Genomic DNA, 72089 nt, shown 5'->3' on the forward strand with positions numbered 1-72089 from the left:
ATTGTTGTCTAGCAATTCTCATTACAGCGACTTCGCTTGCTGTCCTAGCCACAACATTGAATCCTTTCAACAATCGTAGATTTTCAAAGCAAAATATCAAATCTGTAACTCTTGATGGCTTTCAGCGATTGCCTCTCTTAGATTGAATAAAATCGTTTGCACTCCAATTTCGCTCACATGCACCCAATGATGCAGCAACAGAGAGCACATGAGTTGCAATATATTGCAACTCCAATGTCTCTTCACCATATTCCTTCTAGCAAGTAGGTACAATAGTCATCTTAATAGCTTCAAGATTCCAAGGATCTCTAAAAGAGCCTTCACAATTCGTATACCTCACTCGTTGCTGGTAGGCCAGTTTTCCTTGATCTCCCGAAAGTAAGTTTTTACAAACCTCTCGAAAGTTACTTATGACTTCAGGATTCTATGATTGAGCATGCATTTGATACTGTGGATGTACTACAAATGCAGCTCCATGTAAAGAGATGTGCATTTGCTTCCATCTCTTACCGGCCAAATATACCACTTGTTGCTTCTCCCTAGGTACAAAGCGCACAAATTCTTTAACTTGTCATAATGCTTCTGTCATCTTCCAATACACTTTACCCATAACAAAGGCATCAGCGTCGACCATCCTCAATACTGTTACAAATGGCTTTACACCTTCTTTTATTCTTTCGACATTTTTCTAGAATAGAGATGATTGTACAAGATGCACACATTTAGAGCCTGGTATTGCGTACTGCATCTTTTTCTCAAGCCAATTCACCCATCATCTATTAGCAACAGTCTTAACTAAATCTTGATGCACTTCCAACAATCTAGCAAGAGCTAGAAAAGAAATGGCAAATCTAGTTTGATGAAATTGACTGAGTTGCTTCACAGAGTGCTCTCTGAATACTGCATGCAAAAACAAGGCCATTTCTCACAAGAGATCTAAGGAACTCACCAAGGAGATCCTACAACTCCCACGTACAAAAATCTATCCACATGAGATCTAAGAAACTCAACAAGGAGATCCTAGAACCCCCACAAACAAATTTCATAGACACAAAAACAAGCACATTTCTCACAAGAGATGTAAGGAACTCAACAAGGAGATCCTCAAACTCCCACAAATAAATTTATCTCACAAGAGATCTAAGGAACTCAACAAGGAGATCCTAGAACTCCCACAAACAAATTTCAGGCACATAAATATCTAAAACATTTTTATCACAAGAGATCAAAGGAACTCAATAAAGAGAACCTAGAACTCCCACAAACAAAAGAACAAATACCAAAACCAAAAACCTCACAAGAGATCTCAGGAACTCAAAATGAACATCTATGGCTTCTTCGATGGCTTGGCATTTCATCCGCGCTACCTCGACCTTGAGCTCTTTTTCTCTATGGATGGCTTGAAGGATCAGCAGGGTGAGGGGGTTGTAATATCTTTTCAATTTGCTCCCATTGAGGTAGCCTTCCATTTCTACTCCATCTAGGGTGGCTATCCAACACACCCCTTATGGAGTGATTTCCACCATGCGATAGGGTCCCATGCCTCGGTACGTGAGCTTATGTTTGGTGTTGCAAACACTATAGAGGAGAGCGAGATCGCCCTCCATGAGGTTCTTGTTCTTGAGGTTGCAGTCGAGCCATTTTTTGTGTTATGCCTTCTCCACCTAGAGGGAGTAGGCTGCACGCAACCTCGTCTCATCTAGCTTTTCGAGGTCAATCAAGCACTCCACCAAGGCATTCTAAGTGATCCTCTCCTTGACTATAATGCGGAGCCTAGGTACTATACATACTCCCTTGGCATAAATGCCTCCACCCGAAAGGCTAGGCTGAAGGGGGCATAGTTCATGGCTACTTTATAAGATGTTCAGTAGGCCCACAAGGCTGCAATGAGCTTATGTTCCCAGTTGGTACGACTGGCCTCCACCATGCAAGTTATAATCTTGTAGCAAGTTTTATTCGAGATCTCAGCCATGCCATTTGCCCTGAGATAGTATGGTGTTGATTTCCTATGTATAATCATGAATTCACTGGTTAGGATTGCTATAGTTTCATTGAGGAAATGAGTTCCCGAGTCTCACTGATGAGCTCTAATGGACATCCAAACCATGTGATGACTTGCTCGTATAAAAACTTAGCAATGGACCTCACATCAGCTTTCTTGGTGGCTCTCCCTTCTACCCACTTAGTGAAGTAGTCTGTGGCCAAAATAATGTATCTGGCCCCTGTTCCTTTAGCTGTTGGGTTTATTGGTCTAATAAATCTATGCCCCATTTCTCAAAGGGCTAATCAGTTCATCAATAATCCTATTGAGGGCATCATGTCCACCTTATGTGGGATTTGCACACGTAGGCAGGGGTCACACCGCTTGACAAATTCAACTGGGTCTCCAAAAAAAGTCGGCCACCAAAGGCCAGCCTGTAGCACCTTATGTGCCATAATGTCAGTGGCCAAAATGTCCTCCTGCAATCCTAAAGTGGGCTTCTTTGAGCACAACAATGTATTTGTGCTCACACACTCATCTACGTATGATGCCATCCTTGCCCATGCGGTATAGCTGGCTTGTAATTAACTGAAATGGTGATGCATCCTTGATGAGTTTGCGGGCTCTATCTTTCTTGACGGCTTTGTCCAGAGGCAACCCATTGGCCAGGTAGTGGCCAATTTTGGTGGCCCACTCAGGGATGATGTCGATGAGGAATAGGGAAGCATCGGGAAGGTCATCTCCATTTGGGATCCTTAAGAGGTGATTGGCTAGGTCTTCCCTTTGTTCATGCAACTGTGAAGTCAAACTAGGATCCACCTGGTGATACGTCCCGTCATGCATGGCTTGTTGACCAAGTACAATAGTGCTTGGTGGTCCACAAAGAAGACAAACTTGTTGGCCAAAAAGTAATGCCTGAACTTTTTGACTGCATAGACCATGGCTAGGCCCTCTCTCTTTGTTGTTGTGTAGTTGACCTTGGCATCGTTCAATGGACGACTAGCAAAGTACGCAGGGTAGTCCAGGTTATACTCCCTGGTCCACATACCTGATAGCAAAATTGAAGGCATTTATGTGAATGTGGAATATTAGATTCTAGTTCAAGGCTCATAATATCGGTGCAATGGCCACAGCTAGTTTGAGGGTTTCGAAGGATGTTTGACATTCCTCGGTCCACTCAAAGACTACTAATAGTTTGTATAGTGGTCATGCTATGTCTGCGTAGAATAGAATGAACCTTTGGTAGTAGCCCATGTGGCCAGTAAATCACTACACTCCCTTGGTGTTTGTGGGGGGTGGTAATTCTAGAATGAGCTTGATTTTGTTGTAGTCCATAAAGATACCATTCCGAGACACTATGTGCCTGAGAATCACATCATGTTTGACCCAAAATTGATGCTTAAGGGGATTCAGGGATATATGGTATAACTGACACTTTTCCAAGACCAACAGTCTCAGGTATCTCAGGTGATCATCCCAAAGAATCCGTCTAGGAAGCTATAGGCTTCCTTTCTGGCTACCCTTTCTAGGACATGTTCTATGAATGGCAAGGGGTAGTGGTTGCACCTGGTGGTAGCATTAACGTTTTTCAGATCTATGCACACTCGAATCTTTCCATTCTTCTTCGGACTATCATGATGGGTGACACCCAGCGTGTATGCTCCATATCATAGATGAATCCCACATCTATGAGTTTTTGGATCTCCTCTCTCACTATGAGCGCACATTTGGGATTCATAGGGTAGGGACATTGACGCACCGACCTAGCATCATCAAGCATGGGTATCATGTGCTGCACGACTTTAGTCGGCACACCTTTCATATCTATGTATTTCTAGGCCATACATTCCTTGTACTCTCGAAGGAGGGCTATTAAAGAATTCTCCTCATTGGAGGTGAGATCGTCGGTGATGAATACCGGTTGGGGGTCCTGACCTTCCTGTGCCAGGTTTACCTCCTTGTATCCTTGGAAGCACCCATCTTCTTGAGATCTCTTGGCCTGTTGGTATAAGATCTTGCAATCCTTGATTGTGTAGGCCTTCCTTCTTGGGGGTAGTCCTCTTGGCCCTAGCGGGAGCCACCGAGCTTTTGGATGTTGGGAGTTTCAGACCTAAAGGGGGCTCTTTCATGGCACTTATAGAGCCAATTGTAACCTTGCTTACCCTTGCTCCCCAATTGGAGGAGAACTCATGGTGAGCAGTAGTGGCACCAACATATGCTAGCTAGTGGAGGCCTAATTTGACCCTCACCGTCCCCTTGCTCACCTTACGGGGTTTGAGCATGTTGAACATCCTGAGGGGAACCACCGGGATCAACCCCTCGAGTTCAGGCATTGTCACTTGGAACCCTATTCTCTCTAGGACATCAATGTTTGCCAGAATGTGCATCCAGTTTTGAGAGAATTCCCGCTCGAGAAGAGGGGCATACCAAAATTCATCAGCTTCCTTCTCATCTTCTTCCTTCCCATGAGGTTGGAACAATTTTAGGGATGTTGTCCGGATGGTTGTGTCAGATTCTGCGGGCAAATAGTTGTGCTGACAATGGGTGGATCTTATAGGTGCGCAAGTCCACTCGCATGATTTGCTCCTCATGCTGCACAAATAGATGTTGTGGGTGCGCCAATCATGTACGTGTCCAGACATACGCAGGAAGGGCCTGCCTAGGATGGCTTTATATCCTAGTTGCTAGGTAAATTCCATGACTACGAACCTAACGGGATACATGAAGTTGAATACTTTGATCTTAATACTAGTGAGGACTCCCAAGGGTTCCGTAATTCTGCCATAAGCTAACTTTACTACTAGGTGGGTTTGCTCGAGCGTAGGTTTTCCCCACTTCACCCAGCATTCCTTAGTATAGACACTCACTCCTGCTCCCCCATTCAAGATGGTTCTAGTAGGCTATGGGGATATCCATGTTAGTATCATCACCTTCAAAATATTGGCCCAACTTATTGATGGGAGCCTTGGGTAAGTTCTGTCCCTCCTCTGGCGATTGATCGGCCTTGGGGCTAGTAGGTCTTGGGGGCAGGAATCATCCGTTCATCTAGTTTGATAGGTCTCGCTAGAGGGTAGGATTCCCTCTTAACAAGGAGGTGATTGCCATTTTTACCTCAGTAGAGAGGAAGGCCACCAACTCGATGCTATTGTAGGGTTCCTGAGAGGTCTTTCTACCCACTGATAGAGCAAATCCTTGAAACCATAAAGGTCTCCTTCTTCTTGTAGGTTCTACAACATTGGGTCCTCTTGGAACATTTGTTGCATCGAAGTTGGAGCTTCTGATTTACCAAAGCTGGAACGTTCGTCTTCTTCTACCCTTTCTGGCACCCTAAGCGCCTTTGCTCCTCTGTGCGTGGTCAGCTGGGCTGGGTGGATGGTATCCGAACCTCTGCTAGTTTGAGTCGATACTCAAACTTTTCTTGGCACTACCATACCAAGTCTTGAGCCTCTATTACATATTGTTTTTCCAGGGCTAGGTCCAGATAGGTTCCCTTATATGGAGGTGGGGGTGTGAGACCTCAGGCCTGCACTAACTTGTTTACATCCGGGTATGGAGGTACACCCAGGTCACTCTAGGAGGGAATCCGTCCTCCGGAAGCAGAGGAGGTGGTGAGGGTAGTTGTCTCCTCATTAGAGCCATCTTGAATGAGCACCTAGTCGGCTCCTTCGCCTGCTTGTATGGCCTTCTTGGATCGGGATTGCGGTGATTGAGACACATTAGGGTTTTGTGGCAGGGGTGCTTTATCCTTCCTTGCTTGTTTCTTCATTGCCCTACTTATGGCTTTAGCTTGCATCCTTGTGATGACCTTCAAGGGTACTATTGCCACCTGACCTTGTTCAATACTTAGTAAGTTAAGGCTGGTGCTCTTAGGCAGGGTGACCGGAGTTGCTGGTCTTCTCAAGGGACAATCGTTGAATAAATGTTCTATTTCGCAACCAGTGCACAAGGGTGTAGGGCCTGTCATGGGCAGGACCACTGGGGTAAGATCCCTGTAAGGGCAGTCCTTTAAGAAATGCGACCCCTAGCACTTGAAGCATGACACCGAAGGGTTTGTAGAGCCCTTATAGGGGGGTTATAGGGGTACTCACTTGCCTTGTGTGGGCCCTGGCAAGTATAACACTAGATCGGAGGCCTTCATGTAACGAAGTTCATGTCTCTCGCCCTTTCAAGTCAGGGGGGCAGTCTGGAACATTGGGACTTGCTGATCCTTATGTAGGAGGTAGTGACTTAGGGTGCCACTTCCTTCCTCGTAAGGGTAATAGTCGAGCTGACCATGGTCCGAATCTGGTTCCTCCCAATCATTGGGCACTTCCTCTACCAATACTTGATTAATGGGAGTTATATGGGGTGAGGTAGGTTGGGGACCCAGTACGGGCAGTGGTAGGGGAGCCTATTGTGCTTTGTACTGCCCCGAGCTAGCCAAAGGGGCACCTTGTGCATTCATAGGGTTAGGTGGGGCTGTCAGGGCGAGTGGGGGTCTTACTTGGTACATAGGTTGGGGCAAGGCCCTCGAGAATCTGCATTGGGAGGTGGCATGGTTTCCCCTTCTATGATAGTGTGTGAAATAGAGGGCTTGCCTTGCCCTAAGGGGGGGGCACTCATTGGAGGGATGGTTGCCCTTGGGTTACTCAGCACCTCCTTAGAGGACCTTGACTTCCACTGCTAGCCCAGCTGATTCAACAGATTTGAGGCCAACTCGCTCATATCCAAGCCCTTGGGCTTGTTGTTCTCCTTCTTGGTAGGCTCCACATTGGAAGACCTTACCGATGGTGATACTTCTGATGGGGTTGTGGTTTTGTCCTAGGTAACCTTGTCCATCATATTATCACTTATATGGATAGCCACCTTGCTGCATATTTCGAAGGAAGTAGGATTCATAACCACATTAAGTGGTCATGCAGCTTCGGGTCTGCCAATTCGATGAGGAAGCGGGGCAACAATCCTTTGTCGCTCATTTGCTCATATGGTTCGCAATGAGAATTGAGGTGTTTGATTCTAGCTATGTAATCTTGAAGGGATTCTTTGTCATTCTGCTTCACCTCATATAAGAGATTAATCGGGCTCCACTTATGTCCACTGGGGGCGAACCCTATGCTTTCCACAGCATCTCCCAGTTGACCTTTTCTTATGAGTTAAGAGCCCTATACCATTGGCTTGCCTTGCCATCCAGACTGAGGCCAAATGCATTAACCATTTCTAGATCTCTGGGAGCACCAAAGGCTTTGCATATCTACTCGAATCGCTCCACGTGGGAGACCGGATATCCTTCCCCCAGGAATTTGGTCATCAACTTGGAGATGGCTATGGGTCGCGACTCCTTGAGGGATTAGTGATCCCTACTAGAAATACGGGTGCAGTCGGGGGTGGTGTGGCCCCCCGTCCTAGTGCATTCACTAGGATGTGCATCGCATCATCTGATAGCACCATTTGGGAAGTTGGTGGAGGTGGCACCATTGTGGGCCTAACAGGTCATAGTGGTGGCCTCAAGCTTAGCCCTGGGGGCAGGATCCACTAAGTTGTTGGTACTGGCATTGGGGGTGAAGCACCTTGCCCTCCATCCATTGGAGCAATAGTTGCAAGTGGGAACGATTAGGCTCCAAGAGGGGGTAGGTCATGGGGCATCTGCATGGAGGTTCCTTACATTGGGTAGTAGGGTGGAACTTGTGGTGCCACATAGCCAGCGAAGGTTGGGGGCACCTGGAAAGTCAAAAGTTCATAAGAATTCCCCCCATGAGAGCCTCACACATCTCCTCAGCTAGGGTCTCATTCTATGAAGTCCCTCATCCATGGGTCTTCATCATCCATGCATTCCCACTGAGGATGCCTTGCGAAAGCTATAGGGGCCCGAGTCCACAAAGGCAGTTTCAGTCCCTATTTGTGGGTCAAGAGCTGGTTGTTGCTGGCCTTCCCTTTCCACGGACATACTAGCGAAGGGGTTCTCCATGTCTACTGAATCCGTCCGACGCAATCATCCAAACATGTTGGTGATCATACCTCTTAACCTGGATGCTACAGAAGGAGCAGGAGAGTTGGGTGGAGCCAAACTAGTGAAGGGGGCTTCAGAAGCCCTCAGACCTGCAGGGTTTTGCATTTCCTCGTTCAAGCTCTCCGTCTCATTAGAGCTAGATGGATCCTCCCGTCGAGGCCCTGTTGGGATATCTCAAGGTGTATGCCTCAGGCACACCTTGGTTTCTATGTGTGAGTGCTAGAGGCACAGTTAGGTTCCCACAAGCGCAGTTAGGTGGTGGAGAGCCACATAGGATGATTGAGAGAATCTAGGAGCAGATTGAGGAGATGATTGTGGAGCTCTGAAGTCATCAATGATGTCAGTGAGCATGTATGAGGTGCCTACTTAAGGACCTCACTCTTCTTCATTCCATAATGCAAGTATTCTGAGTTTGTGTCCACAAAGCCAAAACATAAAGCAATGTCTTGTTATGCTACAAAGGATGAAAATGCCAACCTGACTTCCTTGTTGAAGATTGCCAAAACAATGGTTGCCAAAAAGGAAGCAACTACAAAGCCAAAGATCTACCCTCTCATGGCACTTTTATTTGACTCCAAGTACAAGAAAAAGATGAAGGTCAGATACCTAAGATATGCTTCTCTACACAACTATGGAGATGACAAGATAATTGTTCTCTTGAAGGATATGATTTTCAGATCCACTTGTTCTACTTCTTTTATCATGGCACCATCTTATAAGGCACTAGACACTACCCATGTGGTAAGACCTTGCCTTGACATGGATATTTTGCCTCCACAAGATGAGGCATCCCATGAAGATTATGCATTTTAAATCATCTCTATGTATGCTCCAGATCTCTCTTTTTATGTCAAGGTACTCAGCCTGGATAGTCCTCCAAAATGAATGAAATAAACTATTGTGTTTTGTGTGATTTGTAAACACCTCTGGTCACCTTATGATGTAGGCCATGTGTATGTTTTGCTCCATGGTACCTCCTGCAGACATTGGAAGGTCTTTTTGTATCCCTTTTGTTTACCTTACACCCATGGGAACCCTTGCTAGCATGAGAACCTAGCCATAGATTTATCATTTACCACCATGAGATGGCATGAGAAACTATGAGACTAGATGTATCCTTGACATAGCCTGAGGCATTCCCTTGAGGGGGGGTTTGTTGGGATATCTCAAGGTGTATGCCTCAGGCACACCTTGGTTTCTATGTGTGAGTGCTAGAGGCACAGTTAGGTGCCCACAAGCACAGTTAGGTGGTGGAGAGCCACATAGGATGATTGAGAGAATCTAGGAGCAGATTGAGGAGATGATTGTGGAGCTCTGAAGTCATTAGTGATGTCAATGAGCATGTATGAGGTGCCTACTTAAGGACCTCACTCTTCTTCATTCCATAATGCAAGTATTCTGAGTTTGTGTCCACTCTTTGCTTTCCTTTCAGCTTACCAACAGGCCCTAACACTGAGTGAGAGCTAGGAACCGAGCTTTTGGTTTGGACCGATCCCAAACTGGGGCGAAAGGTGGGTTGAGCGCAGCTCAAAACACTATCCTCGGGCGCGGGTTCCTTAGACAAAATTCTTCCAGACCTTAAGTGCATATATAAGATCTCTAAAATGGTACACTTTGGCTAAAACTTTAATTTTGTATTTTTTGGACTACCCCTAAGATATCCTGACGGTTGTGGGGATAGGGCTAAGGCAACGGTCATAGGGAGGAAGTTAAGGCAATGGTCGTAGGGATGGAAAGTGACACATGTCAGCGGGATGAAGTGCAGGTGGTATCCCCACAGTCGTGGGATTAGCACTAAGGCTACAGGCGGTGGGATAACAAGGTTGGTGAGATGAGGTTGACAGTAAGGCAACGGTCATAGGGATAGACCTTGGGCGTCGGTCGATGGGTTATCTGTCCCAATGAGATATTAGCATAGTGACAGGCGTGGGGTTGACAGTAAGGCAACGGTCATAGGCATAAGCTCAAGGACACAGGTCAACGCCTATCAGACCAGCGAGATCATTGATTTTGACACATACTAATTAAGGCGGCGGGTTAGACGATGGTCAAAAGTTAGGTCTTGGGGATAAGGACTAAGCCGACGGGTCAACGCAAGTTTGATCCGGCGACATAGTGCTATGGTGATGGGTCGGTAGGTTAATGCTATGGCGACGACCCGTGGGGATAGAAAATGTCTAGGAACACAAATTTTGCCGACTTTTATTTGGTGATTTTTGGTGATTTCTTAGTTTTTGTGCTAGCTATGAGTGTTTGTGGGTGCTATGCACTACCTAAACCACCTATACTAAACAAAAAGAGCAAAAAACATCAACTTTGGATGCATGAATGAAATATTTCTACAAGTTGGGTTGTTCACCCTCAAGAACCATTTTGAAATTGAGCTTCCATCTCCATTTTTCAGTGTTTTTGTTAGGATTTGCACTCCTAGCTACTCCTTATGAGAGCAATGCAAAGCACGAGCCATCCACATGTGTCACTCAAGCAGCTCTCGGATTGTTGAAATGTGTTTCCATGAGAGAAAGAGGGAAATGGGAGACGAGAGAAGAGAGGGGAGAAGGGAGGGAGAAGGAGAAGGGAAGAGGTGAGTGAAGGGGGATGGAGTGGCAAACACAAAGGCACTACAAGGGAAACAAGAGAACACCCAAAGACACTCTTGGAAGAGAAGAGGGAGCTTGTATTCCAAACTTGTGCATACAACAATGAAGACCAAAGTCAACCATTTGGCCTTTTATACAAGTCACCTTTTGAAGGGAGGGCCAACCCTTTTCCTTTTTGTACTCTCCCTTTCTTTAAATTCGCAAGGCTCTTGGGCCCATATGGTGCCAAGGCATCTTCTCTATCCTTTCCTTCTCTCTTCAATTGTTACATCTCTCTATGTGTCGAAAATAGCACTTGTGTTAGCCATATAAGAGCGCTTGTTACAATCCCAGAATTAGGAGGGGCTCCTGCCAGGACGTTTGGAAAAAACTTGGCATTAGGAGGTGCTCCTAATTGGGTCCCAAAATAGCGCTTGTGTTAACCTCACCCATTTGAGTCCTAAGCCATTTGGGGCTCAAAATCTAAATGTGAGGCTCAAAACTTGGAGTGGCGAGGTCGATCTTGAGCCATTTGCGGCTCAAAACCCATAAAGCATGTAATTGTACTCCCTCCATGGCTACGGCCATTGAAGTAAATCATGAAGCCTAATCACCTCTAATCACTCACTACCATGCATTCTGTGGATGTTAACACATATGTAGGGTGCCAGTGGAGAGATGATTGTGCGTGGAAGGGGTCAGTGCCACATGGGAGTGCTGACTGGGCACTTGCTGATGTGGCAGTGAGACGTGTCATTGCTAATGTGGTAGGTGCTGACTCAAATGATGATGTGGTAATCAGTGATGAGTTGGTAGGATAAGGTGACATGGCACTCCCTGGCCATGATGACGTGGTAGGGGATAAGATGCTGCTAATGTGGAAGGATTTGATTTTTCCTTGATGATGTGGCATGGGTCAATGAGATGCCACGTGTTGCCTATAGGACCAACCAAAGGTCTAGATAGGGCTTGATGGAATCTTTGAGATTCCAAGGGAATCTCAAAGATTCTAGTAGTATTTCCCATATGGAGGGAGTTGAGCTTGCTCGTGGTTGTTGCTAGGAGCTGCGATTGTTGATTGGATAGGCCGTTGTAGAAGGCTGTGTTGGATGTTGCTATAGCGGAGATGGGCTGAGTCGAGAGGCTGTCGGGCTTGGTGCGTCGTGGCTGTGTAGGTGACGGGTCTACTACAAGGACGTAGGGAGTGCCATTTGAAGTCATCGTGTGGCAACTAGGAGCTATTGCTATAGATGCAGCTGTAGAGCGTGGTGAAAGGAGTCCACCTTAATTGCTAGCTATAGGGAGTTGATGGAGGCGGGGGCTGGTATTGATGTAGGGCATCCCAGCTTGGAGTCGATAGCGTGGATGAAGCTATGGTGACTGAGTGAGGCTTGGATGGTTGACGAGACGACAATGGTGGGAGGGTGTGTAGGAGCTTGGTGTGGCATTGCAGTGATGAGAATAGCTGTGATATGGGCACGCCATCATGCATGGAGAGGCTCATAAGAGAGTCGCGGGGTTGAGGGCATCTGTTGATGTGTAGAAGCTAGGAGCTTGATGGATGGCGTCTTGTCTATCTTTTTCACTTGAGCCTTCTAAGGATCTTCGCCTACGATATAACACTTCTCTAATTATATCCCATGTAAGTTAGCTAGACCTCGACAAAGAGAAACCATCAAATCATCTTGTCCCCTCCTGGCATAATTGAATGATTGAAGATGTGGTAATCTACCTACCTATTAAAATAGGCACAGCATGGCAAGTTGCCTTTTCCTATGTCCGCGACTCTTTCTTGAGTAATAACTATCTACACTATGATGATTTTGCAACATCATGCTTTGTTGATAAATGTTGGTATTTCACACACACTAGTGCAATAGATAGCAATACTCACATCAACTTGTAAACATTCAATTTTTTCTATTTTGCTCCAATTTTTTCATGTGAATCGTCTAAAGAAAGACTACACATCATTATTTTATGAACGTATACTATGTATAAGGAGTATTCTACATCGTTCTTATAACAATCACATGTCAACTAGCTATGCATCATTCTATACTCTTTTGATAGGCATTATTTCTTCCATACATTATGTTATGTTTGAATGCCCACTTCTAACCTTCTAGTAGTTAATTGAGGTTTGAGCGCACATATAATTTGCGAGTTGATCAAGTCTCGCATATGCAATCCACAAAATGGCTAGACTACAAACAAGCTAATCAAGGCCAACATAGTGAGCCTCACAGCCAATTCAAGTTGAATATAATACAATAGGAGACTAGAGTGAATATGCAAATTTTCACATTCAAATATGAGGCAAGTTTCATTAAATTCCAAGAAGGGTTCGAGGGGCATAGCCTTTAGGGGCCATGAGGAGACACTTAGATTTCATTCAAAGTTTCAAAGACAATAATACAAGACTCCATATGCTATTAAACAATTGGTCTATTGACTTAAATATGTAATCCATGCTTCACATCTCCTTCACATGCAACATTGATTGATAAAATAGCAAATAGTTTCAAAAGATATGCAATTTCAACAAGGAGGTTTTAATGCTTCACCAAATGCTAACATTGGGTAGAATAGCAAGAGTTTTTTTGCAATAAACTTTCTAAAAAGATAGAACTAATTAAAATAGGAATGCCAAAATTACTCAGAGAAAATAAAAAGTAGATGCTAATACTTGGTTGGTTTTGTGCCTTTTAGAGACTATTGTTAAAGTGATTCTCTCAGATGAGCCCTCAAGCACTTTTTGGCAAAAGAATGGCACTTCTTGATACTAAAATAGCTCAATTATATAACGTTTTGGTGAGGCAATATCTCTTTGACTCACCTAACATACTACTATTGGTTGTTTAATATTTCACATGGGCTAGAGTGACTATGGAGGGATGAAGTGAGTAATTCATATCCTTGTAGTATATTACAAATCATGGTACTGTATTATGTGCCGAGTTATAGTGAAGCAATGCTCTTTAGTGATTATCTATCTTGTAAGGATATTTTGCGGTTATTGAATGCTACAACTAAGGGTGGATCTACTTTCTTCAATTAAGAACACATGGTAGTCCTTGAAAAGTTGTCCCCCTCTATGGTACACAACTACCACTTTAGTGAGTATGCTATGAGATGATCTTTGTACATAATATACACACTTCATCAATTACATTAAGAATAAGTTTTTAAAAGATCTGGCTAGGAATCCTAAGAAAGATTAACATTCGATAGTGTTTAAACTCAACCAAAATATTGAAGTACACCTTTGCCTGTTTTTGATTGCAATGTCAAATATGTGATCCACTTGTTATTAATAAATAAGGGAGGTATATATTATGTTCCACTTGAGCAAAAAGTAACCTATGGGGTCACTCTATAAAAACCCATATGGCACATATTTAAGGCTTCCCTATATTAATATTTTGCATTTTCCACATAATCGTTTTACCCCTTCCTTATATACATTTTTGATTTTGGATTTGAATTTCCCTTCTCGCTCTATACATTCACATAAAAGTTAACATTGAATAGGCATTTTCAAAATCCCTCATGTCTTGTAAGACCCCAAATTCAAAGAATACCTTGCCATTAGCTAACATGCCATGTTACATGTTTATTCAATGGAGACCTCACCTCAACAAAATCTAAACGGTGGCAAAATGATGCTGATGGATACCAAAGTCATTGCAAATGGATGACATCATTTGCAAAGTCCCTTGTGTTTAGGATAATGACTTCATGGGAAACACAAAAGCATAATTCAAGACCACGAAGTCTTGCCATATTGCCCCATGAGAAGAGTATCTCGATCGACAGAACTAGAAACATGAATGTGATAATAATAAATGTTATTTAGAAACACAAGAGTAGGCCTAGTGGTTCTTATGATGAGAAGAGTCACATCTTTGAAGATAGTCTCCTTGCTCTCAAGATGGTTGTGATTAAAATGCATGATAATATTTTACCTTAAAGGAGACTAAAGATTATTTCACCAATTGAGCACCAATTATAGAATCTCAAAAAAAAGGGAAAAAGCTTCCATATCATTATAGAAAGGACCTCGTGTAGTTAGGGACCCTAAATGCTCCCAATCATGAAAATCAATTTAATTAGCATTTGCAGAAATAGATTGAGCCTTTGTAGCAAATGAGTGACGAATTGGCACATGAAGTCATCAACTTAAACACAAGTAACAAGTCCTCACTAGCCTTACCATTAAAATGCATTCTTGTCTCTTTACTTGCCTGAATAGTTCACAACACCAATCTAGTGGTGGCCCCATCTCTAAGCCTCTTTTCCTTAAAAGACTTACATGTCCAATTCTAATTCCATTCCCCTAATGCATATCTAGTGGTGGCCCATCTCTAAGCCTCTTTTCCTTAGAAGACTTAGGTGTCCAAATCTCATTCAATTCTCCTAATGCATATCTAGTAGTCTCCTACACAAATCTCCTCTTTTAATATCTAAGATCAATTAGTAGGGGAGAAGCCGATAAGATATTAATAAAGCGATGGAAATTTCTAAATTGACCCTTTGTAATGCTGAAATAAAAAATAGTCAGAAGTCTAGATAATAAAGACTACCCTTAATCTCTATTAGCTTCTTTTCCCTAAAATATTATGGTTTTTAGATTAAAGCACATAAAAGTTAACCTCACATAGTTAATGCAAGTAAAGTCATGATTGATAACTGGAAGAAATCACAACAAGGACCAATTTTTTTGAAGCATTGTTCCACTTTTGAGTTCATAGGATGGTTAGTTGAGAGGGGACTAAAGGAGGAGTAGATAAATTTTGGGCCTCAATAAAGAGCCTAAGGGCTTATTCCCATTGCCACAGTAAAAAGCATTTCGATGAGGATTGAAAGGGTTCTTGTTATGTTAAATCTCTTGACGTGGGAATGCTACTTTGAGCACGATTCTTGTTAAGAAAATTTGAGGATTGAGATCTAATCAAAACTGTACAACGTGGGTACTCGTTTGAAACTTGATCATAAATTTGATGGTTTTTTAAATTCCAGATTTGATTTTAGAGCACACCCAAGAGGGTGAGCAATCACAGACACGTCAGATGCCCATATTTGTTAGATGAATGATGGAGCATCTAAGAGGGGAGGGGATTTGAAACTTTGAGCACAATGAGCGGAGGAAGGGACTTGTCCCATGGCATACGTCGAGGAGTGGAGTCCCCTGCCCTCCTATTGAAACAAGGTGGCAAACCACTATGGCTTGCTTTTAATAAAAGTAAGACTTGTTAACATAATGAAATGCTTAACAGTAATATACTAATATAACAGTAATATACTAATATAACAGTGGCACAACCACTAAGTCCCCATTCAGAGAAAATGTAAAGTAGCTCCAATAAATATTACAATAAAAATTTCCAATAACTTGTAAAGGGGAGGAGAGGGAAAGAGAAAAAAGCAAGTGAAGACGGGAAAGCTAGAAGAGTGAAAAGCGAGGAAAGGAGTGAAAGAGAGAGTGGGGGCATGCATGGACATCCTCCCTATATTTTTTATAAAAATGCTATTATAGAGTCTAACCTAACATTAACCAGCACTTAACTAAGATTTAGGGTCGGTTGAGACTGGGTGATAGCCAAGGATACAAAAGGTGCGTTGGATGACTTGTCGCAATTTTATTTTGAGAGAGAAGATGTCTGACGGTAGGGACATTCGTCTGGCATCATCCCCATGCCCAAGGACCGCCCTAAAGCATCCTTCTACGAGTGAAAATTTTTCGCGGGCATGTAGTTGTGAAGTGTGAAACCCAAAACAGTGAGAATCATCCAATACCAACCCACATCGCATTCTTATGGCGTGAACACGATGAGGGTTGTTTGAACCGAGCCTTAGAAAGTGAGCTTGAACATTTGAAAGACGGAAAATTTTTTTTCCCCACCTTTTCAGACTAAAGATCCCTCAAGCGAGGTTGGTGGTGAGAGCGCGCGAATGAATTGGAGCGAATGTCAACTTTGAGGTCCGCAAGCAAAGACTCGGAATTTGGAATCGGAATGAAGTAGAGGTTTTGAGAGTTTTGAAGTCCGCAAAGCAATTGGCTATGGAGGTCGCCGTCCCCTTCGCTTTGCTTTGAGCTCTTGCGCTCTCAAGCTCTGGGGCTACGGCTTCCCCCTGCTTCTAGGGTTTCCCAGCCCTTGCATGGACCTCTGCCCTTCTTCCACAGCCCCCGGCCTCGCCCTCGCCCTCGCCCTCGCCCTCGCCATGACTGACGACACCGACAAGGCAGCCGGAGGCTTGGATCGCGTCCTTTACGGTTCCTCCCCCCCCACTCCAGCTGCCAGGTACCACTCCCTTACCTCCCCTCCCTGCGTTTCTGCGTTTTCCAGTTTTCCTGGCCGCTCTTTTGTTTCGTGTCGGCTTCCAAGCAAACGTTTCTTCGCGATCTGTACCTTATTAGCTCTCTAGCGTCTCTCTCTCGAGATTTGAGCATGTTTACAGCTGCACTTGATCCCCAATTCTGCAGTTTTCAGTGGCCTATTACGTGCCGCGATCACTGAATGTCATGTTGATTATGATGAGTGCACCAGGCCATTATCGCTCTGGATCTTTATACCCCTGGGCATTCACCGTTTTCTATCCATTCCGGCACTCGTTTTTGAATTTCTCAAGTCGTTAGAGCAAGGAAGTGTTTCTACAGAAATACGTCAATTTCGAGAAGGCTAGCAAAGAGCAATTTGCTGTACAAACGACAGAAGTCCAGAATGTGAGCGTATACGGTGCTAATATTATCTAAGAACTACGCTTCAAAGTGCCATGAGTGCGAGTCTGATATAATGACATCTAAGAAGAGTAAAGGTCGGAAAAGCTAAATGATGCCAAATAGGAAGAATCTTGCTCACAATCAAAGAAAGCCAAAGTTATTTTGAAGGTTTCCAACGGGTGTCGTGGTTTTGGTGAGAAATGAGCTACAAACAAGCAGAAAGGTGGAGCCACTAAAACGGGCATCATCACCCATGCTGGCTGCGAAGTCCTAGGTAGTACATAGTTGTATCATCAGTGATGACATCATCATCATCCTCATCATCTTCAGCATAATCACCATCATCGTGTCAATCGTCGGCAACAGGTTAGGCCAATGCAGCACAATGTGGGGACCTCACAAGGTGTTAGAAGTCAAGGGAGAATCGAAGGGGGGCGAAGCTTTGCTGATGTGTAGCTAATGATGGAGCGCTGGTGACCTTCGATGAGCGCTCCCCACCTTGGTCTCCTGGCTGTGACTCTGTTCTTGACATGGGCTGTGGTAACCCCTGTGGGTCGTGTCCCAAGTCTGAACATGGATGGGAGGTCGCCCAATGTGATCTGCGTGTTCGTCCATTGTCGAGTATGGCGCGACTCAGGCTCTAGATCTCTGTTGCGCCTGCTATTTGTGACCGTGCGGTCTGTGTGGTTCGACTGAAAGAACTCCGTGATCCTGATTTGGGACGGGTCTGATGATAAGCCCAAGGTCTATCTCTGTGTCCGGAGTAAAAACTCTTTGTGTTGAACTGTCTCATGAATGAAGGTGGCGAGGCACCCGTGGTTTGGATATGAGAGGAGCTTGGAGAGGGGTCCGAAACCATCCCTAAAGAGACAGTGATATCGACTGCGGATCTCGTAGTATAGGAGATCCTCTTGGATGACCTGGTTGACCTCGTGGTACCCAAGTGGGATAGATGGAGCATCTAGGCTGTATTGAAAGGGGGGCAATCTGTCCATGTGGAGCCCCTATCTCTCAACCCACCTACGAGTATATGCATACCAACCTCTCTTGTCTCCTCCATCCGCGAAGCCCATGGACGAGGACAGGGCCAACCATTGTAGCCTACGTCGCTCTGATTTGCAAGATCTGTAGATAAGTAATGGTCTGAAATGCTGCATCTAATTGTAGTGGAGAAGCGCCAAACTCGGCCTGAAAGATTTGATGTGGCATTGATGGCTTGCCTCGGATCATCCATGAGAGCAAGAGAATCTGTAGTCGCTCTACTCGAGCCTACTCTGTTTGCCGTACATGCCTATTGTTGGGGTAAAGGGCAGTGTGCCCACCCACTTGTACAGTGCCCATGTATACTCATATATATATGATAGAGGAATAAGCTGGAGTAGCTTTTGCTCCACCACATTTTGGTGTCTCCTATCCCTTTGTGTGTGCTCTCCTCTCCCACAACTGGTATCAGAGCAGGTCGTGGTGTTCGATCTGCGGGGATCTTCGCGAGGGCTTGTGGTGTGTGCGAATCGAGCATTGAAGGAGCTTTGGATCGATGTCTCTCGTGGAGAAGACGGGGCAGCCATAGCTATGCTTATCTGCTGATCTGAGCTCCGGGAGCTCGAGGAGAAGGGCCTGAGGAGAGAGTTCAATGGAGCCATCGAGGGAGCCCAGGGTGTTGAGGCACCCATGAGCGTGTGTTGCAGGACACTGTTGTAGAGCCGTGAGTAGGAGTGGTTGGAGAAGACATCATTTGGGAGCTACGTTGCCTTGTTGATGGAGGCATTGCTTCGTAGATACTTGCTGGAGATCGTTGACGGCCGTAGGCTTGGGCTTGCTTGTGAAGTGCTGGGAGACTCGGAGATCCGATCGTAGGAGCGTCATTTAGGCTTGCTACTACTGCTAAGGCTAGAGCTTTGAGCGATGCGTTGTTGTTAGGACGTTGACTGGAGAGGTGTGATGCCACGCGACTGGCGTTGTAGGAGTTGCTCAATGTAGAGGTTTCTACGTTGGGGTGTGCTGCAGGCTGGAGTTGAGGTTGAGCCTTCATTGGAGAGCATTGTTTGGAGAGGGCTGTAGGGAAGCTCTTTGTAGATGCAACTGTTGCAGATAGCTCGTGAGCCACTGCGAGCTCTTAGATGGAATAGATAGGAGTCTCTTTCTCTCCATACCCTTCTCCTTCCCGTGAGCAAAGGAAGAGCAGCCCAGTGATAGCAACAACATCCACTTTGGAGAAAAAGAGTGAGTTCTTTGTTTTTAGTCTGGAAATCTGACAGTATTTCAGACAGTAAAAGTGATCAGAATGCCATTTTCGACAGCAAGTATTTGCAAATCCATAAGGATTTAGGCTCGGTGCCCAATAGAGGAGTCAGAGAACTTTGGAAGGGCTACGTTTTCTCTGTTGACAGCTCGGTCATCCGAGTTTACAGTACAGAGTTATTTACTGTCCAAAATAGGGACAGTTCGTGATCTGTGTGCAGACAGCCATTTCGCAGACTGTATATTGGCAAATGCATACATGTTGATACACTTTGGCAAGTTGATGCATTTTGGCAAAATGATGCAGTAAATGTCACTTGGTATATGCCATTGGTGATGCATTTTGGATGCATAAGTGAGTGGCAAATGCATACAATTTGATGTTCACTTGAATGCCAATATAATGAGGCCATATACATGCAGTAAATGCATTTTGGGGACTCTTGAAAGGCATTTTTTATTCTCTGGTATGCAATTTCCAGAAAGCGGTTTATGCATTGGATGCCACAGTATATGCAAGTATTTTGCTCAGAAATTGGATGTTCAATATCTGGTTATGCTTTGAAGCCCACGAGAAAATGATTGATATTCTTGACTGACAGGTCATTGAATAGTTGCTGCTGTTTTTTTTAAAAAATGACAGAACAGTCATTTTCAGGACTGTATCTCTTTCCTGGTGCGGAATTGCACTTTGTGCCGAACTGGAAAGTTGTAGTTCACTGAACATACTACAACTTTGCTTTTGGAAGCAAGTTGATCCGGTATAAGCTGCAGGAGTTACAGCCTCTGCAAAACCACAAAAAGTTGCAGTCTACTGTCTATTTGTGACCAATATGCAGGAAGCTGTTTTTCAGGTGAGAATATCTGAGAATCCACAAGGATTTTGCTCTTGAGGTCAACTGACAAGTTGTAGATCTTTCTACCAGCTACAACTTTGCTGTTTACAGCTTTGGCATCCGGTCTTTCAGTGAAAAGATATCGCTGTTCAAAAACAGGGACAGCGTGTTATTTTGCCCAAAGTGGCTGTGAGGTATTGTTGTAGGGATTTCTCTTGCACAACAGTGAATTGGGAACTCACAGTAAATTACAGAAAGTGATTGGGATCTCACTTCAGTCCAAGGGCATTATTGGCATTTTGGCAAATCACTTTGGCACATTTGGCAAGTGGTGAATGCTTGATTTTGTTGCCAAAGGATTGCACACTTGAGGTGATGCATTGGTGTTGCAGTAAATGCCATTTCGATGCATTATGGATTTGCATTAATGGATGCCGCACTGATGTGTATGGATAGTTGAGCTGGGCTCCTATTGCCATTGGTTGAGCAGGCATTGCTCATTTGGTTCAGTGCATTTCTTACTTGGATTGCTAGGCATTGGCAGGTTACTGGGTTGCATATATTCTTGTTTATGCCTCTTTATGGCTGAGTGCTTTTGAGCATTGGATCAGCCAATTTATTTGGAGACCTGATTGGTTTGGACAACACTATATTTTTTGGTCATTTGGGTTGCCTATTGCACTATACTGCTCTTTGGTTGTGACCTATTGTGCCACAGATATGGCATCTACAGCTGGTAGTGCCCTCTTTGATATTGAGAGGTTGGATGGATTAAACTTTCAGTATTGGAAAGAGCAAATTTATGATGTGTTAGTGCAGAAGAGGCAACATAAGCCCATTCAATGCAAAGGTGTCAAGCCTAATAGCATTAAACAGAGTGATTGGGATGACATGGATGAGCAAGCATGCTCTATCATTCAGTCATCACTCTCGAAGTCAGTCTACTTGCAGGTACAGGATGGTGTACAGGGTGTAGACTACCATGCATATGAGTTTTATACTCGTATATGCCAGATGTATGACCATGATAGTGTTATGTTACAGCATGATGGGCTGAAATGTCCTGATGGGCTGAAATACAGCCTTGATATGAACTCCAAAGGTCGATCAATTGGTAGAAACAGGTCATGTTCAAGGGGGAATTCCAGGAGCAAGTCTAGCTCTCGGACTTGTGTTAGATGTTTCTATTGTGGAAAGTATGGCCACATGAAAAAGTATTGCTGGAAATGGCTGAGAAAATACAAGAAGAAGAGCAAGGTTAAGAATGACAGGAAGAAGGAGAAGAAGCATGTTGAGCTTCAAGACGTGGATGCCAGGGTTTCCACTGACAGTAGCAGTGATGAAGGCATTCTTTTGTCTATGTCTGACACCTCCTTCTTGGCCACTGATGTACCCATTCTCGGTGATTGGATGTTAGATCCATGTGCTTCATGTCATATGACCCCTCATAGGTCATGGTTCAGTGCATATCAGGAATGCATTGTGGAGAGTGGTTTGATGGGCATTGATCATTCTATGGATGTCTATGGTTATGGGGATATCCACCTTGTTATGCCTAGTGGCTCTATTCTTGTTCTACAGAGGGTTAGACATATACCAGGACTTGCTACAAGCAAGATCAGTACTGGACAGTTGGTTGAGGCAGGTTATCATGTCTCTTTGGGTGATCATGCATGGAAGATTGCTAGAGGCAATCTGGTTATGGCTAGGGGATCACGGGTTGGATTCTCTTATGCATTGCATGTATCAGGTGTCCAAGATAAGATGCTTATGATTAGTAAGCAGCCATCAGCTAGTTTATGGTATGCCAGACTTGGACATATGTCTATTGCAGGTATGGAAGCCCTTACAACATTGAGATACATTCCTGTTATGGATGTCTCTCAAATTTTATGTCATGATTGTGATGATGGTCAGCAGTCAGGATCCTCCTTTGTGAGGAAGACAGTCAGTGAGAGGTATCTTGAGCCATTGCAGTTGGTTCATAGTGCAGTTTGTGGGCCTATGCCTACCGTTTCACTGGGTGGCGCCTCTTACTTTGTGACATTTATTGATGCTGCTACAAAGTACATATGGGTATATCCGATTCGGCAGAAGCATGATGTATATGATACATTTCAGCGCTTCTTGGGTAATGCTGAAAATCAATCAGGAAAGAAGCTATTGAGCTTGATGACTGATGGTGATGCAGAGTTTACCTCTTCTAGATTTCAGCACTCGAGTCAGAGCTATTGGCGGCGAAGAGCCTTACACTCCCCATTGTACCAACTATTGCAGGGCGCATAACCAAGAGGTAGAGGTTTAGTGGAGCGTGTGGTATACGGGAAAGCGTGTAGGGCAAGGGCAGCACGATCCTCTAGTAACGGTATGTGATCGATGTATGTGAGTAGTGTATATAGCCGTGCGGAGTATCGTGATCGAAGTGTATGTCGTGATAAGTGGTGTGTGTGATCGGTGCAGTAGGTGGTATCGTGAGACGGGGGGTGGAGACTGTGAAGAAGAGATAGGTGTGGCCTGCCCCTAGGGGAGGTGGTGAGACAGAGAAGTCAATAATGTGTGATGTGAAGGCAGGGGATCCCATGATATAGTCTACCACACTAGTGCCCCCTCCATGTGGGAAACATGTGAATCCACCTGAGGAGGCCATCGCTCAAGACCATTGTAGATGACGAGATCATGCATCCTACCCATAGTGTGTCTGTATGAAGTGATGGGACCCCGTCTATCCGTTGATATCCGTGTCACACCTGCATCCTCGAGATCAATGCCTGGTAACAGTATGGCATCATCTTGAAAGTCGAGCAGTAGTACCTGATGTGCACCCGTCCTTGCGTTGAAGTCCCCAACAAGGAGGACTTCCTTTCGACTCGAGAAGTCAAGAATGTCTGGAAAAAGGGACGTGTATGGTGACGTCTCAGCCTCCTCTCGTTTGTCTCTGGCAAAGTGTGATGTCTCAAGAGGAAAATAACACACTGCTATGAAGAGATCGCTGCTATCTATGCGTCGGATCCGGATCCATAGGAATCTGGAGTGTATATCCCTTCTCTCAACTGAGATGGCCCCAATAAGAGAAGATCTATAAAGAACCGCCACTCCTCCAGAGCCTCGCACACCTCTTGTCTTCCTCGTCTCATCTCTGAAAGCTGACTCCCATGTATATTTGCTTACAAACGACAGTGGGCGCTCTGGACTCTGGTGTGTCTCTGTGTAAAAGACTGTCTTTCCCTGTGTAAGACTCCGAGAAGTTCCTTGGATTCGACCATAGGGTACCGTTGCAGTTTCATATGGTGCAGGTCAAGGTCTCGGTGTCCGAGAGTGTGTGCGGCAGGATATTGGAAGTCTGAGGGTAGAGCTCTGTAGTCCTCGGTGAGCTCCCCCCTCCGCCCGCGACTGCGTGGGGGCCTACTGCACGTTGCTCCTGGCTGCTCCGTCCGCTGCCCCCTCCTCGTCCTTCTGCCTTACCTCGCTCTCGCCCCCGCTCCGCCTAGCCTTCTCCTCCGCCTCTGCTCTGCCTAGCCTCCTCCGCATTGCCTCCGCCCCGCCTTGCCTTCCCCCCGCTCCACCTTGCTTCTCCGCTCCCGTCCCCTTGCTGCTCCTCTTCCCCTTCCTCCCGCCTCTCCCTTCCGCCTCGTACCTCCTCCCGTTCTCTTGCCTCTCCCGCCAGCATGTCTTCCTGCTATTCCGCCTCCCCCCTTCTTTCTCCTCCTTCTCCTGCCTCTCCCACTCTCCTTCCACCCCTTCACTCCCTTGTGCTTCTCCTCTCCCTTCTACCTCCTTTCTCCTCTTCCTTCCCTGTCGCCCTTTTCACCTCTCTCCCCCGCCTCTTCGCCTCGACGCCCTTCTTCCTCTCTCCTTTTTTTAATTTTCCTCCCTGCAGTGGTTAAGGTGAAAGAACATCTTGGTGGTGACCCTTGGTCTGGCCGGAGGGGCTCTATGGCAGTACCCTCGACTCCCACAGTCGTTAAGGTTCTTCTTTCCCCAGCTGACAACCAACAGGTACAGCAGGCAGTTCAGTCCCTCCAGGACAAGGCGCTTGTGGACAGAATTGTGGGCCTCATGTTGACATGGAGACAGGTGCGAGAGTGGATCTAGGCGAGCTTGACATTAGAGGGCGACCACATATAGGAGGTCACCATCTATGGAAGAGGCATTTTCCTCATCTAGTTGAGCTCCCTCGACACTGCCTCGCCACTCGTGGAGCCGAGCCCTATCCTCCTTGGTCCGCATCTAGTTTACCTATTCCCTTGGTATCATGGGTTTACAGTGGAGGACATGGATACGACACACTATGTTCCACGTTTTTCGGTCATGCTCCGCTTCCCAGGGCTCCTCAAGGAGTATTGAGCCATCCTCCCCTCCATTGGTCGGGCATTTGGCACTGTGCTCGAGTCCCCACCAGAGTCGGCCGCCTCAGTTCATGATGGAGTGCCCAGGATCAGACTGGTGGTTGAGAGCCCAGAGTCCCTCCCAGAGTTGATCCTCCTCGAGATCCTTGAAGAGGGCACACTTCACCAGCGTGTGTAGATTTCAGGCTACTAGGCCAGTATCTTTGGTGCAGACAGATGGGCCACCTCGCCAGAGATTGCCCTTGTGGCCTCCCCCGAGCGTCTCCCCCCCTCCCCCGCAAAGTAGGCAGAGCCTGAGTCCTGCGCTCCCTCAAAGAGGAGCAGCAGGAGTCTCAGACCCCCTAGGTGACCCCGTCAGAAGGGGATTGGACCCAAGTTAAAAAGAAAAAGAAACTAAGCAAACAGGCTCGCAAGCGCCGCAGGTAGAGGGCAAATCGCAGAGAGAGAGAGAGAAGGTTGCCCGCAAGGCACCTGAGGAGGAGTAGCAGCAACAGGAGCCCTTGCGTGGGGATCCACCTCCCTTAGTGAAAGGGGCCACCGCCCAGCCAGATGTTCCTCATAGGAGGGTAGAGGTTCAGCGTCCGCATTCACCCTTGCATCAGAAGCAAACCCAAGGAGCTCCTGATGTGGCGATGGTGGACGATAGCCATACAACGGTTGAGGAGGAGCGGATCTTGAGCCTTGGCGAGCTTGATTAACAAGAGTCGTCTGAGATCGCCCCCTTTCCCCCTCCTCCCCCCCCCCGCCCTTTCCCCTCCCCTCCCCCCCGGGTTCCCCCCGCCCCCTCCTCCCCTCCCGCCCCCCTGTGATCACTCTCACCACCCGTCACCTTCCCTCCGCCCCCCCTCCTCCTCGTGCCCCCGCTGCCCCTCTCTCCACCTCCGCAGTAGGTTTCTCAACCTCCTTCCCCTCCCAGGCTTCGACACCCTTGCCAGCAGGCAAGGGTAAGACGATGTCCCCTTCTGTTTCCTCACCGTAGCATCAGGCCCACCCAGGGAGGGAGTTAGAGGGACAGGGCTTGTCCTCTAGGTCACCCGCCCCCCCCTCCACCTCCAGCTTGGGCGCCCCTTACCGTGGGACTTTTGGAGGTTGGGACCCTGGAACTACTTGGAGATCCCGGACTCCTATTCTTTACCGCTGGAGGTAACGCCTATGATCCTACGGCCACGGAAGGGGGGTTTGATCAGTGTAGTAGGCTCTCGGGCACACCCGGTTTGGAGTTTCCAGTTCGCCTCCAGAGGATTGGAGAAGTGGACCCCAGAGGTGTTTGATGCTAGGTTGGTATTGATATTACAGTAGAGTAGCAGATTGCTTCGGTCCTGGAGAGCGTTCGGCGCAAGCTTCTCTACTGGAGCTCGGCCAAGCTCTCTCTAGTAGGGCGTGCCTTAGTGGCAAACCAAGTCCTTGCCACGGCCTGGTATATTGCCTCCTGCTGGTGCTTTCACAGAGGATGCATTGGGCAGCTCCGACGGTTGGTTCGGAACTTCCTTTGGGCAAATCGGACGGCACGCGGAACACTAGAGCCTGTGTCGCTTGGCAGATGGTGATCATGCCTCAGGTACTGGGAGGCTTGGGTATCATAGATTTGGAGATGCTGAGCAGAGCCCTTCTTGGCAAGTTGGTTGAAGCTCCTCTTACAGAGAGGGCTTCTCAGGAACACCCCACGCAGCAGAGGATAGTGGCAGCCTTCTCACAGGTGGATCTTCTCAGAGGCTCCCCTTACAGGGAAGGGTTCCCCTTTGATGCGGAGCCTTCACAGGGTCTGGCAGAGACTTGCAGGGTCTCATCTGTGCTCCGTCTAGATGCAGAGAGGAGTTTGAGCGTCAGCCCCTTATGTGGCACCCAGAGATCCGAGATCAAGAGGGGCGTATGCTTGGACATCGGACGCACATAGGTTGTTCACAGTGGGATAGTGGCCCGGCTGGGTCTTTTGGCAGATGGAGCAGATTACCCATGGAGTCAGAGACGAGGCTCGGCACCGTAGCGCATTTGTGTTGAGCAAGGCAGCGGATGAGAGAGATCGGCCTAGCCATCCCTGAGTCCTGGTAGGAGGGACTCCATGCTTGGAGGGACAGCACCTGGATGGGGTAGCTTTCTCGGACTGGTGTCCCTTTGAGGATGATCATGCAGCGAGGCAGCACGCACCTCGGCTTCTACCATGTAGGCTCTGGAGGCCTACTTCATCAGCTTATTGAGAGGGACCCTGAGATGGATGGGAGGCTTGATGGGATTTATTGGTAGACGATCAGAGTGGTGGGACGTTTGGGGAAGGAGTGGCACATTGACCCTCCCAATATTTCAGAGCAGGATGCCCCTTGATGGCGCCTTTGGCTTTGGGAGGGTAGACCCTTGAGGGAGGTCCAGTGGGATCCGGGAGAGTGGTTCTGGCCCTCCAGGGGAGGTCTTGCTGAGCAGATGGATGAGATGCCCTTCTTCTTCTATACCACATGGATTGGCAGGAGGCTTCAGATGGAGTCTTCAAGGTGGACCCCCTCGATGGAGAGGCATTGGGTGACCCAGAGAGTGCCTCGGGATGTTCGTTCCAGGTTTTGGACATGGTTATGGTCCAGTTTGCGGCCGAGGAAAATATCCTACTTCTTTGGGCTAGCCGCCCATGGAGGCCTGCCCATCGGACCGTGGTTGAAGCAGATGCGAGTGGAGGGGCAGTGCCATTGTTGCTCTGGTGGTTTCTTGGAGACGATTCCACACTGCCTCGCAGAGCATCAAGGATTTGGATTGGAGCCCTCAGGATCATGACCCGCATGCAAAGTCTTCAGAGGGACTACACCTGGGGGGATGGTGGTCTGGTTGACGGAGGGAGGACACTCGTTTCAGATCGATGAGGTCTCCCCAGCCTACCGGATACATGGTCAGAGCATACAGAGGATAGCGCTCCATGAGGCAGTCCTCCTGATAGCCTAGCTCCCTCCTCTCCTCTGGAGGATAGCGTTTGGGAGGTGGTAGCTAGTATCACTGCGTGGAGCATCTGGGTGGCTCGTTGCAGTCTCGTGATGGGTGAGCATCAGGTTCCACCCTCAGCTACCATGGTCACCATCTGGCAGGATATCATCTATACCCTACGTTCCACCTGGGAGCGTGGGACTCCAGGCTCTAGAGCAACTATTGAGCGGCATGCTCGTTTTTGCAAGGCTTGGCCTGTAGGAGTCTTCTACATCTTCACTCCGCGAGGTATTCGCTGGTTGTATAGTCCCCCCACTTGGCTGTTAGCCCCAGTACTAGATATTCCCTAGGCAGTGAGCTGGGTTTCTTTGGAACAGGCCGGTTTTTCCTTCAGCCTTTTCCTGGTTTTTTTCCATACTCAGCACCTTCGGGGCTGCTGTTTTGTATGAAGTCTTTCAAGCACTAATAGAAGGTTCCTTTCTTTGGGGGGGGGGGGGGGGGAGAGGTCTCACTGACCTGGGTCTCAAAGACCCCGCCCCCCTATGCAGAGGAGCGAGTTGATGCCCAACAGGGGCCAGTCATAAGTCGTCCATCTCGAACTACAACTTACTTCCCCTCCTTGTAAGCTACATCTAGCTGCTGTAGGAGGGCGTGTCTCTCCTCGACCTGTAAGTCAATCGCGTCCTCATCGAGTATGGTGTCCATACGGGGAATCCCACACACCCTGATGTTGCGGGCCTTGCTGGCCCGCTGCGGCTGTTCTAGTAAAGTGGCTGAAACAGTTGCCTTTGCCGGCTCCCTTTTCGCCACATCCACCCATCTAAACGATGGCCGACTGCATAGTGGCTATTTGAGCCTCCACAATCGCCAATGATGTACCTCCTGGGGCCATCTTTAGGGTGGCTACCTCTCCTCCGAGGTGTGTGATGTCGTGTTGGAGTTCCTGAATGAGAGTGACTTGCTCCTGTATGACTATGTGCTTGCTCCTAAGTGAAGTGGGCCTGCTCCTATGCGAAGCATGTCAACTCCACTTCGCGGGTACGTATACTATGAACCTCCATCAAGAGGGATTCCCATGCATTAGGTAGATCAGCTCTGGGAAAACCGGGACCTCATGGGATCGGAACTTGGAAAGGGGTTGGTATGAAGGTAGGGGGATGGGGCTGAAGGGTGGGTGATGATAGCTGAGTGATCGCATGGGAGGGCGGCTGACTAAGGGGGAGGGGCGAGGAGAAGGGCAACGTGTACTATGATCTTGAGTGGGTAGTGCTGGCGGCTGATGGTGATGTAGGTGGATGGGTGTTTGTAATATTGGGAGATGAGGTCAAGGTCGGGGTCGAAACTGTTGATGATGTCAATGGAGAGGCTGGTGTCTGCTTCGTGGTACGAGGGGGAGAGGACCCTGTTGGTGTGGATGTAGACGAAGTACTTTTGTGTATTGCTGTGCTATATGCCTGGAACCCGCCGCATGTGAATGTTTGTTCATGTCCTCAAGCTTTTGTTGCTTCATTGCTTTCCCCACTCCTCCTTTCCCCGTTCCTCCTTTCCCCGTTCCTGCCTTTCCCATTGCCTTATCTCTTGTAAGTCTTGCTTGGTGTTTGGAGCCTTCTTCAAAGGGTTGAACATCATCACGATCCCATAGACCCTTAGCTGGGTTAGAAAACATTTACCCACTATAGAGGGAAAGACGAAAACTTTGTTTTATTCAATGCCTTAGACCTTCTTGGTGACTATAGTCCACTCATGCAATATCATCACATAAGCATATAACATGCATACGAACCAGATTAAGTGGTTAAGATAGCTCCACATAAACCGGCTGAAATCATCAACCAGCAACATAAAATAGAGGGAACCATTAAGATTAGGAACTATCATAGGTCCACAAAGATCTTCGTGAATTGACTTTAGAAGCCCGCCGCCAGGCTTGCTTCGGAAAAGCGCCCGTGTCGCTTCCCTTAGATATTGGAACGGTACTGACCATGCTTATTGTCCACATCAGGTAGACCAAGAACCATTTGTTCTAGGGTAGCTCTACATGTTGCTTTAACATTCAGGTGACCAAAACGAAAATGCCACAAGTCACCTTGAGGGGATGACATTTTGAGAAAAGAGCTAACAAAGTATAAATACCATGATTCACCGTACCAGTATGAACTACCTGGCCGGTTGCTTATTATCCTTGTCCTCGCCAAACTTGCAAGTCTCATAAACTGATAGTAGATTGAAATGAATGGAGGGAACAAACCGTACCTTTGAGGAGTGCATCCTCCCTCTGCCGTTGAGAATAATGAAGTCTCTCCATGAACTTTGATGATATAATTGTGGCTGATGCAGATATCTCCCCCGGAAACCACGAAATCCTTGAGTTTGGTTGGAGAGGGGCTCATAATTCTAGATGCCTCCCTATCAGGTTCTGGAATCTTTGGCTTGAAGTGCAACTATCTCTCTAACGGAGGATGCCAGAGAATCGAGAATCTCAATATGGACGAAGGTTTGAGTAATGGCTTCAGTGGAAGAACCGGTACTCTTATTGGTTGTTCGTAGAGGTTACTTCCTCCAATAGTGATCTTTTTGGCCACAGTGATTGCACGAATGCTCCGCCTTCAACGCTTCCTTCTTTGCGTCTATCCTCGTGTTAGAGGTCCATTGTCCTTGATTCTTTCCCTTCTGCGGAGCTGCCGAGGCTTTTGAGCCCCCATTGTGGGAAGGACTTTGAGATACTCCTCTTGATCGAGCACCATCGGTACCAATTCTTCCCAAGTCAATGTATTCATAGTGGTGCATTGCCCTATCAGCTAGATTGTCTAAGCATGTTTTGCTCAGACTGCTTATTTGGGAGAGACTAAAATGAAAATTTATAGTTTCACAAACAGTTGTCGGTTGAATGAAGACTACTTTTCGATTAGTCTTCACCTCTACTGCGAGCCTTTGTGATTGCTGAGTGTGCATTCACCTTTGAAGTTCTGAGAGGAACTGAGTACGAAGACCTTGGTATAAATGAATGCTCAAGTATGTGTAGGTGTGTGGATTTGTATGTGTGAGAGAAAATGTTTATACTATGGCCTACACCCACCGTGGGCGCTGATGACGTCAGTGGGGAGGTTATAGTCTAGTGTTTTTTATGAGTGATGGATTTTAGGGTTTTCAACTTTGTGTCTGTCATGAGATTGAAACTTCACTATGTGTTGTGATTTTAGAGGATGAGTTTGGGCATGCTATTATATGCATCTAGATAAATGAGATGACCTCATCATCACTCGTAACAATTGGAAGGCACCCAGCAGCTCAGAGTATCTGGCTCGGAGCGCTTCGGATTGTGGCACGGCTTCAGATCACGCAGAGAGATTTCACATGGGGTATGGCAGCTTGGCTTACAGAGGGGGGCCACGCCTTCTCCATAGACATGGTCTCGCCAGCTTACCGGATACAGGATCGGAGCATTCACAGCATTGAGCTTCACTTGGTTACTCCCCCCTTCTCACCATCCCCCTCAGTCGAGAGAGGATAGTGTCTGGGAGACGGTGGCCAGCATCACGGCCTGAACATCTGGGTGGCCCGTTGCAGCTGGGTCATTGGCCAGCACCATGTTCCTCCGATGGCTACGCTGGTTGCCATTTGGTAGGATATCATTTATACGCTGCGATCCATTTGGGAGCGCGGCGTTCCAAGTTCTCGAGCTATCGACGATAGGCGGGCACATTTCTACAAGGCTTGGCCTGCAGGTGTATTTTATGATCTCACGCCGCGAGTGATTGTGCCACCTTGTTGAAAGAAAGGCCGTACTAGTTATTTCTCATCTCAAAAAACACCTCAATATAGTCCACCACCGTGGTTGTTAGCCCCTGTTACAGAGAATCCCTAGGCAGTGAGCTGGGATCTCTGGCAACAGGCAGGATTGGCACCTTTCCGGTTTTGCCAATTTGTATGGTTGGATTTTAAGCATTAATGGACGTTCTTTTTCTCTGTAACAATCGGAAGGCAACGTCAATGCGTGGTAAAGTGATTTTTTCAATGGGTATGTGAGTACATGTAATGCAAAGCCCTTTATTTGTCTGCTTAATCAATTAGTGGCAAAGGGACACAGTTTTACAACAGGCCAACAGGTGTCATAACTTCCTTCATAATGGTCTGAATCTTTACTTTCAGTTGATTGGCAACTAAGTGCTGTCAAGATCTCCGAGGCTATAATTAATCACAGCTTTGTTTGACAGATTTCACACTTTTTTGTGCAGTTCTGCAGGTGCATCTTCTCCAGCGATTCCAGCCAATTTGACTAGTGTAGACTGGGGTGGCGTGGGGAAAGGTCGCAAGGGAGGTTCTTTGTCAAGGTCGGGTCCTCAGCCGCCCCGGCCTTCCGCAACAAGTACTAGTACTGCTGGGGGATCAACTCCAGGCTCTTCTCAGCCTTTATGCAGGCCCTGGGATAGAGGAGATCTATTAAAGAGGTTATCGACATTTAAGTCTCCGAATTGGCTCACAATACCTAAGGTTAATCACTGTGTAGTTTCTTCCAAATCTGTCCCAGACTTGTATTTGAAGCTAAATTTGTGTGCATTTTGATATATGCTGTAATGTGCTATTTAAAATTTAAAGTCCTTGTAGAATCAATAACTTTTTTAAAGATTATAATCTGCCTGAGAGACAAGTTGAGATGTGAGGGGTGCCAGTTGTCATCAATCTCTTTTTAGTTTGTCTCTATTCCCCTGTGCTTGCTGACTAGATCTCAACTTGTGCCAGTAGGTATTTGGACCACTTGCTTGTGCAAGGAGGGGGTGGGTGAATGTGGATGGTGATTTGATTGCATGTGAGACGTGTGGTGTCCATCTTAATTTTCCGACTCTATCATCATTGTCACAAAATCAAGGTATGTTGCAGCGCTCACACTTTAGAATCTTGCAAAGAACGGTAGTTGTTTATGGTGAATTGTTGTTTGGGCTTTGATCGCTTAATCTGGATGTCTTTTGTGTGATTTAAACTTTAGGTATTCCTTGAAAGTGCTTGCACTGGAATTGCCAGTGTTTGGCTTTTTATATCGAGACACGAACAAAGTTACTTCTCAGTGCAGATTTGCACACCTCAAAATGCCTGTCTAGGTTTCTACCTCGAAATGTTTCAGGGGACTTTGATTTAAACTTGTCTTAAAGTCTCCAGCTGCCTATAATCTAACAGGAGGTGGCCAGACTATTAGTATACATTCATGGGAAATACAGATTACAAAGTGAAATGAAGCTCCCCAGGATGCTGGTGGATGCCGTACAAGCAGCACTACATTCTATCGGCATCTGTTCATAGGATTGTTTCAAGCTGGTGTTCTTACTGGCAGCATTGGATATGGAATAGGAAGAAAGTAGAGTCTGATATCTTCTTTAATATATAGATTATGCACTTAATGTTAAGTTTTAAGCACTTAATATCAAGTCTTTTACGTCAAGATACAAAGGGTTGCTGACATTTATGGGATTTATTTTCAATTTGGGAAGAAACCTTGTGAAGATGTGACTGATCCTTGTTGTCCCATTTTCCCATTTGAAGCTGAAATAGCTGCAGAAGCGTATGGTGAACAGCTAGATACTGGGCATAAAGCATTATGTCCATGGAAAGGAAATCCTTGTGCTGAGAGTTTAGCGCAGTTTCCTCGCTCACCCGTTTCTGCACTTATTGGCGGCTTTGATGACCGTTGTGATGCACTGCTACAGTTTTCTGCACTTCCTGTGATATCTGGTTCTGCAATTGACCACATGCAGCTTAACAGGGGTCCTCAAATTGATCGTCTTCTTGCAAAACCACCCCCCTCTTTGGGCAGAGAAACCAGTAAAAAGGTCGAGGATGGGTCTGGATTTAGACATGGACCCATGGATACTGTAAACAACCCCTACTATCAGGTATACCTGATGTCTTCCTCCTTGTGACTCTTTTCTGCTTAATTTCAGGATGGGATGCAGATGCACCGTTAAAATGTTGTCAAAATTCATGTTTATATCTCATTCTGCATTCTTGTGTTTTTTTTGAAACTGTTAAGTATTTTGACAAGTTACATTTTCAAGATCCCACCCATTTGTATGCTCCCACATCTTTTGAAGAACACACTTGAGGTATCAATAAAGGTATTATTGAAAATTCTGATTTGATGAACTAATGATTTTATGGGCTTCTGTGCAGGCACAAAGATTGATCAGTCTTTGTGGATGGGAGCCACGATTTCTTCCTCATGTTGTTGACTATGAGGAACACTCTGGCTACTCAACCAGGAAAGGTCAGTCTGTGAATCCAGGTGAAGGTCGTTCTCATAGAATGCGTGAGCCAAGCATGTTACTGCCTTCACGGACTGGCAGACTGGATAAAAGAAGTCCTGACATAAAGTGTGACTCAGCCTCTACTGTATTAGACTGCGGCCTCTGTGGGGCGACTGTAGGTCTGTGGAGTTATACAACAGTTGCACGCCCATCGCCATTGATTTTGTCTGACTTATTAGAGCTTCCTGATCCACCACAAAAGTACGTGGGAGTCCCAATGCATGGTGTAAGTGCAGCCAGTGGTGTTGAGGGATGGTGTGCAGTAGAAGCATCTTTAAAGGAGAAAGATCTTAAGGAGGAGGCAGGCGATGCAACAACTATAGGTGAACAAAGATTATCTTCTCATAGTGGAGCTTTAGATTTGAATTTGACAATTGCTGGTGGACCTACACCAACCCTTTTGGGATCCCTTGCAGCTGAGTTCCCATCTACTGAGCTGGCAACTGACAGCCAGCAGTTTGTAGGGCAGCTAGAAGGCAGTGAAATGGGTGGTCCTGCTGCATCTTATGAATCATTTGGCCCAGGATTTAGAGGGCGCCACATGGATGACGGTGGAAGTACAGTGGACCGGCCTCAAAGCAGGATGCATCGCACAGACAGCATTGAAGGAACTGTGGTGGACCTTGAGGGTGATGAGGTTGATGATGGTGAGGTTGGCAGGAAAATATCATCTGTTGGTGAATCTTCAAAGCGTAAACGTGGAGTGGACAGCTCAGCTGCAGATCAGCTTTCTTACGGTTTGGCAATCACAGATCCAGGTTGCAGTAATTTTGTCCCGGCTGAAACTGATTTTGAGGTGGATAATACAGATAAGCTGAAAAAAAATCGGCGAGAGGCAATATTGCAGGAAATTTATCAGCAGAGAATTCTGCTTCCTCAGGCCGCGGGAAACTCGGCTTACACATCTTCTGTTATTGCAGTAGATACTAGTTACAGTAAACAAGAAAATTCTATGGAAAGTGTTGAGAATTTGCCTCAGGACAGTGATGCTCAAGCTACTGCTTTCAGCTGGGAGAAAAGTGAAAGAGTAGATAATGAAATGCTTAATGTTTTAGAGCAAGCACAGCAGAGCACCTGCCACCAGGGTAATGCTGGAGAGGCTCATGATGGACCTTCAGAACCAGGCACTAGTACTAGTGATGAAGGTGGTGATATAGCTGTGGAAAATGATGCGGCTGTTTTTAGTGCTGCCATTGGCACGGGGCGTGGATTGAGTGTCGGAATGAGTGGTGGAAGTGTCCAAATGGGTGCAAGCCATGAAGCTGAGATACACGGTACAGATTTATCAGTCCATAGGATGGATAGTTTAGCCAATGATACAGAGTTGATCACTGAAGTGACTGAATTTCAGAGACAAACGAGTGAATCGGTCCCTGACCAGGCGCGGAGTGGGCAATTTGTGCCTGTGGATACAGAAAAAACAAATGCACAAAATAATCCAATGGACAGTCATGGTGCTGTGCCTTCTGCATCAGTAGCAAAAGTGTATTCAGGCATTAAGCAGGATAATTCTGGTCAAGGAGAGTCATGGGAGACTGAACAGAAAGGTAATCGGGGAATTCAGGCTGATCAGGCAATAGATGTGAACCATGATGCCAACCATACTCTAATGCAAGCTAGTGCAGGTAGTAAAGGGGTTTCCCTCACGGAGGCAATCTTATTAGAGCCGAGGACTAGAAGGGCTGGCAGTGCTGCTGCAAATGGAGAAGGTGATAGCTCCTACTGTTTGGTGGTTAGCTGATGCTTGTCATATAGGCTTTGATGGAATTGTTTTTTTTAATGAAAGACTTTGCATTGGTGGTCTCACAGGCATGTTATTTTGTAGGAAAGAGACCTGGCAGTCGGCGTACAAGGGAACAAGGGGGAGAATTTGACCCTATTCACCAGCACTATCATTACTGCCCATGGGTCAATGGCCATGTCGCAGCAGCTGGCACTGGGGAATCAAACCTCAAAATTGCTATAGCTGGGTGGCAATTAACAGTTGATGCTTTAGATAAGTATCATATTCAAAATCGTACTTTTGCTGCTCCAATGGAATCACAATCTGCAGCATCCATGCACAAGGTCTGTACATCTTTGCCTCTTCCTATTGAAGATTGGTCAATCGTTCCTTTGATTTTGTCACCCCTTTAAAAGCTTTTTCAAAGCTGAAGTTGCACATTGAATTTGCTGGATAGAAGTTTTATTATTTGCATATCAAGAGTCCAAGCATGTCTGAGAAACAGGTACAATTTTAGGTGAACTTTATATGGGAGGATGGATGAGTCTATAAATGAGGTTATCAGAATATGAAGATCTTGCGGGTTCCCTACTCTAGCATGAAGTGTAGTTGTCAATGAACATCATGAGCATCTGTTCTAGGAATGAGGGCCTTGATAAGCAGGATTGTAAAGAGATCAATGGTGGAACAAGTGGACATTAAAGTTTACTTGGAATGCTGACACTTGCCAATGATTGCCAAAACATGTTTCTTGGCAATTGGCCTTTCGTCGGATGTCGGAACATCTTGGAAGGGTTTGTATAATGTTATTGAAGCCCCTTAGTCTCCTCTGAAACGTATAACCCTATCTCGTAGCCTCATGGCCACATGTGAAGGGTTTGTAGAATGTTATTGAAGCCCCTTAGTCTCCTCTGAAACGTATAACCCTATCTCGTAGCCTCATGGCCACATGTGAAAAGTGATGTAACGTTTAGTTAAATCCCTTGCTGCAAATGATGCAGATGCCCTCCTTATCTTTCTCTAGAACAGTCTCAACAGTGTCAATTGTCAAGTGCTTATTTAAACATTGCCAAATGTCATACGTGTAGTGGGATTCTATTGAGGTTTGGATAATCAATGTGGAGTGAAAACGGAAGACACATTAAACATACCAGTTAAGCCATTTCACGGCATGTCTGGGCTAAATTTTATGCAGGGCTAAATTTTTGCATAAAATTGATTTCATTGTCATAAGTCAGAAGTACAAACAGAACTACTAACAAAGACGGGGTAAAATACAAGCAAAAGCATGAAAGTCTAATGGGCTACCCTCATTATATAGAAGGATTTAGGATCAGCTGAAGGAGATTGAGAGTAGTTTAATCAACTTTATTGTGGTTAACGAGTCCTCTTAAATTGCATTTAGTACTTCACATCTATTCACTGAGCTAGGTCTGGAGATATTTGAATCCAATCTGACGGTAACTATGTAGTATGGATTCTCCATGACAGAGGCTACCTTTTTAAGGGAATGACAAAGCAGCCCTTGCTTTTATAAAAGGAAAAAGGAAAAGCAGCAGCTCTTGTTCCCCTGACAAAAGAAGCCTTGATGAAGTCCTGGGCTTTGGTTTCAAAATTTGTTCTATTCATATTGCCTGTCCTTCTCTATAGACCTTGTATTTTGTTCCTCAAATTGAATTTCATTTTACTATATGCTGTGCATTTTCAATCCTTATACTGGTTGAGCATTCTTGGTTTGTTCCGGTTGCACTTGAAATTTATATGCTTTGCTTCTGCTAATTTCTGATTTTGGAGAGAATAATTTCTAGATTTCTATGTTGTTTATGTTGTCCATTCTCAATATATCTTGTGTTATACAGTCAAATTGAATTTATTTAAAGCTTTGCTATGTATTATCAATACATGGGTCTGGATTTTTTATTGGGGGGTAATAGATTGAGTATGTTGGTCTTTTGTTAATGTCGTACACCTAATTTTGGTGTCCAAGACAGCCGTAGCTTGTGACATGCACATCAGAAGTTGGTGTTGTAAGCTTTGCAAAGAAACTCATCACTGCAGATGTGTACATGGGTGTCAAATAGCCCTGAGTGGTGAGTGCATGCACTTGTGTGTTTGCATGCAGTATAGAAGGGGTTGCAAGAATAATCTAAATATAAATAAATAAATACCTATAGATATAGATAGATATATAGATAGATAGATAGAGACATGCGTGTGTGTGTGTGAGTTGTAGCACTCTGGGACAGCTATGAATGTTTATTCTTCTTAGTGAAAAGTTTCTTTTACCCAAAAAAAAAAAGTGTGGGTGTGAGTTGTGTTTGTGTGTGTGTGTAGAGCAGGAGCTATGGTGTGTCTCCTTCCTCCGGGGGTTCCCTCAGCCCTCGGCTGGATCGTAACCCTCTCCAAGGTTCTGCTGTGACCTGTCTGTCAAATCTCCTGGGTGTTGCTTTTGCTGTGCATCTGCTTTCTAAGGGCTGGTGCTGCTCAGGTGACTTCCCTTGGAGCTTCCACAACCTTCCATGAGCCTTTCCTGCTGTTGCAAGCCTTCTTATCGCATGGTTCTGCTCATAATCACCTCTAGCTACTTTCGCCGCCTCTTCTCTGTTTTTTTCCTCTGCTCACTGCGTGTGTGTGTGGGCTTTGTGTGCTGCCCTTTTAAAGTCTACTCAGCAGGAAGTGATTCCATGTCAGGATCCACAATGATCCTGAGGTGGACATGCAGTCCTGACTCAGCTTTTTGGTGTGTTAAAGCATGCACATATCTGTAAATATGTTAGCACAAATAAAATGCTCGACTAATAATGTACATGGATTATGTGATATGCGGAAATGGAAAGTTGTATGGGCATATGTCAACAAATTGCAGCGTGGTATAGTAGCCTTATAGAAGCATAATCAACATGGTTATGCAGGCCGGTGAGGACATTTTGCAGGATATGATACCTTCTATGTGGATGATCACTTCTTTTGGGTGTCGTATTTCTTGTGAAACATGCCCTTCAGCCCGTTGTTGATTTTCATGACTGTGGTGGTCAATGGATCGTTTTTCTATGCCTTTTGGGAGGAGACATGTTTGCTGTTTATGCCCCTGCAAACATCATCTTCAAGAGCATTAATCTGGCAGGTTATGGGACAGTATCCTTGGCGGCAAAATGCCTTTCTTTGTGGGGATTATGCAACGGACTCAACTCCTCCATTATTATGCAGGCGCGCCTGAGCAGAGGATATGCTTCATTGGCTAGACTAGAGAGAGAGTGCTTCCGCTCTCATTTTCAGGATCCACGGACCAAAGAGTTGCTTTTTGACTCCTTGGTCCACCCTGCAGGGATGTATGGCAGCCCATGTTGGGGGCCAGATTTGTCGGATACAGAGTGGGCCAGGGTGGAGCGGCTACAGGTTCTCATGTTTTCATGACTGTGGTGGTCAATGGATCGTTTTTCTATGCCTTTTGGGAGGAGACATGTTTGCTGTTTACGCCCCCGCAAGCATCATCTTCAAGAGCATTAATTTGGCAGGTTATGGGACAGTATCCTTGGCGGCAAAATGCCTTTCTTTGTGGGGATTATGCAATGGACTCAACTCCATCATTATGCAGACGCGCTTGAGCAGAGGATATGCTTCATTGGCTAGACTAGAGAGACAGTGCTTCCGCTCTCATTTTCAGGATCCACGGACCAAAGAGTTGCTTTTTGACTCCTTGGTCCGCCCTGCAGGGATGTATGGCAGCCCATGCTGGGGGCCAGATTTGTCGGATACAGAGTGGGCCAGGGTGGAGCGGCTATAGGTTTTCATGTTATCACGGATGATCCGTGGTTAGCCATCTATCCCTCACGAGATCATTCGGGCGGAGTTTGGGTCACCCCCATTACAACTAGATGCTGCATTTCAGGTCGTTACATATCTGTACCGAGTCAGGGAGTATGGGGATTACACATCCGGGCGTAGCAGGATACCATAGCTAGCATTGTCCTCTTCTATGGCACTTGCAGCAGGGGAAGATCAGAGGTGTTGGTATGCACGCACAGAGAGGTGGTTTGCAAGACTAGGGCTCCACATGGACAGACTACCTCCTTTCCAGTACAGCATGGACGCTCCTTTCTCTCCCTCCTATCACACGAGGTCAACCAGGTTATCCGTGAGGATCTACTACAGCTACACACAATCCGGACTTGGTTGGGCCCGAGTGATCTTCCAGTGAAGATGAGCTTCTACAGACTCATGTTCACTACTGCCTCATATGTTGAATAGTACAAACATCTCCAGGAGCATGATTAAATGGATAGTAGAGTTACAGGAGTACTCTTTTACCTTCTTGGTTGAGAACTCTACGAGAGCTTCCTTGGTTGATCTCCTCACCTATAAGGAAGGACCTATTTTAGTTGAAGATGTGGAGAAGAACACTGACATGAATGAAGAAAAAGTACTAGAGGATGCATTTGTTTTACACTTTGATGGATCTTACAAAAAAAGTTTAAATAAAAGTATAGGAGGAATTGTCATTTATGATCCTAGAGGAAAGGAGATTTGGAAAATGGGAATTCAGCTCAATAATGAAGCTGAATATGCAGCCCTCTTCGAAGGTTTGAAAGTATGCATTAGTCTGGGTATTAAGAGACTCGCGCAGGAAATTACAGCAGCTTATGTTGATGCAGCAGGAGTGCAGGAGCCCTTATACAAAGGAAGGGAGACATTAGCTTGTGAGGAAAGCTTCCTCTTAATTGGTAAAGTGCCTGAAGAAGTTCCGAAACAAAGAAAATACAGATTTATTAAAAGCTGTACTTATTATTGTTTGATAGATGATGTTCTTTACATGAAAGGGGCTGATTTGGTGCTCAGAAGAACTCCCTGGCATGAGGAAGTTTTTCATATTCTACAAGCTAATCATGAGGGAGTATGTGGAGTACATTTTGCTTTCAAAATCATGCTGAGGAAAATACTTACAGAAGGGTATGTGTGGCCATCCCTCCACAGAGACATAAGACATTGGTGCAGGTCATGCCTACAGTGTCAGCAGATGAGTAAGAGGATCTTACATCCATAACTCAGAAATATCATGCTTGCTTATAATATTTTTGAGAAATGGGGAATAGATGCCATCGGTCCTCTACCCATGACAGTCAGGGGAAATTGTTATGTGCTGACAGCTGTGGATTATTTGACGAGATGGGTTGAAGCATGAGTAGTAGGCTGTCAATGCAAAATCTGTATGTAAATTTGTGTATGAGGATATCTGCTGTAGATTTGGTGTGCCACTGGAGTTGCTTTCTGATAGAGGTCCAGGTTTCAGGAGTGAACTGATGGATTTATTATGTGGAAAGCTGAAGATTAAACACAGATATGCAAGTCCCTATTATCCCCAATGTAATGGGATGAATGAAAAATTTAATGGTGTGTGCACTAATATCATGGGAAAGATCATGAGAACACATGAGAAGGAGTGGGACCTTGCTTTGCACTGGGCTTTATGGGCTTACAGAGTTGCAGTAAAAGAAGGCACCCAGTTTTCACCATTTCATCTTGTTTACGGGAAAGAAGCTCTATTACCCTTGGAAGTAGAAATTCGTGCATTACAGATGTCAATGAAGATGAACAAGGATTCAAATTCTACTTTCGAGAACCGGTTATTGGATTTGCAGGAAGCACAACTAGATAGACAAAAGGCGGTGGAACATTATGCTTTAATTCAAGAGGAGAATCAGAAGAGAGCAAACAGGAAATTCTGGGATAAGAAAATCAAGGAGGGTGATCTAGTTTTGAGATACAACAGTAGTCTGGATTCTACCTTCAAGAAGAAATTTGTGATCAAATGGGATGGACTTGGACCTTTTCGTGTGATGAAGAAATTCAAAAATGGCTCATATCAACTTGAGGATTTGGATGGTCAGCAGCATAAGAATAGAGTCAATGGCTTCAGACTAAAGAAATACTTTCATAGGATCATGAGTGTGGGCAGCTGTGGACCTACTGTGCTGAAACCAGACAAACCGGAAGACCTCATGGATGAGGATATCTCTGAAGAAATACAAATCTTATATACCCTATCTGCAAGACATGCATGTCTGCAGACTGGGGGATGGGCAAAATGATAGGACAAAACCTGTATCAAGTTTTTGAGCACTGTATATAGCTGTGGGTAAGCACATAGTTGTACACATCTAGGGATGGTGTGGGCTTTTGGCATTTATGGATTTTTCTTTCACAAGCATGATGGACTAATGTATAGTTTCTTGAGACAATAAAGTATGTTTTGCAGGTTCATGGGAAATGATGAAATGCAATGTTGTTGTACCAGACTTCCAGAGCAAGGGCGTCCAATGTGTGGTCAAGTAAAATGTTTTTGGGCTCATGTAAAGTCAAGTCATGAAGGGTTTTTTTATATTTTCTTGAGTCAATGTGCACTTGCTTGTTACGGGAATTTGATATGTTTTGGTGCCCATGTCAAGGGGCTTTTCATGTGTGTGTACGGGGGTGCATGCAAGCTTTAATGTGCATGCTAATGTGTGTGGGAATTGTGTGACTAAAGGTCCAAAATGTGTATTTAATGTGCCTTGGGGGGATATTTGCATTTTTTAAATGGGAGAGTGGTAAAATGTCACTGATGAGGTGGCAAATTAGGCTGAGGTGGCTGGACTGATTGGGAAGGCATCTTGCACATGCAAGGTGGCTACGTGAAAGGATGAAGTGGAGCTTCTGGACTGTGAGCTAGAGCTACGTGAAGATGGCGGCTGGGAGCTGATTCGGTTTTATGCTGGAAGGATCTTACGTTGCACTGAACAAAGGCTTCTTGAAGAGTTGGGGGGAACGACCAGATCGATGGCAGAGGCTCGTAGTGGAACAAAGGTTGTGTGAGAACATGAAAAACTTGTGCGTAAGGAAGGTGAGTGACGGGCTCTGGAAATGGGAGCTTCTCCGACTACAGGAGTCCATGAGTTCCATGGCTTGTGTGATGACGGGAGGTTTGCTCTGTTGGCTACCTTCATGTAAAGGTGGAAGAATGATGTACGTAAGATCTACTGAAAGTGTCGACAACGGCTGCTTTTGAGAGGTTGGAATACACTATTTGTGGAGATCGTGTGCACCAGGTCCAGGGGAGAAGCTGCTGTGACGATGGAGTTCTTGATACAAGATAGTTGATCGTTAGTTGCATGTGAGCTAGAAGCTTGTTCGGAGAGTGCAAGCTTGTAAGTGACGAACGAGTCACTGACTGTTGCTTTGGCTGGAGTTCTTGATACGGGCCAGGATCATCATGCTAAGGAGGGCATGTGATTAGAGGTTAGGCTGCCGTATTTGAAGAGAGCTATGGATGCTGAGGCTTGATGACAGAGAAGGCGATACTGTGGCGTCGCTACTATGCAGGCGTGAAGGAGAAGAGAGATGTAGGTGCTTTGTGAGCAAGTACAGGAGCTGTGAGGCAGTTACCTTTGCGTGGAGGACCTTGGGCGACAGGGAAGGTGATGTTGTGGCGCTATCTTGACCATATGTCAAGCTACGAGCTGCCTACTCTTGTTAGCGTTCTATTGCTGACCTCATGCCTCCACTTCCACAGCCTCATACATACTGATGTCTTGTTGCTGACGATGATGATGATGATGGTTATGGTGAGATGGATATATATATAGTCGGGATATGACTATGTTGTACTTAAGACTTAGTACTGCCATTTTGCATTTTTTTGCATTCTGCATTGGTATGGATGCTCGTTTTGTAGCTCCACTACCACAGCTCATTGTATCAAGTTTTTCAGTCTCATAGACCCATCGGTCTTCCGCAGACTTTAATAAACTTTCTTTCTCTCTTTCTTTCTACGTCCTGGTTATACTTTTCTGCATAATGCGCACTCAGCTTATCGTGCTCGCTTGGATCGCTGGTACCTACTAAATGCGCATCAATATGATGCATTTACTTGTGATATGTAGGCTGACTATGCATTCCCACATTTGGACCATGCCCCACTTTGCTTAAAACTGGCTTTTTATGAAATGCAGATTGATAGCCTGCCAGACAAGAGGATGCTTATAATAACTTATACTTATATACAGTATGATGCTTAAAAAGATATGGTGCATATTGCCATTATTCCTCTTTGGGCACATTGCCACATTGACGTTGGTTATGCTTAGGTTGCTTCTGTTACCCCTATGCAGCATAAAATCCGTGAATACGGCAAGAACTACTTGCATGCTCTTAGGCAGGATGTTGCTAAAGGCTAGGAGTGCATGTCAAGACTTGACTGAAATCAGTCATTTTAGGGATTTATCTCATGCTGAAGCCACGTAACTTTGTAGGTCCAGGCACTTCTTGCAAAGCAATACAAAAGAAAGATTCAAAAGTGGGTAATGAGGGCTAGGCATAGGGCTCTCAGTGATAAGGGTTGTTCCTCCAAGGATAAAAAAAAAAGCTTGCATTATAACCGGGAAAGTGAAAATATTTGTCGGGTAAAAAATTATGATGGTTACTTGGACGCATTCTTGGGCAAAGCTTGCTTAGACATGTGTTACTCATTATGCAAGATAGTTTGGGGCAGTTATATCCTTGTCAAATGGTGTTAGGGCTGCAAGACATGAACTTTCTTCTACATGTTAGTCCCATTCTGTCTCCTCATCAGGCTATGCAAATTGAGGCTCCTTTTAAGGATCTCCGGATTGGGATGGCCTTATGGTGGAATTTTTTTTGCGACATCGGGATGCCATTTCACAGTTCACCAGCACTTTTATACATGATCAATCATGCTTGGGAATCTCAACAAATGCCAACTTCCTGGGCATAAGGGCCGATTCAATTATTTACCAAGAAGCGTTTGTGTGAGACATTTGCTGATTGGAGGCCCTTAACTCTCATGCATGTTGTTTACAAAGTGGTTATGATACTGAGTTGTATCAAAGTTTCTTGCGTCAAGGTCTACACTCTGCCCAGCATGGGTTTATTCCCCACAAACATATTACTAGCTATATTACCGATGCGTATGTGGGAATGGAATATGCCAAGTATATTGAGCAGCTATATGGTCTAAGTATTTTTTCGCTTGGATGCTTGTTTGGGAGAGCTAAGATGATATCATATAGCCTTCATGAGCAGTTTTAGCTTGAATGAAGAGAATGTGGACTACTTTCTGATTAGCCTTCTCCTTTAGTTCTAGCCTTTGCCACGGCTGAGTCTGTCCTTCACCTCCGTAGCACTGACAAAAACTTAGTACGAAGACCTTTGTATAAATCGCTGCTCAAGTATGTGTGGGTGTGTGGATTTGTATGTGTGAGAGCATATGTTTATACTATGGTCTACACCCACAGTTGGGCTGTGATGATGTCAGTGGGGATGTCATAGTAGCTAGTCCCTGCTATGCGTGATGGAGTTTATGGTTTTCAATCTTATGAGTGACTATCATGAGATCAAAACTGCACTATATGTTGTATTTCTAGAGGATGAGTTTGGGCATGTTACCGGATTCATCTAGAAATATGCCAAGTATACTGAGTAGGATGTTCTCTTACTGCAAGTGGATATTGCTTAAGTAGGATTTGGAGAAAAAATGCAGCATATCATCTATTGGCTATATTAAGACAGCAAAGTTGCTTCCATTCTATCTGCTGATATTGCTCATGAATGGACTGTTTCCTTCTCTGTAGGTCAAGGCTGCCCTCTTAGTGCTTTGCTATATGCCATAGCTACTTGTCAAATGCTTCAATATATGGATCTTTAGTACCTTCAGGTGCTCTGCATGGGTTAGAGATTTTTGAAAGGTTGATTGTGCAAGCTTATGCTGATGATTCTTTCTTCACTCCTCAATAATGAGAGGACTTTTTCATGCCTTCCGCATGCTTTAGCTTTATATGGTCTGGCAGCTGGTTTGCAGGTGAATTTTCAAAAGTATTATCTTCTCCTACTACGTGTCATAGATTGGCATCATATTTTATGGCCTGAGGAGATTGTTTTACCTGCGCAGTTAATGCATCTTCTTGCTTACCGTTGGGGTGGACAGCCATTCGTTGTTAGCAAATGGGCTGGGTGCTCACAAAGCTAAAATAGAAATTGGAGTATTGGAAGTTGGCTACTTGACCACTGCATTTCCGCTTCCGGATTGTCCAATCTATCTTGGTTGCCTATATACAATATTATTTTCCTTTAATGATGTTTGCTAAGCTTTTCTGGTTGTTTGGGATTCACCCTATCCGCTAGGGGTATGATATTTTCTTTGCATGGTTATGCCATTGGGCACTATGGACTTTATGGAAGGATCGAAACCACAGGGTCTTTGGTGACCCATCCCTTGCCAAGCATTCCTCACTTTGGGCATCTTTGTGGCAATATTTTTTTGATTGTCTACATTCTCAGGATTTGGATTATCCTGCTTGTCTTCAAATGTGATTTTCTGATTTTGTAGCAGCATCTCCCTTTCTTGGGGATGCTTCTACCAAATAGTGTGTTTCTGTGTATGTATAAAGAGAGAGAGAGAGAGAGAGAGAGAGAAAGAAAGAAAGAAAGTCTATTAACGTCCATGGGAGACCAGAGGTCTATGGAGAGAGAGAGAGAGAGAGAGAGAGAGAGAGAGAACATCTGTTACACACACTTCTTTTGTGAAACCACTGATTCACGCGCGCGCGCGCGCACACACACACACACACACATGCGCACATGAACGTGGATTTTAAATAAATTCTTGATGAATGTCACCTTCAAAATTTTGATGACTGTCACCTGTGCTTCATCTACAATGGGAAACTATCTAGGGCATTCGCTAGCTTTCATGGGTTGCTTGAGCTGAAAGTGTACAGGCTGCTTTTCTTCTTTTACAAGCAGGTACGATGCTTTGAAACTTGGTTTCTTAAATTTTATTAGCTGTTTGGACTTGTTTGAGATGCTTTGTCGTCTTTCGACAATACTGAGGTGTGTGCTGTTTACAGGGCAACAGAATGACAGGTTTTAAGCTTCATGGGAATAGCCCTGGAGTGAAGAAACACGAGGGTAGTTGTGCGACAGCTGACAAAAAAGGATTCAACAGAAATTTTTGAGGGAAGTTTTTTTCGCCTTCTTTTGACATTACATTGTGGCAGTTATCTTTGTATTGAAACCTTGATTATGAATATGGCTGCATCAAGTGGGACGCGTTACTACTTATTTAGAAATTATCACTATCAATTTACCGCATAAGGACTAGAGTGTTACCTTCATTCACCTATATATTGTAAACCTCTGGAGTTTTCCTTCTCATATTAAATCAATGTTTTTTAGTCTTTGTGCATGTGTAAAGTCCTCTACATCAATGTGTATTGCTTAAGTAGTGTCAAGGTTCACACACATGAATATATAGACAGATTTGGCCTTTCCAGAGGTTCTGGTCTTTGCTTGCTTGCCTGTACAAGCAAGATCCTTAGGCTGTAAAGTCTCAGAGTTTTTCAAGGGAGATGTATATATGCATTATCAACATAGTTTTATTAAGCTATGTTGACAAGCATCCAATAAGGAATGTTATATGAATTGCTCCTAATAAAAAGTAAGAACAAGATTTCACACTCATTTTGGGTCTGTAATGGGTATTCACATTTTTAGATTCAGGAATGCCTGCGGGTATGTTCTATTTTCTCTTACACATTTTCAATAATGTACATTTTTAAGGCTAGTAAGCTTGTGTAGTGTATGTTCTATATTGCATCTAAAAAGGTATAGATAACAGATGACTGTTGTGGAGTCTTCTTCAATGAAAGAGCTCTTCCTTGGGAGGTCATGTCTTGTTTCCTGTGATTGTTTAACATTTGGAAACAGGTATTGATTGAAGGGTCTGGGCAACAATGTGCTCAACCAAGTGAAGTTGGCTTAGTTAGTGAAAGTGAGGCACAATTTGAAGACAATTGTAGGTTAGGCAGTGGACCATATGAAATTTATCAGAGAAATGTTTTTATGGGGAAAACTTGCTTGACCAAATTTCCATATTGTGTAAGCTTGTAAGAGTAAGCTAAGTATGGGTCAACACAATTTTTATTTGGAAAGGGTACAATTTTAATGGGAGTGTAAATGTAAAGCCCACTCTGTAGTCATGCCTAGTTAATTTTTTCTTAAAAAACTTGAAGGGTTCTATTCAATAGAGTTAACCAAGTGGAAATTGATATAAGATTTTGTGAGAAAATAGTAGAATTCCCTTCATCAATAGGGCCATTGGAAAAGGACAGTAATATTATCGCTTATTTTATTGGGCTTCCATTAAGTAATGTTGTCACCTGCTCTATTTGGTTGTAAGGAAAACAAAAGACAACATTAAATGTACAAGCTCTCAAAGAAACCAGTGATTAAACTTGCAATTTCATGTGGGCTAAGTTATGAGGCCCATACAAAATGGGAAAAAAATTCAGATGACAAAATTCATGTCCCCATTGCGTGCATTGAACTAAAGTTTATTATGGCAATAGAGCTTATACATCAAATGAATCCTCTTCATCTTTTGTAATTTATTTGCCTTTGTTTGATCATATTTGATTCCTTTAGAGAAGCATTAATATCAAGAATTTGAGAAAATCAAAGTAATCATCTTCATTAAGGGAGAAATGGGTTTCAAAAGGGTCTTGAATTAGTGTTTCCTAATCTAAAGGGATTAGAGAGAGATTTGAGTTGTACCAATGAGAGTGCTTTGAAGTGTGGGGCAATGGTATGTTAAGGTGGCTTGTTGCATTTACTCATATGTGGTTTTGATTTGAAAAAGATGATTTCAATTCGAAAAAGAGGGAGGAATACCATGGATTTAGAAAGGAAAACCACCACGTTTGGGGAGGGAGTACCTTGTGTTGAGGGGGAGGGGTGTATTTAAGGTAGCTCTAAAAGTCAAAAAAGATGGGCATGGTGTCCATGGACTATGAAGGTTGCAGATGATAGTGTGGGTCACGTCGCATGCGTGTCTGTCACGTGTACATGGAAGATGTAGGTACCATTAGGAAAAGGGGATGCGCCTAGCAAAACCTAAATGCCATTTTTGTCACGTAGCAAGACTTGAACCCATGACCACTTGCTAAGGCCCACCCCACTCTTACCACTAGGCTATTGAGCCAATAGTGATATATTCCTCTGACACGTTTTTTCTGATCTAATGCGACTTTTTGCCATTCCATCATAATTGTTTCCAAAATCACATATAGGCTACCAAAACCACCTTAGTCTCCATTATGACCCCTCCAAATAGGATTGGTTTATGAGAACCAATCTTTCACTAATCCATTCCTTATGAGGTCCTTTTGAGACCCCAATTTTGCCCTAATGCTTCATAAAAACAATCATTTCATTTTTTAAATGGAACTTTCTATTTCATCTTTAGCAAAAAATGAGTAGTTTCAAAATGAGTAATTACATAAAATTAGTAGTACTTTTGCTTGAAGTTTTTCACAATGATTTCATACAAATTAACCTAAATATTTATGTTTTTAAACGACTCCACAAATTAGTTGTTCATTGTCTCCTAGCACTTCGCATGCTAGTATTCTTTCATGTTATATTCATTTTCAATTGTCTAATTATTTTGATAACGGTTACATATTTGATTGGAGTGATAGAGATGATGGTCGGAAGCCCATCTACCCCATTACATAAGTTATGTTCTAACATATGTTTCATTCTAACATACCCTTTACTATGGGAAAAAGTTATGTTAATTGTTGACTCATAGGAAAACATAAGGACTCTATATGTTGATAGCTACATTTCTTTCAATTTTTTAAAGAAGTAAAAAGACAATAATGTTGTCATTTCGTACAATGGGATGGTGGTTGTAATGATAGCCTTCTATAATAGCCTTTTTCCTTATGGGAGGGAATGCACCTTAGCCGAGTTTTGATTGAACAAAGATCAAGGATCATTTTTGAGCATTATTTTAATGAGATGACAATCATACATAAGTTTTTATGCTTGTAGTCTCAAGTTAGAAGTCTTCATGTTCTTATGTGGCTTTGTGCTTGGATGGATACAAGTAAGCTGTTGTGCCTCTGATTGTTTACCAAGCTATAAGACCTTTGTAGCAATAGGTTTTGTAAAAAATGTAGGATAATGCAATTTGAGTTTTTGGCTCTAATGATGTAAGCTTGGGAGACATTCTTTTGGTAAAGTTGCTTTACTATACGTGACTAGGATTTATGAAGATAAAGTTTTTCATTTTTATCTTTGGGTGCACTGAAGATGACATTCATTGTGTATCTAAATTTTCAAGGGTAGATGGTTGAATGCATGGCTATTGAAATCGTAAGATTGAAAAGATCTTACAACTAATGGTGTTGCTTGGTTTTCCAGATATTCACTTGGCATGAAGATTTGAAGGCTTTGGGATATGAAGATTCCTTACTAGCCCCATCTTTATTATGCCAAGCTGTATTGACCATGCTTGGAAAGAGTATTATACAACCATCATCATCCTTAACTCCCTCAAGATCTATTAACACTCGGATTTGAGTGAGTAATTGGTCATGCAACTCTCTTTTAGCGACTGGTGCAGAATACTAGTTTTGGGTAGGGGAAGACTGGCATGAACTTTAACTATCATAAAATAGCCAGAATAGTCTTTGAAAAAAATTATGGAAGAAGATAATATGGTCCCTTGGAATTTTCAAAAAAGTCCCTAGCCACTATGAAATGCTTATACTTAAACTAGACTTTTGACTCCCTTAGCTGGCCCAATCTCCTCGGATAATCTAGGGATATTTTGTCGTTTCTTAAGGTTTTGCCTCTACAATAACTCAACATAGCTTTTGTGATTTGGATGGCCTCTCCTTATCATTCTGATCTTCCCTTAACCACTTTTGTCACACCAAGGAAAAATAATATACGAACTCTTTTTTTCCTCCCAGTTTTAGAAGCAAAGCTATCAGCCTACGATAATAAAGTTAGGGGGATGCATGGCATAAATCTTTTTTATCTCCTTTTGCTATAGATACATGGATACTTCTTGTTGACTTGGTTGACTCAACACAAGCAGTCAAAGTAGATGCTAAAACAACAGCCTAGAATTGACATTAACATTGTTTACAATTTTGTATTCTCCAACTTCTTCCCAATGTTTGCCTTTGCTATAGGCAAATGCCCTTCTCCGGTAGGGGTATTTGGCAGGTGTACAAGAAACTTTTTTGAATCAAACAAAAGGACCCCAAAATATATCAATGATATTTTTAATGTTAGAAGACCTTATTTGAAATGCCTCTACTTGGATGAAAATATAAATTATGAAGCACAAACTTTGTGGTTTCAACCATGTCATATGGTTCATGATCAATAATTTATAGTAATTTTTTCCTAGAAGGCCCCTAAAGTCTACGTTCAACCCTTTCCAATTGTTTATGAAGACCAATGACATGGTGCTATTAGCAAAGCCTCTCTGGTGTTTATGTATGTTCGTGATCTTGTCCTTACTAGAGAGGTCAAATTGGAACATACACGCTTACAACACTTAATAGCAGTAACAGGATTGAATGGTAGCCATCCTCATAAAGTTTTGTCGACTTGGATAGCATAGAGTTCTAGGTACAAACTTCTAGTATTTTGAGAGGAGGAAAAAGTATGCCTTACAAAAAAGAAGCAACTAATATTGTTCTAGTGAGACACCTACTCTATGATGACAAAGATTGATGCTTTGCAAGTATGTAACCTGACCCGAAGAGAGTTGGCTGTCATGCCTTATGGAGGGTATATTTGAAATGTAATAGAGTTAAGGATAATCTTTGTTGCATTCACGTATACTTTGATAACCCTTTATTGGAATGTTTCTCAATGAAAGGCTTAGATTGTAAAATTTCTTTAAACAAAGTGGTAGTTCATAATGCCATTAGATGACGTTACTTTTGGTTGAAAGTTTGCTGAGAATCTAGTAGCCAAGCTATTTAAAACTTGGTTAATGTTTAGTGATAGAAATACTTACACTTGTTATTGCCTCACCCGAGTGCCATTTTTTAAATTCCTTATAAAATCTTCTACTATTCTTTGGAAACCCAAACTGAGGGACTTTAATAACCGCAAGTGGGGACATGTTGTCACACTTAATACTAAGAAAATTTAGCAATGAAGATTTGAGGTGGGAAGTGGATAAAGGCCTTGGACATATCCCAAAAAGAAAACATGTCTGTGTAGATGCCTTGAACTTCATTATGAATACTTTGGAGCAAATTAAGATCATCTACAACATTGAATATAAAATTTTGACCTTTATTGAACAAGAATTCCTTTCCTTTGCTACCCTTTTCCTGAAAAAACTCAATTGTACAAAACTAGATCCGGGTAGGCAGCTGTGGATCTACCATTGAAGTACTTCTAGAAGCATATTAGAGCATGAATTAAAAAGGCAAGCCTTATAGTGTATTTCAAAATTGATGGTGATTGTCATCACATAGAACATTATTTAAGTCAAACGAGTATAAAAGTAACAATAGTTCAAAATTAGAAGTCCTTCCCATTACATTGTAGGGCTACAAAAAACAGACTTCTATGTATTTAGGCTAGGTGATGTCTTTATTTTTGTGGTGGTACTATTTTCTTGTTGAAGACAGATTGCCTTTAAGGTTCTTCTAACCATATGTTGAATCTGTTTTTTTGAGCTCAGCTATTATGAATTTTGCTTCTAGCATATTGATTTGCTTTTTGGATCCATTTTGGATAGGACTTGGTCTTTCAAGTTTGAAAGTTCGAAGTTGTGTGAGATTTTTTATGATATTATTTGTTTTTCCAAACTATCTTTTGCCTATAGTGCTGTAGTGAAGAATATATATGTGACATGGACCTTGTATGCTTGTTAGAATGACTACACAAACAATTTAATGCAAGAGAAAATGCAAACATCACTGTAAATTTTGTGTGTTGAAGACATAATGAAGTTACAAGAATGGCTAAAGGATTTTGATTTTCACTCAATACAACAAATTGCAGTCAGAGCATGAACTATGATTACTAAAAACATCGACCTTTTCAATTTGAGCTACAAATGGTGCTATTGCAAAAGTCACATTACATTAGATATTAATAGCAAAACACGAAATGTAATGAAGGTCCGTGCAAAGATCTTATCAACAAATGAAAATATTACACTCAGACGATCAAAGCTCAAATGTAAGGTTCTGAATTGGATATGGTATCACAAAACAACCTTTCCAATTACACTAGCACAATAAAGAACACAAGTCGCAAAGGATGCATGCTCAAAGGAAATGTTCATATTGTGATTCAAAAGTCATTTCCATCTGGACTGACAAATGGAATCTCTCCATTGGACTTCATCCCCATGTTGTCCAAATTTTGATTAGGTAATGCCCATCAATACATGACAATACTCAAACCGCTGACTAGGTAGACTCTTTGTCAGCATATCTATAGGGTTATCATCTGTATGAACCTTGACAGGCTCTATACGCTTGTCATCAAGTATCTCCTTGATGAAATGGTACTTGATCTCAATGTGTTTGGTCTTTGTATGAAAGTCCAGATTCCGTGCTAGCTGAATAGCACTGTTGGACTCACTATGCAATGTCGATACACCTGTATGAGTCCCCAAATCTCCCACTAGCCAATCAAGCCATATAGCCTCCTTGCAACCATCTATGGCTACAACATACTCGGCCTCTCTGGTAGACAAAGCAACACATGTCTATGCGCGAGATATCCATGACATTGCACCACGTGCAAAGGTGAACACATAATGAGAAGTATATCTCCTGCTATCCACATGCCCTGCATAGTCTGAATCTATGTACCCAAGTACATGCATCTCTCCTCTACCAAATCAGATGCACATCTCCTTGGTACCCTTCATGTACCTCATGATGGACTTAAGTGCCTCCCAATGCCTCTTACTTGGATTAGCCATATACCGACTAATAACTCCTACTGCAAATGCAATGTCTAGTCTAGTAGTCACCATAGCATACATAAGACTCCCAACCACTGATGCATCAAGAACCTTGGCCATCATGGACCTCTCCTCATCTGATTTGGGACTATCTGCCTCACTGAATTTCACATATGGATGCAATGGAGTTCTTACAGACTTCCCCCACTCCATATTGAAATGCTGCAGTACTTTTGTAACTTGCTACTTCTGTGAAAGCCAAAGGAGTTTCCTACTCCAGTCACACGTGATGCGCATACCAAGAATATGACCTGCGATTCCCAAATCCTCATGTCAAAGGCCTCATGCAACTTGGACTTCAATTCATCCAGCTCATAAGTGTTCTTGCTAGCCAATAGCATATCATCCACATAAAGTGCTAGGATTATAAGGCTATTATCCTTAGCCTTTTTAGTGTACATGCAGCGATCAATCTCACCTCTTTTGAAACCCTGGGACCAAATGAAAGCATCAAACTACTGATATCATTCTCTAGGCGTTTGCTTAAGGCCATAGAGACTCTATTTCAACTTGCAAACCAAATGCTTTTTGCTCTTTTCTTCAAAGCCTTCCGGTTGTACCATGTAAATTTCCTCATGCAAATCCCCATGCAAGAAAGCTGTCTTGACATTCATGTGCATAAGCTCCATATCCTTTGCTGCCACAAGTCCAAGTATACATCTAAGTGCGGTCATCTTCACAACCGGAGAGAAGATCTCATCAAAGTCCACACCCCTCTCTTGCTTGAACCATTTAGCAACCAAATGGGCCTTGTACTTAGGTACTTCATCACCTGCGACCTTCATCTTGTAGACACTTTTACTAGCAATGCTTTCTTTCCATGTGGCAAAGAAACCAAGTCCCAACTTTTTTTTTCATGAGTGAATTCATCTCTGATTGCATAGCATACTCTCACTTGCATTGATCCTCACGCATCATAGCCTCCTTATAGCAAGAAGGCTTCCTACAATCAGTAAGCATCACATAGTCTGCCCTTGGAACAATTTCTTAGGCGGTCTAGACACTCTAGCTGATCTTCTCAAGGGCATTTCAGTTTCCTATCCCACCTACACATCAGCCTCATTTAGCTCATTATTTCTAGCAATAGATGATCCATCATATGCCTTGGATTGTGTACCGTAGGAGTACGTGGTGGCACCATTTCCTGCACATTTGGTGCATGGACATCTTGCTGTCTAAGGTGGATTCACATCCTGGAAAGTGATTCTCCTCATTTCCACATCCCTAATGGGTGTCTTATGCATCTCCTTCTCATTGAAGGCCACATCACGGCTTGGTATGATCTTCTTTGCTTCTGGATCCTAGAGAGGATAGCCCATCTCTCCACTTTCACCATCATCCAGAAAGATGCATTTCCTAGACTTAGGTTCTAGCTTTTTTCGAAGCTTTTTTGGCACATGTGTATATGCCTCACCCCCAAATATATGCAAATGAGAGTAAGAGGGCTTCTTGCCACTCAATGCCTCTTCACGAATACCACCATCCAAACTCTTACTATGTGATCTATTGATCATATGCACTGCAGTTTTCATTGCCTCAGCCCAAAAACCACCAAAAAGACTTGCATTGGAAAGCATAGATTGCAATCTTTCCTGAATGGTGCAGTTCATCTTTTCTGTAAGTGGATTTTTCTCTAAAGTACGAGGGGACGTGAGCTCCATGTGTATCACAAAAATGCTGAAAGTCATGAGAGAGATACTGTCCACCATTGCCTCAGTTTGTAGGCATTTAAATGTTCTACCTGATTGATTTTGAACCAAATCCATCCATTTATGAAATACCTAGATCAGATCACTCTTCTGAGCCATAGCATAAGCCCACACTTTTCTAGTTGCATCATCAATGAATGTCACATAGTATTCAATGCCGCCTAATGACTATGTAGGCATGGGACCACATACGTCTGAATGCACCAAATCAAGCTTTTCAAGCTCTTTCTTTCCCCTTCTTTTATGGGCTGATTTAGTCTGCTTCCCATAGAGACAATGCTCACAAAATTCAAAGTCAGAAAAACTCAAATGCGGTACATAACCCAACTGGCATAAGAGTTTCATTGCATTTTGGCTCCAATGGCCCAATTGACAATGCCACAAAGAAGTACTTGTCTGCTCGGTTATTGCAACAACATGATCAGACACCCCTAATACATGTAAGGTAAGTGATAAAACTGAGTAAAATATTGGATAGTGGTGAGCAATACAATATTGGAAATGTGGGGGTTAAAGGTCACTGTGCCTTTACCCCGGTTATGTACAATACTCAAACACATATATAAATGAATGAAAAAGAAGATTAGGTGGTTCTGCACCCACCAAAACTTGTGTGGCTCTCTGTTTCTCTCTCTCCCTCTTCCGTTCTTGCTTTCATTGAGAGCACTCTCAACTGGTATCAGAGCCCGGGTGATCTAGCTGAGCGTGCGTGAATGCTTGAAGCTCAGCAGCTCTGTGGGAGGAAGGAGAAGCTCTGTGGGAAGCTTTGTGGGTGACTTTACTTGCATCCAAGTGTGTAGAGACCTTGGAGGAACCTTTGGAAAAGTCACTTTGGTTTTGCGAAGTGGTTTCAAAGAAAAAGTCATTTTTTGAGCTTTTCCCTGTTTCCTTCGATGACAGAGACTCCGTATTGACTTGTAGAGGCAACTATTCCTTGTTTTTGTGTCCACTTCACTTTAGGAGCTTGGAAACACCTTCATTCTTGAATCTGACATCATTTCATTGGATTTTTGACTCACTGTGTCAGTTTCTGCGTTTTTCTACCCGGGTGTTGGAACTTAAGTTTGGAGCAACCATTTGCAGATCTGTCAGTTTTGGTGGACTCAAGAGGTCCTAAAACTTCTATGTTGCTCATCATTCGCACTCCGGTGGAGTTTACAAACAGCTCTATTTCCAAAAACGTTTTTCAGTCCGTGTGTTGGACCTGGTGATTGAGACCACAGTTTCCAAAACCGTCTGTCCCATTGTGTTTCGGACGCCCAAAAACCCCTACCTGTCAGTTCTTATGCGATTTAGTGGAGGATTTTCAGAGTTATAGATCTTTGTGTATTCGATTTCGTCTCTCTGTTATGCATTTTTCATTCTAAGGTTTTGAAACCTTAGATTTATGCCACATGGCAGTGGATAAGTGTTGACTCCCATTTCTCACTCATCGGTTGGGATTTTGGAGTTCCGGCAGAAGAGAGATATTTGCAAATTTTCTTGCTGAGTCCGATTATGCAATGACGCCCATGTTTTGAGGCATCTCAGGTTTTATTTTCAGTAGCGGTCATTACCGTGGGACTATGATTTCTTAAGCATACCTTATGCAGATCACTTTGGTTGCAGTTTGAGCAGTGTGCGCTCATTCGTGGTGTGCATTGGGTTGTAGTGGATGATTTATAGGCCATTTGGATGCATTGCGGTCCTTATTGGATGCGATGATAGGCCCAAATTGCCTTATGGGATGCTATTTTTATGGACGCTTTGCACATGGATGCTATTTTATGCTGAGGGACAGCTTTGACACATTGAGGTGATGCACTGATAGTGCTATGCTCTCTTGGATGAGATATTATTAACGCATATGCTAGTGGACGGTGTTTATGCTTGAGTCATTTGGCACTTATTGGCATTTTGGATTGCCATTGCAGTTGGCATTTTCTTTTGGGCCAGATTTGCTCATATGGATGCATAGTATATGCACATGAGTCAGATGCTTTGAGACATGAGTTTTGGTGATATTTCACTCTATTGTGGCATACACATTTGGGTGCACCTAGTATTTGGTGTGATTCTCTCTTGTAGGCACTAGCATTTGGGATTTTTGCTTCATTTGCATCATGGCATCCTCTTCCACGTCTGAAAAGGAGTTTTTTAGCATTAAAAAGTTTGATGGGACAAAATTTTCTTTGTGGAAAGAACAAATAAGGGATGTGCTTATTCAAAAGAAGCAAATTAAACCCTTGGCAGGGATTGAAGCTAAGCCTGCAAATATGTCTGAGGATGATTGGAATGAGTTGGATGCATTAGCAAAATCTACTATTAGACCATCTTGCAGAGTCAGTTTATTTCACAGTAGTAAATGAGCAAACTACGGAAGATTTGTGGAAGAAACTGTGTGCCACTTATGAAAAGGAAACTGCCTCTAATAAAGTTTACCTCATGAAGAGGTGGTTTGAGTTATAGATGAAGGAAGGGGTCTCCATTGCTTCTCACTTGAATGGATTCAATATTATTTTCAGCTAGCTTCAGGCTCAGAAGATGAATTTTGATGCGGAGACTAAGGTAATATTTCTCTTATGTTCATTGCCATCCTCATGGGATACCTTCCGTACAACTGTCAGTAACTTTGCACTTGGAGTACTGAAATTTGATGATGTTGTGGGTAGCTTGTTGGCCGAGGAGATTAGACGGAAGTCTATGGACGGCAACAAGCAGGATGCAGCCTTAAATGTGCAAAGGGGCAGATCAGAGTTCAGGGGGAAGTCCCAAGAAAGAGGGAAGTCTCGTAGCAAATCCAGGGCACGGAACATTGAGTGTTACCACTGTGGCAAGAAGGGTTATATGAAAAAGGATTGCTACAAGCTAAAAGAGAGCAAAAGGGTAAGAAAAAGAAAGCAAATTGGGGTGCAAATCAAAAGGAAGAGAGTCCAAGGGAGGACAAAGGAAAAGTGAAGATCGAGGAGATCAATGCAGTCATACATGATAGTGACAATGACGTTCTCTTCATGTCTAGTTTATCTGCAGAGTTGCTTACCACTTCAGATGATGCATATTCCTAGGATTGGATTTTGGATTTTGGTGCTTCATTCCATGTTACTCCCCATAGGGAATTGTTCTCCGCTTATGATAGTGGAAAGACAGGTTGTGTGCATCTTGGAAATGACTATGCATGTGACATAGTGGGAGTAGGTGACATAAAGTTTTCTTTTGCAAATGGGTCTGCATTTATTTTAAAACATGTGAGACATGTGCCTAAGTTGACCAAGAGTCTTATTTCAGTGCGTCAGCTAGATGATGCTGGTTTTCACACCACTTTTGGCTTTCAGAGTTGGAAAATTTAGAAGGGCTCTATGCTTTTGGCTAGGGGTGCCAAGTGTGGGACTTTGTATCCCTTACATGTATTAGGGGCATTTGATCATGTTGTTGCAATAACCGAGCAGCCAAGCACTTCTTTGTGGCATTGTAGGTTGGGGCACATGAGCCATAATGGAATGAAACTCTTATGCCATTTGGGTTATGTACCGCATTTGAGTTTCTCTGATTTTGAATTTTGTGAGCACTGTCTCTATGGGAAGCAGACTAAATCAGCCCATAAAAGAAGGGGAAAGAAAGAGTTTGAAAAGCTTGATTTGGTGCATTCAGACGTATGTGGTCCCATGCCTACACGGTCATTAGGCGGGGCTGAATACTATGTGACATTCATTGATGATGCAACTAGGAAAGTGTGGGCTTATGCTATAGCTCGGAAGAGTGATGTGTTCTAGGTATTTCAGAAATGGCTGGCCTTGGTTGAGAATCAGTCAGGTAGAACGCTTAAATGCCTACGGACTGACAATGGTGGAGAATATCTCTCTCATGACTCAGCATTTCTGTGATACACGTGGGATTAAGAGGGAGCTCACATCCCTCGTACTCCAAAGCAAAATCGCTGTCCATGCAACAAATGTGCAAGAAATGGTACCACCAAGTACTCCCACAGGTATACAATCAAGGGTAGATGATGGATCATCTATTAGTGGAAATGATGAGCCAAATGTGGCTGATATCCAGGTGGGACAGCAAGCTGAAATGCCCTTGATAAGATCATCTAGAGTGTCTAGACCGCCTGATAGGTTTGTTCCACGGGTAGACTATGTGATGCTTATTGATTGCAGGGAGCCTTCTTGCTACAGAGAGGCTATGATGCGCGAGGATCAATGCAAGTGGGAGTATGCTATGCAATCAGAGATGAGTTCACTTATGAAGAATAAGACTTGGGACTTGGTTTCTTTGCCACATGGAAAGAAAGCATTGCCATGTAAATGGGTCTACAAAATGAAGGTCACAGGTGATGATGTGCCTAGGTACAAGGCCTGTTTGGTCGCTAAAGGGTTCAAGCAAGAGAAGGGTGTGGACTTTGATGAGATATTCTCTCCGGTTGTGAAGATGACCACACTTAGATGCATGCTTGGACTAGTGGCATCAGAGGATATGGAGCTTATGCAGATGGATGTCAAGACAGCTTTCTTGCATGGGGATTTGCATGAGGAAATTTACATGGTGCAGCCGGAAGGCTTTGAAGAAAAGGGCAAAGAGCATTTAGTTTGCAAGCTGCAGAAGAGTTTCTATGGTCTTAAGCAAGCGCCTAGAGAATGGTATCAGAAGTTTGATGCTTTCATTCGGTCCCAGGGTTTTAGAAGGAGTGAAATTGATCACTGCCTCTACACTAAAAGGGCTAAGGATAATAGCCTGATAATCTTGGCACTATATGTGGATGATATGCTATTGGCTAGCAAGAATACTTATGAACTAGATGCATTAAAGGCCAAGTTGCATGAGGCCTTTGATATGAAGGATTTGGGACTTCAGGTCATATTCTTGGTATGCGCATCATGCGTGATCGGAGTAGGAAACTCCTTTGGCTTTTATAAAAAGAGTATGTTATAAAAGTATTGCAGCATTTCAATATGGAGGGGGGGAAGGCAGTGAGTACTCCATTGCCTCCATATGTGAAACTGAGTCATACAGATAGTCCCAAATCAGATGAGGAAAGGGCCATGATGGCCAAGGTTCCTTATGCATCAGCGGTTGGGAGTCTTATGTATGCTATGATAGCCACTAGACCAGACATTGCATTTGCAGTGGGAGTTGTTAGTCGGTATATGGCTAATCCAGGAAAGAGGCATTGGGAGGCAGTTAAGTGCATCATGAGGTACATGAAGGGTACCAAGGAGATGTGCATCTGCTTTGGTAGAGGAGACATGCGTGTACTTGGGTACATAGATTCAGACTATGCAGGGCATGTGGATAGTAGGAGATCTAGTTCTGGTTATGTGTTCACCTTTGCAGGTGGTGCAGTGTCGTGGATGTCTTGCACACAGAAGTGCATTGCTTTGTCTACCACAGAGGCTGAGTATGTTGCAGCCATAGAGGGTTGCAAGGAGGCTATATGGCTTGATCGACTAGTGGGAGATTTGGGGATTCATACAGGTGTACCGACATTGCATAGTGATTCCGTGAGTGCTATTCAGCTAGCACAGAATCCGGTCTTTCATGCAAAGACCAAACACATTGAAGTTAGGTACCATTTCATCAGGGAGGTACTTGAGGACAAGTGCATAGAGCTTGTCAAGGTTCATACAGATGATAACCCTACAGATATGCTGACGAAGAGTCTACCTAGTCAGCGGTTTGAGGATTGTCATGTATTGATGGGCATTGGATAGTATGCTCACTGGTGTTCTCCCTTAAAGGCACATTGTCCTTTAAGTGGGAGGTTGTGGGGGTTAAAGGTCACTGTGCCTTTACCCCGGTTATGTACAATACTCAAACACATATATAAATGAATGAAAAAGAAGATTAGGGTGGTTCTGCACCCACCAAAACTTGTGTGGTTCTTTGTTTCTCTCTCTCCCTCTTCCGTTCTTGCTTCCGTTGAGAGCACTCTTAGGAAATGGCCTGACTTTCCTATTTCTATATTCAATGGCCCAAAGTTTGATATAGGCCTCACACTTGCTAGCTCCACTGTCTCATCACGTTTTTGAACAGTAACCAAACTGAAAAACCTAGCTTCTCAGCAAAACTTGCACCATTTGTCCTGAAACCAAATCCTCCCATCCAACTATCACTCATTTTCTTTCATTTCTCTTGCTTCTCCCTCATTTTTGAGTGTCATTTCAAGTTGATGTTGCTCCAACCCTATTAACTTCTTCCTTTCTTTCGAGTGGGAAGCTTCTCTCTTTGTTCTCCCTATCATGGGATGGACTCCGATGTTGAATTCTCATCATTTTCGTTCTTTGTCTATGTTTCCCTCCATTTCACATACACTTGTGCAAAACTTCAAGATAATTTGAAAGAGATTCAACTTAACTTCTTCTTGCTCTATTTTGGGTGCTTTTCTTTCAAATCTCACCCACTGCTTCTCTCATCTAAGATTCTCTTATAATCTCAAATTATTTTAAGTAAAAACTCAAGGCAATCAATGTTTTGGATGAACCATGAATGATGCAAGGTGTTTCAAGCCTACAAGAAGCTACTAGATGAGATTCTTTGAGACAGGAATAAAGAAGATTGAATTTCAAGGATTACACTTGCTTATGCATGAAAATCAATCTTTATTCTTCCCATCTCTAACATTGGTCACTTTCCCTGTTGCAATCTCTTGGGATACATGATTTCGAAACATATATGAAGGTTTAGAGGCTATCCAAGTAGCTTTCTAAAGGTTGAGGTGAGACAGCCTTTGAAAAAATGCAAGACAATGACTATGACGAGATTCAACATTTAATGATGCAAATTTGAAGAAAAAGTGTGTTCATAGTTTGTTTTGTGTAGCTTTGTTGTTCTCTTTCACTACATGGTTTGAAAACATTGGAAGGTCTGTTTATCTTGTAAGAAATTTTGTAAAATGTTAATAGTTTCAAACACACACTCTCTTGGTTTTTGATAAAAGTTTTCTTTTTGAGATGTTTGGGAGCATATAATTTGTTTTGTAGCAAGATCCATCAACTTCAGCAACCAGGAATACAAGAGGGACCATTGGGGAGGACAAGTTTGACCACAATTGTTCTTCTTTTAGAGATCCTGTCTCTAAGAATATGGTATTATCTACTCACAAGTTTTTGGTTTTTTTAACAGTTAATAGTTTAATGTGATTTTTGTAGTTTTATTATAGTTTACTAAGTCAATTGTGTCTCTAAATTTGCTAAATTCTAGTGAATTTATTTATTGTTTGTGTGAGATGTTTGTATGTGATATTAGTCTTATTTTCTATTGTATACATGTTGATGTTATTGGCATTCATAATTTGTTTTAGCATGTTTGTATGTTGTTTACTGATGTCAATGTTATATTATATTAGGTGGAAAGTGTATGAAACCATGGAGGTCCTTAGGAATAAGAAAAAGGTGGACATCCATTTTCAAATTGATACGGGGAGGACAAGTTTGACCACAATTGTTCTTCTTTTAGAGATCCTTTCTCTAAGAATATGGTATTATTTACTCACAAGTTTTTGGTTTTTTTAACAGTTAATAGTTTAATGTGATTTTTGTAGTTTTATTAAAGTTTATTAAGTCAAGTGTGTCTCTAAATTTGCTAAATTCTAGTGAATTTATTTATTGTTTGTGTGAGATGTTTGTATGTGATATTAGTCTTATTTTCTATTGTATACATGTTGATGTTATTGGCATTCATAATTTGTTTTAGCATGTTTGTATGTTGTTTGCTGATGTCAATGTTATATTATATTAGGTGGAAAGTGTATGAAACCATGGAGGTCCTTAGGAATAAGAAAAAGGTGGACATCCATTTTCAAATTGATACGGAGAATGCACCATTTCTAACAAGGAATGAATCTTCCTTAGCAAGTGAAAGTGATTTATCAACTCTTTGAAATAAAGGAAAAGCACATATAGATTTGTGGCTAGATGGAAAGATATGTCTAGTAGATTCACAAACTTGTTAGGCTCTTCAATTCCATTGGTTGACCAGCTTAATAGAGTTTTTGTGTAAGGGTGATAATGGTTTGCCTAGGATATTGAGATGAAGGTTGATTGCTCATGGAGCAAGTAACCTTCACACCAAAGAGACAAAAGGATTGGAATGTTAGAGACTTGGAATCAACATTTGGTATCACCTATGCAAGTTACAAATGTTTAGATGGCTATGAAAGAAACATGGTACTATGCTGGCATAGAGAAGAATAATATGGAATTATAGGCGAAAGTTCAAACATTGGATGCTTAGTTGGGGAGAACTATAAATGCAAATCAAATACGGATGCAAAACACATCTCTAAAAGATGAGATTGGGAAATTGGAAAAAACACTAGCATTCATGAAAGATACTCCTATGCATGCAAGAGTTCTAGCGGAGACATCAAGGCCTGGCATAGAGAAGAATAATATGGAATTATAGGTGAAAGTTCAAACATTGGATGCTTAGTTGGGGAGAACTATAAATGCAATTCAAATATGGATGCAAAACACATCTCTAAAAGATGAGATTGAGAAATTGGAAAAAACACTAGCATTCATGAAAGATACTCCTATGCATGCAAGAGTTCTAGTGGAGACATCAAGGCCTTGCAAGTTGCAAGCACATCCATAGATTGGAGATGTCAGTTCAAAACAAAAATCACTAGTTGCCTTTGGAATAAAGTCATGCCACTATAGTCCACAACTCCTAGCTCTTTAAAAGATGCATACGGATTCTCCCACCAAAGTACGATGGTCTTGTTATGGCGTTGAATAGTATGGGTATGGGTCAACAATGCTACATGAGATAATTGCAAAGAGACAATTTCCAAGTGATCCATTCATGAACCCATTGTCGTGACATAATTGAGGTAGGGGTGGATCTTGGAAGAGATCCAACTAGCATTAAGAGAAAAGTACATATAGCTTCTAATTATATTTCCTAGGACATAGTAAATTGTAGACACTAGGGTTTGCTTAGGTACCCCTAATTTTCATATTTTTACATTTTATTAGTATATATAGGTGTATATGATGCTGTTTTGTTGGTATTTTGAGGTTATGTTATGGTTTTCGTTGTCATTTGTCTTATTTTGGGGTTCTTTAAATGGTTGTATGGTTATATGGACCATTAACAATTCCTATTATATTATTACTTAAATTAACTTTTGCAAGGTATAGTCCTTGGTACATTGCAAGGTGTTTGTCCCTAGGTATAACTTTTGAGTTGGGATTTCCTAAGATTATCTCAATTAAGAGTGAGAGAGGGTGTTGAATGTCCCAACTACCAGTAAGGTTTGTAGTTGAGTAGAGGGTTAGGGTATTTGTATGCTTGCTATTATTGAGGGTCCCAATTCCACCTATAAGGGGATACCATAGTTGTGAAGCCATTAGGAAGGGTTGCTCATTGCGCTAGCACTTGCACGACACTTGTCTTTGTCTTTGTGTTGGATCGTTTTAATTCCATTTGTTGTGATGATTACTGCCAATGCATATGAGGTGCACATATTTTATTTGGGCATTAAGGCACCTATTTCATTAGGAATATATTTAGGGGTTACTAATTAGCATTATTTTACCATTGAGTGCTAAAAGGGGGTTGGGATTTTGCTTGAGCGGTGGTAAGTAGTCCTTGAGAGGAGTTGTTTCTACCAATGAAATAGGGAAGGATCAAGTGGGTAAGTACTAAGGATTCTTTGTCTGTGTAAATGGATTTTGTATGGGTTTTTCTCCATAACGTCCTAAATTATGCCTAGAGGGGACTAGGAAGCTTAAGCATCCACAAGGATAGGATTAGCACACTTGAGATCCACCTACACTCACTTTGATTTTTCACTTATTTTATGGGAGTTTGCATAGTCCATTTGCTTGTTCATTGGTGCCAACATGGGTTATACACACATATTTATCCTAGATTGGGCACTAAGGCACACATTTTGTGGTTATTTTGTTTGGGTGCCTATAGATATGTTTACAAGGAGTGAAGTGAAGGGTTTGGTTGCAAGAGTAAAGTTTAGGTAGAGGGGTCTAGGGTTTGAATGGATAAGGATTTGTTATGGTGTTTGTATGGGTTTCTTATCCATAAGGTCCTCAATTCTACCAAGAGGGACTAGGAAGTTTAAGCATCCACAAGGATAGGATTAGCACACTCAAGGTTGACCTACACTCAATTTGATTTGTCACTTATGTTATTTAGTTTGCATAGTTTGTTTGCTTTTTTGTTTGTGCTAATGTGGGTGATATGCTCATATTTATCCTGGATTGGGCACTAAGGCACATCATTTTGTGGGTTAATTTATTTGGGTGCCTATGCATATGGAGTGAAGCGAAGTGTTTGGTTTACAAGAGTGAAGTTAGGCAGTTGTTGTATGGAGATTCTGATGAGTGTATGGGGGAATGTTTTGGAGTGATGAGCATATTTTAGTGGATGCTTTCATGGTTTGGATTACTTCCATGGGGATTTATTCTCATGAGGGTCCCAAGCTGCCTAAATTGATTACTTATATTGATGCACACTTGTGAGAAGCCATGCACACACTGGAGAGAAGCCATGCACATTCTTGCACTTGTAATCACGAGGTGGATCCTTTCACTCAATTGCGAGAGGTCATGCACTTGGTATTCAATTGATGATTCTTCTATATTGATGATTAATGAATTTTGCCTATTGAGGGAATAATTTGTTGATCATGTGATTGTGTTTAAAGGGGTCCCCTCTAGCCTAAATGAGCTACTTTTTATGTGCCACTTGTTTGACAATGGTGTTTTAGGCCTCATTATTATTGTTTGGAGTTCCAACCTTTGATTTGTGGATTGGATGTTACAAGGATGTACAGGTTGATGTGTTAAATTTTGGGGGTTTTTCAATCTCTTCAATCCGAGTTGTTGGTGAGGAGATATGCCCTCCTAATGGTAAAGTCTTCTTGGGATGTTGTTGGATCAATATTAATAGTTTGTAAGATTTTTGTGAATGGTAAACCAGCTAGATCCCAAGTTCTCATTGAAACAGTCACTTTTGCTTGTTATTGCTCCTTAATTCGACTTTCCACCATAGAGGAAGAGACTTTTTTTAGTTTCGTGCTATGTGGAGGGATAGCTATGGTCAGTTAACATTGGGTTGGTTATTTAACCTTGAATTAGTCAATGGAATCTGGGTTAGGTCCCAAAATTGCCATGCATCAACAATAACCCTCCTATGTGGTTCCAACCTTGGCTCAACATTTGGTGTCCGTTTCAAGGAGGTACTATGCACCCCATGAGGATTCAACGTGGGGAGGAGGCAAGCAAGGCGGTGTGAAGATTCGTATTTAAAGAGATCCTTCTCTCTCTCTCTCTCTCTCTCTCTCATTTCTGGACATAACCGGTAGAAAAGGAGGGAGCTGATAACACTTAGAAGAGAGATATCTCTCTCAAGAAAGGATGGAGGAAGACTCATATGGGACGATCGATCTTCTCCATCCCTCATTCTCTATTGATGGCCTTGATTTGAAATTTGCACAACAGTTAGGGAGAGATTTGGATTTGTTGCTCCTATCATTGGTGATGGGAGCCATACCCTTAGCCATAAGTTTCTCCTCCCTTTGGAAAAATAGGCTGCTCATATGTGCCTCCTAAGCCATCCCATGGTGCCCTAATATTCTTAGGCTTCCAATTATCATGTAAGCAAATTCATAGGCTATGAAATGCAGCAGCAAGATGTGTGCCCAAGTCATGGAGCGACACAACAACATCATTGAGTTATTGTATGAAGTTTTCAAAATTGGAAAAATTGTGGGTAACGAACTTGGAGGTCCTACCCATCAAGTTGATTGTGTGCAGACATTTGATTAGTCTAGTTTTATATAAGGGAAACTCTATCTCTTGCTATTCAAGATGATTTGCAACGGAGAGCTCTGCAAATAGATTTCAAAAGAAAGACAATTGCATGCTTAGCATTAAACCTCAATCTTCTTCATGAATCGTAGAGTTTGTCTGAGGGGCTTGTATGTTTCATCTGCTCATAAGTTTCATCTGTTCGATGGCCTGAGGATAGTGCTGTAGTCTCGCATAAGGATCCTCAAGTTAAAGCTGTCGGCTTATATGGGCCTATTGATCAAGATGTGAAGGAGTGATGGACGAAATCTTTCAAATGGTTTAGAGTGTGACAGCTCTAGTGAAGGTGCTATTGACCAAATCTTCTTTTACTAAATGCAAAATTGTGATTTTTTTTACGCAAATAGATTGGATGATTAAGGCGTTGGTCTTAGCGTTGGATAGATGCTTTGTAGTGACTAGAGAAGCTGTTTTTATAGCCCCGTTTAGGCTTTGTTTACGTGAGCAGCACCAATTGGGGCTTGCAGTCTCATAATGATGGAGGTCTCAGCACCAACTTGAGGGTATGCCATCTATTTGAATCATTGCAAGATTAAATGTCATTGAAATTGACAATTTTCAAGCATTTTCTTGCATTCGTCGCTTGCACAATAGGGGGATGGAGGTTTTAGAGTTAGTATTTCAATAGTTTAATGATGATGGATGGATTCTTGATAATAAACAAAAGGCTTCTATGCAATTTCAACTTGCTAAAGCGAAGTCTTGCCCAATTGTTAAGCATTACATTCACTCGTTGCTTTACATGCATGAGGCTACATGCTTACTAAAAAAAAAAGAAGAAACAAAATGGCCGATTTTTATGAAGGGGATTCATTTGATTTGCATTGCTCACCTAAAATTGTTAATTCATTTGATTTGTAGCCTCTTTGAAGCCAATGGGAGTTTGCACACAAGGGGGAAGAATTTTGCCCTCCTCTTGGAACAATTCATGGAATTTGAAAAGAGTAAGGGGCGATGGAAGCGAGGGAACAAGGCTAGCAACCAACGTACTCTCTCTTCCGCTTGCCCCCCCTCCCCTTCCCCCATAATAGCGAATATCTCCTTAATAGTGAACATCTTAGATATCCATGGCACCAACAAAGAGCTTCTCTGGCCCATCCACAAGGCGCCCATTTCTGGCGACCTGTTGTGCGCTCTCTTTCGCCTTTGTCCTCATCTTCTTCATTGTCTGCATCATCCTCGCGTTCACTGTCTTCAAGGCAAAGCCGCCAGTCATTACCGTCAACCATGTCCTCTTGGAACATGTTTACTTCAACTTTCTTGCGTTCAATTACTCTTTGGATCTTACATTGGGTCTCAATCTGACTGTATATAACCCCAACCATGCTAGCTTCGCTTACACCAACAGCACGTCTTATATGTTCTACCACGGTACACTGGTGGGAGAGGTCCCTCTTCCCGCTGGACAGATAGGGGCCATGGAAAGGAAGAACATGACCGCAGTTTTGACTGTCATCGCTGATCGGGTGCTTTCGAATCCCAAATTTGCAACAGATTTCGGGAACGAGACTTTCCCGATCTCTACTTCTGTGGATGTCTCTGGCACAGTGACTGTATTGAAAGTTTTCAAGCACCATGCGCGAACGAGTTCTTACTGCAACTTGATCGTCTCGGTAGCTACTCAGTCGGTGCAGAACTCCACTTGCACCTTCCATTTCGCACTGTAAGAAAATACCTTTCAATTGCATTATGCGATCGCCACAAGTACTACGATATTTGGATAGTCCCTCTCAAACGCACACATCCGTAAGCCAAATGTAAAGCCGGCGTTCCCCAGCGACTTTGGAATTCTGTTTGATTTAAACTGAGAGCATTCTAGGCCGTTCGCATAGGTTTGAATTTTTAGATGGCCTCGAGTTAAAGTAGTCCTTAGTGTTGTTATGAATTGCCACTCATGTAAATGTAAAAGTTGACAATAGAATAGTTTTTTTAAAACTAGAATGCTTGGCCAGCTCTTAAGAATATTCTAAATAGCTAACTAGAATGCTTGGCCATCTGGTAAGTATATTATAAGTAGATAATAATAGAGCAGTTGATCTAATAGCTTAGAATGTGCTACATGGCTTCGTAGGATTTTAGAGTTTCATAAAACGCTCTAGTGGTGGCCAAGTAATCATAGGCCTGTTGATCTAATGGCTTAGAATGTGCCACATGGCTTCGTAGGATTTTAGAGTTTCATAAAACGCTCTAGTGCTGGCCAAGTAAAAATTTAGCAACTCCACTTCTTTTGTCGTTTTGATGGTATATCTTGTGGTGCTTCAGTGCGTTTAACGTTTTAGTTTGAACTGCTTGAAGATCCGTTCGTCAAACAAATTTGGAGGCTTTAGTGGTCTTTGCATTTGTTAGAAGTAGAATAGATGAATGCTTATAAAGTTTGTTTCATAAGGTACCTCATGTGATGTTGATATGTTGGCCCTGTCGTTGATAATTTCCTTGCATCATAGAGAATAGGACAATGTATGAGTAAAACGAGAGTAAAACAACATTGAAATTTGCTTATTAAATTGCGAAAGGGAGAGTGGCTTAAGCGAGAACCTATGATATCGAAGAGTTGCTATTGCTTGAACATCTATATTTAGTAGGAATGACACGATTATATCAGGGGCATTGGTAGAAAGTCGTTTAGTGTGATGTGATCCATGATGCGTAGGTTTCATTGGGAAGTTACATGCGACAACATGACATAACTTAGTCCTTAGACTGATCATGGCTTTGCCTATTATAGTTGAGCCTTGAGCTTTGTGACTAGTCATTATGTATGCCAACACAATAGGAAATGTGGTTTTGTGGTACTATTTACTGTTAAGGACGGTCCGTTTGTGCTTAGAGCGCTTTATGATGATGTGTTCCTTGATGGGAGTGATAGTTGCATGGATGCTCTTTATCTTTGTGCTATTTTGTTGTTGTTCAAGCGAGGTGACAATGCCAATTGCCCTATTTGTGGTGCCGATGGTCAAGTCTTTATTTTTATTGAGCTTGATCTTCGCTTTGTACCAATCTCTTTGACCTCTTGGAATTCATTATCCTACAACCATTTCTGAAGTTTTGGGTTGTTGTCCGCATTCGATGCCACATTAATGGGGACTACATACTGGTGATCAAGCATCTTGTGTAGTAATTGATGGTTATATAGATGCGTGTCTTGCCAGTGCGAGAAAATAATTGTACATGTTCCATCAATGAACTGCTCCATCTCCTGTTCATTGATTATTTGTTCACCGAGACACTGCTCGATCTTCTCTTCAGTAGGCTTTCTGTTTTTGATTATATTAAGAAACATGACTAACCTCGGATCCGCTTGGTGGAACGCAAAGCTTTGCAAGAAGAGGAATCGAGCTTGTTCCCAAAAAATAGAGTTACTGATGTGGCACTTCTTGCAATAGTCACCCATTGTTGCAACATGGAATTTGCACACATGCCGGATATTGAGAGGAAGTGAGTAGTAAGATTTATCGCGGATAGCTAGTTAGCCCTAGCCTGATCTTAGAGATGATCCCAAGAAGATATACCTTATGCTGTACACTACTTGCTCCTAGAATTAGTGGTCTTTCATTTGCAATAACATCCCAACTCCATGAGATATTTTTGAACAAGCTGGCATCTCCCCAAAGGTCACTTCTAACCCTCCATGTTAGTAGACTACAATAGAATTTCCATGTAGTCATAGGACTAGCAATCCAATGCAAATCAGTGTAAAAATAGCGCACAAACCATCATACCAAGAGAGAGACACCCACAAACCAACTATCACCCCTTTCCCCTTCTCAATAAACCATTTACACACTCCACCCTATGGAGAATCACCTTCAAATAGTCGAGGATGCCATTATGTATCAATGCCATGTTTTGGTGATTAGTATCAAGCAACCTAAGTCCACCCCTTAGTTTTGGGGTTTTTGAGCATCCAAAGGGATATAGATAAGCTTCTATCTATCACCTTCTTCAACCACCTTGGTGGTTTCAAACACTCACTTCATGGCTTGAAGTTGAGAGATGCCATGCTCCACCCATCACCCACAAGAACTCTTTGGAATAGCTTCCCAATTTTTGCCTAGTGACAAAATTTAAAGTTCTAGACAGTGGCTACATAAGTTGTGGAAGCCTCTAAAATATGTTGGATGACTAACAACCAAGCATTCCAACTAAGATCCATCCCATAACAATGATTCATTTTCAATATCATCTTCTCTTTGCACCACTCGAGTCTTTGAATCATTGAGAAGCCTAACCCCAATGGTGCCCCATGGTATCAGATGACCTCTCCCTAGTAGATCATTGAATAGGCAACACTTAAGCCCCATTCAAGCAACTGAGAGAGACTAGTTCTAAGAGAAAATATATTTGACCAGCTATAAATAGAGCCTAAGGCCCCACAAAACTTGTTTAGGGATTTGAACAAAAAATTCACACTAGACTGATCCTCTTGGGAGAAAGCAACTATGTCATCTACGAAGAGTTGTGAACACAATGTCTATCAAATAGAAGAATTACCCCTTTAACCATCCTAGCATGGACTCCTTTCTTTAGAATGACCATAAGTGGGATGGAGGCTATGTTGGAACATGAAGTCAAAGTGAGTGTTCTAGGTGTGTTTTTATAGTCCAGTGAGTCCTAGACATGCCACATGTCATATTGGGAGTTATCCTTCTATCATGTGAGTATTTTGGTTATCATTGCTTTGTACTTTCTACTTTCCACTTCCTTTCATTGCTTTCTAGTTCTTCCATTTATTTTTGGTTCCGTTCCTCCTACCATGTGCCTTCATGTGGTATCAGAGCCATGCAGTAGGGGAGAATTGGGGTCTCAAAAGGGCCTCCAATTAGTGTTTCCTAATTTCAAGGGATTAGAGAGTGATTTGTGTACCAATGAGAGTGTTAGAAGGTGTGGGGCAATGGTATGTTGAGGTGGAGGGTGGGCATGCCTGCAGAGAGCCCGTATTGGTTGCTCCCCTTACACTAGGGACCACCCAAACCATCCCCCCCCTCTTAACCCTAGTTTGACCCTCCTACCAGGTGCACCTCCCCCACATGAGCCCAAAACTGCCTTAAAATGGGATGGTAGGGCCCTTGTGGCGTATTTTTCTTCTCCCCTCCCTCTTTC

The 72089-nt window shown here is 43.2% G+C and overlaps 1 protein-coding gene across 1 annotated transcript; it reads left to right on the forward strand.

Moving 5' to 3' along the window:
* The first annotated feature begins 16568 nt into the window (after positions 1-16568).
* Positions 16569-47031, forward strand: LOC147886220 (uncharacterized). Its single transcript, XM_087395349.1, has 9 exons — positions 16569-16851; positions 31830-32085; positions 32338-32461; positions 33130-33479; positions 33757-35437; positions 35516-35599; positions 35716-35957; positions 46338-46407; positions 46512-47031. The coding sequence occupies exons 1-8, from the start codon at positions 16709-16711 to the stop codon at positions 46347-46349; spliced, it is 2892 nt and encodes a 963-aa protein (XP_087251475.1). The 5' UTR covers positions 16569-16708; the 3' UTR covers positions 46350-46407; positions 46512-47031.
* Positions 47032-72089: the final 25058 nt, after the last annotated feature.

This window comes from Dipteris shenzhenensis, chromosome 24, assembly GCF_047967505.1.
Source record: "Dipteris shenzhenensis isolate YYH24624 ecotype China chromosome 24, Dip_SZ_1.0, whole genome shotgun sequence".
NCBI lineage: Eukaryota > Viridiplantae > Streptophyta > Polypodiopsida > Gleicheniales > Dipteridaceae > Dipteris > Dipteris shenzhenensis.

Excerpts from the sequence above, each read along its gene's own strand:
- LOC147886220 (XM_087395349.1), top strand. The coding sequence starts at position 16,709 with ATGGACCTCTGCCCTTCTTCCACAGCCCCCGGCCTCGCCCTCGCCCTC. Across the intron at positions 32,086-32,337 it reads ATTGGCTCACAATACCTAAG|GTATTTGGACCACTTGCTTG; the intron begins GTTAATCACTGT and ends TTGTGCCAGTAG. Across the intron at positions 32,462-33,129 it reads ATCATTGTCACAAAATCAAG|CTGAAATAGCTGCAGAAGCG; the intron begins GTATGTTGCAGC and ends TCCCATTTGAAG.